The 72,089-nt window shown below is 34.3% G+C and overlaps 1 protein-coding gene across 1 annotated transcript; it reads left to right on the top strand.

Moving 5' to 3' along the window:
• The first annotated feature begins 30,168 nt into the window (after window positions 1-30,168).
• Window positions 30,169-56,918, top strand: LOC143245636 (uncharacterized). Its single transcript, XM_076491986.1, has 5 exons — window positions 30,169-30,642; window positions 35,392-35,627; window positions 39,073-39,187; window positions 53,598-53,685; window positions 56,798-56,918. Exons 1-5 carry the CDS (start codon window positions 30,258-30,260, stop codon window positions 56,916-56,918), a joined length of 945 nt encoding a protein of 314 aa, XP_076348101.1. The 5' UTR covers window positions 30,169-30,257.
• Window positions 56,919-72,089: the final 15,171 nt, after the last annotated feature.

Below are 72,089 nucleotides of genomic sequence, written 5' to 3'. Positions count from 1 at the left end.
TTACGTGTTTCCGCGAAGCTTGAGTGCACGACATATTAGAGCTAATTAGATTGTCTCCGTATGGTGACGATAAAGAATTTACCAACTTCTAACATTACTTACCCCTAATTTCTCTTTGTTCCAGATGTAATTAAGCTGAAAAAAACAACACAAGAAAAGTAAAATGAGAGAAAAATGGATTATACACCAATGGCCTCAGTAAAATGATTTTCTTTGAGACACACTGTTTGGTACTGATAAGGCAGTGTGATTGCTATCTTTGTTTTACATACAGTTACAAAGGGAGGCATTTCTGTAAAACCGTCACTAATTCTACATTGATAGACTAAATAAAGCAATTAGACAAAGGCGACCACCACCGCCGATAATGAGACACATTAGTCGAATAACGGGACTTGTTACTTTTAAAACACATCCACAGCCTCAAATAATGGAACAGAAGTTTCGATAGATCTTCGTCTGAGTAATTCGAGACGTTAACCACTAAGCCACGCCCGACCTAACGACCTGTTTCAAAGGTGTATCGCAAAGAAAATGTCCCTTTATCGAAACTCTAACTGTAGCGTTGTAAATCCGAAGACTGACCGCAGTCCCAGAGGGTGACTTATTAAAAGAAAAGTGTTACTTAAATTACTTTATTATAGTTACGAAAGACACAAAAAGTTCAACTTCTCTGTTTGGCCTCCGCTGGTACAGCGGTGAAGTCTATGGATCTACAACGCTAAAATCAGCGGTTTGATCCCCTCAGTGAGCTCAGCAGACAGCCCGATGTGGCTTTGTTATAACAAAACACACACAGACTTCTGTTCTACACACTACAGTAAAGTTTCACTGAAAATACAAATAGCGTTTGAAGCTAAGTTTTATAAGAGTTTAGTATTGGATTCTCGTCACACTAAACATGCTCGTCCTTTCAGTCGTGGAAGTATTATTATACAATGTTCAGTGACATTATTCATTGGCAAAAGAGTAGCCTAAATGTTGGCGGTGGGTGGTGATGAGTAGCTGTCTTTTCTCTAGCCTCACACTGCTAAATTAGGAACGGCTGGCATAGATAAACCTCGTATTACTTTGCGCGAAATTTAAAAACAAAGAAACTTAGTGTTGAAAACATTAACGATAAGATAGGTTATATGTTCAAGCACGTAAATTTCTCTTTTTGGAGCGTCCGAGTGGCATAGCGATATGTCTGCGGACTCACAACTGTAGAAACTGGGTTTCGATACCCATTGTGGGCAGAACATAGATATCCCATTGTGTAGCTGTGTGCTTAACCTAAATAAGCGATCCTTTTTAGAATTTTGGCGAAAAGATAAACAAGGGCTGTCTGTGCTCTGCTTACCATTAGTTCGAAACCCAGGTTTTAGCACTATAAATTTACAGATTTACAGCTGAGCCAATGGTAGATCTTTCCGAAATGATATACAAGAGGAAGGCAGTTAATGAACAACACGACGTTAATTCATTGGCTGCTATTATCTCCCAAATAACTGTCACTTTTATATCGCACCTACAGATTCAAAGTACACATGGTCACAAATCACACACGATATGTCGTATTTATTCATTTTGAAAATTGAGAACATTTTAAAAAGTTCAAGAAATTTCTCTTTTCAAGATTTTTTCTCAATTCCTTTTCAATATACTTATTATTCTGGTCCATAATTTCTTTGTAACATTTTTGCAAAAAAATAACCTTTCTAAGACAAAACACTTCAATTAACTATCATTTTTTATTCATTGTTATATGGTCTGGACATGGTTGATGTCAGATTTCTGGTGTTTTATGGTCTGGACATGGTTGATGTCAGATGTCTGGTGTTTTTTGGTCTGGACATGGTTGATGTCAGATTTCTGGTGTTATATGGTCTGGACATGGCTGATGTCAGATTTCTGGTGTTTTTTGGTCTGGACATGGCTGATGTCAGATTGCCAGTGTTATATGGTACCGGTTTGGAACTTTAATTTGCTTTTAATAGCTCTGTGTACTTGTGTTCTACAAGTTTCTAGCAGTGTTACCGCCAACTCTTGAGCTACTCTTTATGAACGAATAGTGGGATTGACCATCACAATATAATGTTCCACGGTTGAAAGACAAGCACATGTTCGTTGTGACGGGACTAAGACACTAACTATCCACAATACATGATTAAGTGAGAGGTTAGGCTTTTAATTTCAGATTTTACAACAAACCAACCTATGAAATTATTCAGTGACAAAAGTAGTAACAAATATTAATTATACTTATACACGCGCCTTGATGCCCTTTAGGTTCTAAAGTGACAATTTGAGGTTTTCCAGCTTTCTAGTTAACCCTAACGTAATACTAACCTATTGACCAGTTGATGTGAACGAGATGACGTAACTCCAGCAACGTCATTCGTAAGGAATTCATCTATTGGCCATGTTTGACTTCACGAGGGGTAAACATGATTAATTTAATTTCTGTTTACTCACACACACTTATTCTCTTTAATTTTAAACACATATATGATAAATATTTAAATAACTCAAAAGGTATGCGTTCTTTCATCTTCTGGATTTTTAAAGATGTATGACAAACAATTCATTTTTTCCAACATATACATATACGTGTAAGAACTGGATAGAAGACCACTAAATACCGCACTTGAATAGGGTCATAAATCTATAACGTTTAAATGAAACATGTTATTAAGAAAGGTCAGGGAAACACGAGCTGCTAAATGTTTGTATGAAATGGTTTCTAAAGAATAAAAAATTCAGACAAAATGGAATGTAAGTAATAACTAAGCTCCCACTGATCGCGGTCTGCGTTTCTTAAGATGGTAACTGGCAAAATTGTAAAGTTATTCGAAACGGATTTTCATTCTCACAGTTATGTTCTGTATTCTTCACAACTCTTCTTCTCCGTTTCGTTTTGACTTCAAAACGCGAGTCGTAACGACAAGTATAAGAAAGTTAATATTTACATTGTTTTAGTACGAGGTTCCACAATGGGCTATCTAGTCTCTGTGTAATAAATGGAATCGAACCTTAGATTTTAGCTTTGTACTTCCGCAAACGTACATTGAGACTTTCTCTTCACGAAAGTGTAATAATAATAATAATATATAATAATAAATAATAAAGATGTAAAATAAATAATAAAGAAATATTGTGTCTTTAATTCTGAGTAATTGTTCAATCAATATTATAAAACTCAAAAAACAGTGCTGAGATTTCATGAATAAAATATGTTTTAAAAAATCTTAAATGTTTTAAATTAAATTGTATTTATGAGAAGATGTTTTATTTTGAAGCATTTTATGAAGTATCATTTACACTTTCATATCAGAACATTTTAGCTCAGTTCTTTTACCAGTTAGCGCTACCTGGTGTCTATAATTACAGGCATATATTTTTTGAGAAAATAATACTGATATAGTTAAGTAAATTAAATTAAAACAAAATTAAAAGGAAAGGCATTGTTAACAAACACGTCCCTCACTAGTACACAAGTAAGTATACGGATTTCCAAACCTATAATCAGGGGTTGGATTCTCCTCAGTGGACTCAGCAGATAGCAGGTGACTTGGCTATAAATGAAAACTCACTCACTCGTAGAGAAACAGCAAATCCAAACATATGACCAATTGTTATAACCAAAAACAAGGTAGCTCGTACGCTGGGAACGTTTTCAACAGTGCAGTGTATTTAGTTTTGTTTTGGGTTATGAAAAATAGATGTACATATATATAATGTGAACTGATTAACAAAAATCTACTGTATACAGAAAATCAATTGTAAATTTGAGTTATCCAGACAAAAATCTGATTCGTGATGGAACAATACTCCTGAGTGAGCAAGTTAAAATAAACGTGGTGATATATCCGTTAGTTTTAACACATATACGTGTTTACGCTGCTGCGAGGACCCACGTATTTTGTTGAAGAAATAAATATTGTTATGCACATAACACTACTTCCCTCACTTTCACAAGTTTATTTTTATAGTACTAAATACGGCTCCGTCAAGTACGTTATTTCTATAACATTGCAACCCCAGGTTTATCAAATAGGTGTTGTAGTCTATTTCATTAACTTTCTGTATATCACTGTGACGTAAATTACAAGACTGAACTTTGTATGAAGTGATTACAGGAGGAGAAATACGTTGATACTTACGTTCAAAGTAAATAGTCATTTGTATACTCACCCAAGAAAGTTAGTCAAAGACTAACATCATTTAATACCCTGTTAACCTGAAGATGACCTAAGAAGGTCGAAACGTTGTTCTCTGATTCATTGGCAAAAGTGTTAATACCCATACCAATCATTCTGAGATATATTTTTATTTTAAGTTGGTTTCTCGTCATTTGGAATTTAATTCCTGAGTAAACTGTACCAGCGTTATATATATATAACGAATATATATATATATATATATATGCGATAAAACAAAATGTAAAAAATCATGTATTGAAGTAAAATGTATCTGAGGACGGCCGGTATGAATACTAACACTTACTTACAAAAGCAACATAGTTCTCTGCGTTATAAGTAAATTTGGTTCGTTTTGAATTTTGCGCAAATCAACACGAGGGCTATCTGCGCGAGCCGTCCCTAATTTAGTAGTGTAAGACTAGCGGGAGGGCAGCTAGTTATCACCGCCACCGCCAACCGTTTGGCTACTTTTTAACCAACGAATAGTGGGATCGACCTTCACATTTTAACGCCTCCACGGTTCAAAGGGAGAGTATGTTTGGTGTGACGAGGATTCGAACTCGCAACCCTCGGATTACGTCAGTAGTAAGTGTTAATACCCATACCAGCTAGTTTGTTCAATAATAAGTGTTAATACCCATACCAGCTAGTTTGTTCAGCCAACTCAGACTTTACTGATTTCCCACTGACTTATTTCTGACCTGTATTTTATTAAGACCAAAGAACAAAAGAAACAAAACAAAAACGAGTTGGTTTTAAAAACTGTTTTTCTTTATGTATTTCGCCACTGTTTTGTTTCAGTTAAAAGTTCGACAATGTGGAAATTCTACCAACTATTTATAGACGACTAATAGGACGACAAACATGTTCAGTAACAAACATTTAATCCTAGAACGTTTCGGAACATACCTACTCCATCTGCAGTAAGTTATATTATACATGGTAAAATATTAGGTACAGAAATATTATACATTCTATAACAGTAATTAAAATACATAATGAAAATGTGAAATAAATTGAGAGAAAATCAGATAAACAGAGAATAGAAAATATATAATGATATTATAGAAGTTTTTGGAACAGACTTAATTGTAATGAGGTTATGTTGTTATTTAAAGTTAGGAGTTCATAAACTTTATTTAACTAAAAGTTCATTATTTGAAGATCTGGATGATATCAATTTGAAATTCATAATTCAGACTGGTTGGCTGGTGTTTTGACCATATGTGTGAATCATTGAGTCTGGTGAATATTTTGTTACCAGTTATGTTTGATATTCCCATACGTTCGTAGCTGTAACTGGTGTATAGTTTTGTTACTGTTGTTGTCATTGTTATTTAATCGTAATGTTGACTTGTGTAAGTATAAAATAAGCCTATCAAAATATCTTATTCAGGTAGCATAAAACAGAATATCAAATAATCAACTGTACCTCGCGTGCTTTTTTATCGTACTAATTCACCAGAAAGACAGTCCGTAGTACCAAAGTACTCTCTGACTGTTACTAATTGTCACGAAGCCTGATTCGTCCACATTTTACCATGGATAAACTCGATACAAGCTGCTATAAACCCAGTAAATGTACCTTTCTCTTCCCACTGTCCCAGATTTATAAAAATGATAACGTTACCTAGCAACACAGAATTTAAAATATAATAAATTAGCAGATGCTTATTGAAACAATTCAGCATTAATTTTCCTGAAAATAGTGATGAGTAGATATAAAATGTGTAGTAAATATAATCCCTTGGAGCAGAATATGTATCCAATATGATTGTCTAGTGGGCCCTTTACAACCGTCTTTTGTCTTTCCATGTGTTACTTCAGTAAGGAAAGTTGAATTTCGTTTGTTTTTAAGTAGACGAGACAGACTGTAATACATTGCTGGCAAACATTTTGTTGTTTTTTTCTTTTTATGCAATGGGTGCATCTAGTGCAATAGAGCGCTCAGCTTCGCTAAGTAGCCTCGGTGATAGTTTTGCTGGACGCCGCCGTTCCTTATTATTGAACTGAGCGCAAGAAAAACTCGGTATCGAAATAAGCACTTTTTGGCAGTTGTTATTTCTATTAGTATAAAAGTGGAGATTTTCAGCTGAAGTTAAACTGATTTATTCAACACAGTACAATAAAATCATACGTGTACCAAACAGCAACATGAAATATAAATATACATAGACTGAACACCAATAAATATATATATTTAAACACGTTCCTCTCTCTCTACGTTTTTACCGTTTATTCTTTTATCTTCAAAATAGTTCTTTCTATCAGTCGACAAAACAAGTCCATAAAAAGAAACATCTTGTACTCATAATAAGTTTTCATCATATTGATCGTTCAGTACATATGAAGACCGATGGATCATTGTTGATACCGGTATGAAATTTTAGGAATAAAAAAAACGAATACTTTACCTGTAGTGTACTTTTGAAAAAAAACAACATTCTGATGTACAACGTTTCGCTATGATTAACTGTTCAGAGTATACATAGTGTGGCAAACAGACATCTGATTATTGTGTATATAATAGGATATAATACAAAATTTGTTAGTTTATAACTTCCACACGAAACAAGCCAACGGGCTGCAAACCAGGAACCACAGGATTCAAAGGCCGAGCATGCTAATACAAGGTCACACTTGGCCCAAGGATATAATGAAGAAATTGGTGACCGCACTCTTTTCTCATAGTTTCATAACCATCCCATCATGTTATTTTCGTTTTCTCTCCTGGTGATTTCTTCACCCTTAATAAAACGGAAAGAAACGATAACCAGCGAGGTCTTGACCCGATGCTGATGTAACGTTATGAGATAATTAAGTGAGAAGATTTTTTAATACTATATCCCTGTATTAGATCAAAAGCTGATACCTACCCTCATTAATCACTCCCTTAAGAAACGAAACCTGCCAGGATTTCTGAGTTCTCTCTCCGTAGGGGTGTTTATAGTTGGAACGCACACTAGTTAACAGAGCCATCTGCTGGAAGAACATTCCAATTTGTTTCGCAAACAAGAAAGTGTCGTTGTATATTTACTTTAACATAACCCTTAGACTTTTATGCACGTGGTATAATTCATCTCGTCAATTGGCTGTTAAAGTTATTCACCATAAATTGGACTTTACGATAACAGGGAACGCTACACACGTCTTTCTCTTACAAATGATCGGTAATGAATTCGTAAAAATTATGGAAAGTTTATTAGAAATAAACATTAAAAAAAAAAGAACATTATCTGGTGTAGATAAACGACCAGTTCACGTGTTTTGTTTGTTAATTCGCTAAACGACCGTATCCTAGCGTGATTATTCAGAACTATTTTTCTCTTTTGTTTTTAATCACGACTGTATAAGTCTGTACACAATGTAAATGTATAGTACACGAGAAGTGTAATAGATTAAAAAGTTCTCACAACCGTTACATATGTTCTGTTTATAGTTCTAGTAAAATAATGTGTTAATATCCGTTGTGTAACCACAATGAGACATTCATTTCGACGAGAAGGGAAGGCCATCAGTACTGACTTATTTTCAAGATAAATAGAGTTGGTGTGTTTGTACCATGTATTACTAGTACAGCTGTTACTATGGTGTACGGTGACATTAACAATGTAAAGGGTTAACTGTTCAGTACAATGTATTACTAGTACAGCTGTTACTATGGTGTACCTTGACATTAACAATGTAATGGGTTAACTGTTCAGTACAATGTAATTACTAGTACAGCTGTTACTATGGTGTACGGTGACATTAACAATGTAAAGGGTTAACTGTTCAGTACAATGTATTACTAGTACAGCTGTTACTATGGTGTACGGTGACATTAACAATGTAAAGGGTTAACTTTTCAGTACAATGTATTACTAGTATAGCTGTTACTATGGTGTACACTAACATTAACAATGTAAAAGGTTAACTTTTCAGTACAATGTATTACTAGTATAGCTGTTACTATGGTGTACACTAACATTAACAATGTAAAAGGTTAACTTTTCAGTACAATGTATTACTAGTACAGCTGTTACTATGGTGTACACTAACATTAACAATGTAAAGGTTAACTTTTCAGTACAATGTATTACTAGTATAGCTGTCAATATGGTGTACACTAACATTAACAATGTAATGAGTTAACTGTTCAGTACAATGTATTACTAGTATAGCTGTCACTATGGTGTACGCTGACATTAACAATGTAAAAGATTAAATGTTTCATTATGTATTTTCGTCACGAAAATGTGAATTTCAGTCATAGTTTGTTGGTTTGTTTTTTAATTTTGCACATAGCTATACGAGGGCTGTTTGCGATAGCCGTCTCTAATTTGTAAGTGTGAAACTACAGGGAAAGCATCTAATCATCACCACCCACCGACACTCTTTTCTTGACGAATAGTGGGATTGACCGTCACATATACCGCCTCTACGCCTGAAAATACGAGAATGTTTAGTGGGACGGGTATTTGAGCCTGGGATTCTTAAATTAGCGCCACCTGGTCATGCCGGATCCTGAATGTTTTAAATCGATTCCCTAATATTAAAACGTAAAGAATAAGATATTGAAATATTCTACTTTCTATTATTAAGCTCCAAACAAGGAATTAATGAACTGCTGAGTTATAAGGCTAAAATCCATTTCGACTTTATTTATAATTTTGTGTTTGACAAAAGCAGAAAACAGACAATTAAGTAAATGTTTCCGGTTAATATTCAGTGGAACTACTTGGTAATAAAGTAGGTTTTGTTACTATATGTTTCTTTGGTTTTTTAGGTGAAAAGTCGTAACTCGGAAAGGAGAGACGAAGATGAAAGCAGAGTTAACCATGTTGATATTTTTAAGTGTTTATTGAAAACCAAAACATTCGAATCTAGAAGTGACTATGAACAAACTGTCCCATCCAGAATGAGTTAAATTCAAACAATCTGCAGTATAATAACGTTATATATATATGTATTTAACATTCAACATTAATATTTATTTTCTAATGTATATATTTAGTCCTTTAAAAACTTTGTTACCATCTCAATGAATTATACAATCAGTTACCCCATTGATGGACTATACAATCAGTTACCCCATTGATGGACTATACAATCAGTTACTGTCTAAATGAACTTTACAATCAGTTACTGTCTAAATGAACTTTACAATCAGTTGCCACATTGATGGACTATACAATTGTTTACTGCCTCCATGAACTATACAGTCAGTTACCCCATTGATGGACTATACAGTCAGTTACCACTTGATGGACTATACAATCAGTTACTGTCTAAATGAACTTTACAATCAGTTGCCACATTGATGGACTATACAATTGTTTACTGCCTCCATGAACTATACAGTCAGTTACTTCCTCTACACAGTCGTTAATAAATGGAAGACTAACGACAATAAGGTATAGTTCTGAGAAAATAGTGAAGACGAGACAGTCATCCTTCTTTATTTTCCACCATGGCACTCAGGACAGTTGGCATCAATCTCGGCAAACCTCCCACAAAATAATAAAAATTATTACTGTCTTGTGGATCATTGTCAACCCTTTAAAAACAAAATGAGATGGAAAACATGAAGGGAACAAACAGATAAATCAATAGCCGTAAAAGATTGACTAGGTACATGACAATAAGTAAAAGAACTGGTGTTGAAGAAAGAAAGATTGTGATCTGAAAACATACGCTCCACAGGGTGACTCCTGTCATCAATATCAGCACCACTCTAAAGTGGACTGTGTCCACTTAAGTCTTCCAAGATGAAAAAGAGAGACTGCTGTCCTATAAGAGCATCAAGGTTTGAATGATAGTAGCTCTTTCCTGGAGACGAGTAGAAAGTAGTAATGATATGATCCACGGATATATGGGCAGTTACAGCCTCCAAGGGCTTATTGAGATTGCAGAAAAGGAGGATACATACTGGTCAATCACATTTTCACGAGTTCGTCCAGTTCACAACCTGTCATAAAGAAAGATTGCCTAAAGGTGACAGTATCAGCAGTTTGAGGAATGTTTTCTGTAAGAAGAGACAAGTGAAATGATAGAATTTGATCAAGACCTTAATGTTACCCAAATTATAATGAAAACCTCGACAGTTACTCCGTATTAAAGTGGCCAAAATTTTGGTGATGGAGGATTAAATGAAAACCTTTCTATTTGTAATCACGACTCTTTCGTTTTTAGAAAGAGTTATTTCAATCTTCATAGAATTTTCACTGGCTCATTGGTCAGATATCTATCATAAGAAGGAGACTATAGTGACTAAAAACGTGTTAGAATAATGGTTGTACATCTTGGGGCCAAAGAAAATTGACCCGAGCAGTCACAAGAAGAAATGTTTCTCGGAAAGATTTGTCTGCGTTCTTCCTGTGTCAGTGTAATGGAGAACAGCGATGAAACAACTTCAGGATAAGAAATGTTGTTTTCAGTACTTTGTATCTTCTTTCCATCCTCCCACTTTGAGCAAGATGGAAAGTAAGATGGTTTGAAACCATCACAACTGGTGCAGTAAGGATTCACTTGACATTCGTTGGCTCCATGACCTTTGCCGCCGCAACGAACACACATCACAGAACTACGAGTAGGTGTCTTTGAATATCTGAACCACTGACACTGGAAACAGTTGAGACAGTAAGGAATACAAGGCTGTACCTTGCAGTTTACATAATCTACCTTGATGTTGGCAGGCGGAAGTGTCGAGGTAAATGTAAATTGGTTGGCAGCATAATGCCTTCTTTAAAAGCGTAGACATGTAACAAAACACAAGCTTCTTGGCTTTAGAAACTAGTGAAGATCTATGATTCAGGATGTTTCGTAAATCTCTTCAGCAAGCATTCTTCAGGAGGAATTCAAAGTAGCATGGGGAGTAATCACAATAGGTATATCCTTAATGGTCTTGGAATCCAGGAGGATTCTACTATGTTTCGGTGAAATGTTTGAACCAAAATGTTTTCAAAATGTAGTTTTCTCTGACTCTGGAGAGCCAGCAAGATTTTTAATCGCTTATGAATTACAAAGAGAGAAATTTGTCATAAAAGTTTGTCGATAAAAATGCAAAATGAAAATACGAGGTACAGCTGCTGTTAAATGTTGTCCAAAAATACGAGGTACAGCTGCTGTTAAATGTTGTCCAAAAATACAAGGTACAGCTGCTGTTAAATGTTGTCCAAACGTAACTGTTTTCCTATAAATGTTTTTTTTGTTTTGATTACTTACTGAAGGATCCTTCAAAATAGAAAAACTTTAGTGGCCACTGACCTCACACACCTTGAAGTTCTACAAAGAGATGCACTACAGTACTAAAGCAGAGCATAGTAGACATGCTAGGGTTTCATGGGCACTATACCTAACTAAATACTACTATCAGAAACAACACCCCTTGAGAATATTCAGCACTGGTACTTGACCCTGGGGTAGCCACCTCAAGGCCATCTGTCTACAGGACTTGAAGGCTAAAGTGCTGTTGACACAAATTGACCAATCAATGACAACCCTTAACTACCAGCATCCTCTCCTGCTCACGGGTCACCAGACAGGACAAACACTTATGTGGATGTTCAGATCCTAGAGAAAGTAAACTGAAAATATAGAATCCATCCTGGGAGGTCCCCTCACCACGTATAGGAATCCACCTCAAGAGAATGATCAAAGGGAGACACAAAAGTGTATCATCCACGATTAGTATAAAAAAAATTAAGAGTAAAAAAAATTGTCCACCAGTAATGAGTGAAAAAATCAAAGGAAAACGGAAAAATCTCACCAGAGTGCGTAATGGTGTTGTTTTGTTGTTGTTGTTGTTAACTACCCACGAGCGAGTATTGAAACCAATGTTTAACGTTGAAAGTTCAAGGCTTTCTGGTGAGCCGAGGACGTATGTAATATAAAGATTAAGGAAACTCTGAAGAAATATTATGAAATTATCATATATTTAGGATTTAGTGTTGGATTAGGGGTGGGGTGAAATAATTATAAAAGTGTCTGACTGCCTGTAGATGAAACATATGGTAAAAAAAGGAAACCGAGATGTACGTCATAATCAACCGTTTTTAATAACAATAATTCACTCGGTATTCTTTCATGAATAGGTAAACATTGTCTTTCTTTTATCATCAAGTGAGATAATCTTATTAATGTATTTATTTATACGGTTGATCTGTGAAAACCACCAACTTTATTGAATCAAGTTGTGATAATTTTATCCTTGTTTTATATCATAATGAATCTCCGAACTCTTTTACCGCTGGAATCGTACTCTCGAATTTGAACGTTGTAAGCTCACATATGAAGAATATTAAACCCAAGAGAAAAATGTGATTCAAACTTACTTTATAACTTTATGTCGAAACCTACGTAAGAACTTATCTTTTATAAGTTATAAAATAAAGTTTCCACCAAGGTTAAACACAGATTCTTCATTGTGCTGACCAGTGTAATCAATGGATCCTATCTTAGAAATTCTACTATATTCCTATGAAACCCACTCTCACAGCCAGAGTGCTACGACCAGTACTTAACTCTCGTATAAATAGCCACAAGTTTCACTTCTTTTGATGCTAACAGAACAATGTTGTACAGCTTAACGCTGGTGTACTTGTAACAAACAATAGCTGATAAAAGTAATTTATACGTGTTTTAAGTTAACTTGCATTGGGGTTAAGGGACGTGCATCAATTAACAGTTTTGTCATCAAGATATGTAAATATGAAAAATAATTAGTAGGGTTAATATATTAAACTACGAAAAATCTAACTGGGAACTGGTTGGCACCGGAAAACTAAACCTTATAAAGGAAATAAATATCAACCCAAAAGTTTTAAACATTCGATAAAATATCGGTGGATATTAATATGTTTGAATATTTATTTGTTAATAGGAATAAGTTGATTATTAATCGGTACCTATTTTATATAACAGTTTTCTTATCTCTAGCGCATTACAAGCCGTCTTCTATATTAACACGAGCCTCACCAGGATTCCTTTGTTATGTAAAAAGTCGTCTGTGCTCGAAACGAAACCAGCACAAGAGAATTGAGCACGAAAGAAGTAAAAAGCGTGGTTTTAAAATGGTGTTGTAACCGGTTTATTACCAGGAAGTACGTTGTTGTAACCGGTTTATTACCAGGAAGTACGTTGTTGTAACCGGTTCATTACCAGAAAGTGTTGTTGTAACCCGTTTATTACCAGGAAGTACGTTGTTGTAACCGGTTTATTACCAGTTGAAGCACGTTGTTGTAACCGGTTTATTACCAGGAAGCACGTTGTTGTAACTGGTTTATTACCAGAAAGCACATTGTTATAACCGGTTTATTTGCAGGAAGTACCAATATGGAAGAAGAAGAAAAATCGAAGCTAAAGATGTCTTTGATCCAGGAACATGTGAAACGATTAATAGCAGCAACATTAGGGCTAGGGTTAAGATGGTTAATGGTAATAGGTTGCTTGTTACCGTTTCTAAAGGAGCTTCGTTCTGAGTAATGGCGAGTTAACGTTAGATGTAATGTTACTGAAACACATGGAATAAATTATTATTAGCCACAATAAGTTCGGAAGAAAGGGATTCAGATGAACTGGATAGAAACAACTAAAACAAAAGGTTCGTGAAGAAACCTTTGAACAAATTGTAGGAACAGCCAAACAGAGGTAACAGGAGATTTTACAACAGTAGATCGTGATTATCAAGTTCGAAGGCACCTGGGCCCGACATGGCCAAGCGTGTTAAGGCGTGCGACTCGTAATCTGAGGGTCGCGGGTTCGCATCCCTGTCGCGCCAAACATGCTCGCCCTCCCAGCCGTGGGGCGTTATAATGTGACGGTCAATCCCACTATTCGTTGGTAAAAGAGTAGCCCAAGAGTTGGCGGTGGGTGGTGATGACTAGCTGCCTTCCCTCTAGTCTTACACTGCTAAATTAGGGACGGCTAGCGCAGATAGTCCTCGAGTAGCTTTGTGTGAAATTCCAAAACAAACAAACAAAATCGAAGGCACCTCGGCTTTGTGTGAGAGAAACAACTTAAGTTTAACTTTCAAACTATATCAATAGCTTAAGATTTGTTATGTCTAAAAATCCCTGAGGTAAGACATGTGTCAGAAACAAGTCCGTTTAGTTATGAGGCTAAAAAACACACAAAAAGTTTTACGAGGTTGTGTCTAGGAAATATTTATATTTTGAAATATTGTATAATTAGTGTGTCCGAGAGATGGGAAACAAATTTTCGAAATGTATGACACTCACGTGCAGTACCGAAAAGGTTCTTGTAATGTTTGTAATAAAAGTCATTCTTTAAGATGTGCTAAAACCACGTAGGTCCAGAAAGTCTTGATAAACTAAAACCCTTATAACCTGAACGCTTTCGAAAGGTGGACCTTTTTACATCAGGGACAATCTGAAGAATAAAGGTCCATCTTTCGAAGCGCTCTGGTTATAAGGGTTTCTATTTCAGTCAATCTTTAAGAACTGTCGTTAATCAGCTGATTAACGTGACTTGATATATGTTGATGATAAGAGTTAGGGTTAAAAACTATTTCATTTATAGGTGGATATTCTTCCTACGGAAATACTGTGTACCATTAATATGTACAGTTTGGAATATAGACATTCGAGGAAAGTTTATATAAAATTATAGAGAACCAAAATATAAAAATTGTGATACTTTATACAGGGAACATTACAGAACTCAACAATGTTATATTCAAGTTTGTAATAATACACATGTGGTTTACTTTTGTTGAGTTGGATTTAGTATTAGTTAACTTCCCACTTTACTGATTTTATCCTCTCGTATAATAGTCTTCCAGTGGCACAGCGACATATCTGTAGACTTATAACGCTAGAAACCGGTTTCGGTAACCGCGGTGGGAGGAACACAGATAGTCGCTTGTGTCGCTTTGTACATAACTCCAAATCAATCGATAACTTTTATAATAAAAATTAGTGCCTACGTAGTTTAGGTTTAGCTTAATTCCTCAGAATGATTAAAGAAAACATATTTAATGGCTTCTGGGGTCAGACATGGATACTTTCTTATTTTAAAAGACTACATTTTTTACAAAGACAAAGTAATCACGAACTTGAGCAAATAGTAGCACCATCGCCTTGTGTAACATATGAACACTTCGAATTTGGAATTCGGCTTTAATTTTAAGTTCAAGGAGTGTTAGTTTTATAAAATCCGAAAGTAATATTACATTATTCAAAATAAAAAGAACACGGCCAGAATAAACATAAGTCGAAGTTTGTGAGCCAAGTTTTAAAGGCTCTGCTTTTATCACGTGGGGAGGGGGAACTCGTGGTTGTATCACGATTTATAATTAATGACTGAAACTACATGGATAGCAAATTTCGCTTATTAGAAGCTGCCATTATTACGCTTAGCTAATTTCTTGTTGCCTGGCAAATATGACTTGGTAACAACTATCATTAGTATGTAACAAGTACATATGTGTCACCGAGAATTATTATCTTATAACCTCTTAATTAGACCGGTCTGTAAAACTCATCATTAGAAATACAGTAATCTCGAAAACAGTTCTAGTGCTATCTAACGGAGATTAAAAGTAGCATAAGTTACTCTCGTAACTAGAATTACAGTAAACTCCAGAATGGTTGTAGTGCTATCTAGCGGTGGCTAAAAAGAGTTCAAGTTAATATTCTAGCTCGGATAACACTAAACTCAAAAATAGTTGTAGTGCTATCTAGCAAAGTTTAAAAATAGCTTGAAATACGCTATGTTAATTTTTCACTGAAACAAATTCTGTTAGGTTGCTTTACAAGTTATTTGATATTTATGTTTGACATCATACGTTGTTTGGTGTCGACAGTTGAATTAAGTTTCAATTAGTTTTGCATTTCGTTATTTTGTTTTATGCTTTAAAGTTCATAGCTATTTAAAAATTTCCCGATAGGTAATCTGTATCGACACATTACGAACTATGTTTTAAAGACAGTTGTATTTTAATATGCGTTACTGTTTATTGTATTATTAACGTCCAATTGGAATATTGTGAGAAATTTGGTCTATTTGTGGCAGACGAAATAAATATATTTGGTCTGTTTGTGGTAGACTAAATAAATTTTTTTTCATTATATTGTTATCTTCATATAATCAGGAACAGTAAAATAAATGTTTTCTGAGTATGTCTCTTTAATATATTTTACTATTTTGCATTATAAAATATTATTACTTTATTTGAAATTTAGCTATTCGACTAGAGGGCGGTTCGTGCATTTACGCATAGAATCACGTAAATTTTCTGATAGATAATTCCAAGAGATTAGCTGTAGTGTGGAATTGTGTTCACTATAAATGAACGCCCCATGTATGACAAAAGACATCGTATAGTATGAATTAAAACATGATAATAACACTGATACGTGATATAAATAATACGTAAATAATAATAATAAATAATACGTAACTGATTCACCAACTTTCTTTTCCTTCTTCCTAAAACACTGAATTATTTTGGTATCTTTCTTTCTCTTTTCTCTGTATAAAACCCCTGGTGGCCTGTTAGAGCTGCCTCGACTTATTTGTTTGTTTGAAGTGAAGCAAAAAATTACGTAATGAGCTGTAAGTGCTCTGCTCTTTAGAGGTATTAAAACCCGCTTTCTAGCGTTGTAAGTCCGATGTGCCACTGAGGGGAAGATGGAAAAGAGTTTCACTGTTGTGTTCTCACCTTTGTGATTACGTTATTTCTCACACATAGTTTTAGGTTATTTTCTTTATCAGAATTTAGTCGAAAATTATTCTCTCCATCCCTCACGCCCAAGACGCTGTTCTACTCGTGGCTTAATTTACTTGAAATTAATGGCGTATTGACATGAGCGACCTTCTCCTTAGAGTTGTTGCAGGAAACCTGAAGTTTCATATAACATCAACAGCAGGTCACGCTTCCTTCAATCGTTTCGAGCTCTATATTTAAGTATTACTTTTCAAGTCACTTTTTGGCTCTCGTTATCTTCAGAACTACTTGGTGGTCGCTTCGGTACCATACTTCAGTAATTATAACAAGATATTAATGGTTTCTGTAACTTTAAAATGTGAATAATGATTGAGTACAGCAAACCCTCCGTCGCCATTACAAAAAAAAAAAAAAACCACGGAAGGAATTTGTTGCGTTTTTTAAAACTGTTACTTAATATTTTTAACGACGTATTTGGAGTCAACTATAAAAGAATTTGGTTTAGAATTACCCCTTCAATTAAAGCATCAAGATTAATTGGTCTAGTGGTCTACGTATCGGGCTAAGGAGTGGAAGCTTCTAAGTATAGTTTTAATGTACCTCCTCTGAACAGGCATTGAATTTTATTTTTAATTTGGAGTATTATAAAAGTAACAGTCAATTCCGTTATTCGGTTTAGAGTAGTTATTGAGCATTACTTTTGTGAGAAGTTTTGAGCTAAACATGGTTTAACATTGTAGGGCTCTGGCCTGGTTGTTTAATGAAAGGTACATTTCAGGTTTAAAATATAACGTACCAAAAGTAAGAATTATTTACAACTGATACTGATTACTCACATTTTTAATACAGGAGGTTTGTAGGGATTTCCAAGTGAAACAGTTGGATTCAGGATGAAATTCTCAAAACTAGAGGAAGTGCGGTAACATTTAAAAATTGACACTGGAATAGTTTGTTTATTTTCCTGTTGTTAAGTACAAACCTAAGCAACAGGGTACTCATGTCGTGCCTATCACAAATATTGAAAGCCGGTTTTGTGTTCAAACTTACCGCTGAGGCGCTATGGAGAATGAACGGGGGAGGAGTTCATTCTGGTACCAGGAATGGTATATAGTCTGGTACCAGGAAGGGTATATAGTCTACCATCAGGATGGGTATATAATCTGGTACCAGGAATGGTATAAAGTCTGGTACCAGGAAGGGTATATAGTCTACCATCAGGAAGGGTATATAATCTGGTACCAGGAAGGGTATAAAGTCTGGTACCAGGATGGGTATATAGTCTGGTACCAGGAATGGTATAAAGTCTGGTACCAGAAGGGTATATAGTCTGGTACCAGGATGGGTATATAATCTGGTACCAGGAAGGGTATATAATCTGGTACCAGGAAGGGTATATAGTCTACCATCAGGATAGGTATATAATCTGGTACCAGGATGGGTATATAGTCTGGTACCAGGAAGGGTATATAATCTGGTACCAGGAAGGGTATATAGTCTACCATCAGGATAGGTATATAATCTGGTACCAGGATGGGTATATAGTCTGGTACCAGGAAGGGTATATAGTCTACCATCAGGTTGGGTATATAACCTGGTACCAGGATGGGTATAAAGTCTGGTAGCAGAAAGGGTATATAGTCTGATACCAGGATGGATATATAGTTTGATACACCAGGAAGGGTATATAGTTTGATACACCAGGAGGGGTATATAGTCTGGTACCGAGAAGGGTATATAGTCTGATACCAAGAAGAGTATATAATCTGAATACTGGGCAAGTAGTGGGTTAGAACCTAGTGAATAAACACGATTTTTGTCGCTTGATCGAATAAAGATACCACAGAAAAAGGCCAGAGGAGAGCTGTATTTATCCAATGTAAGCAGTCCATGACGTATGTGACAACCTAGTGTATTTTTAATGAGAGATCAGAGGAAGTTCCAGTTCTCAAGATGAAGGACTATCTACAACATTTTGTTCATGGGAAAAAGAACATATTCGGTTATCTATAATTTTTGTAGTTGTGTGTTTTTTAGCGCAAGGCTACAGAATGGGTTACATACGCGCTCTGTTTGTCGCGGGAAAATCGAGCTTCGTGTTTTATCGTTGCAAATGTACAAAGTTACTTCTGACATGGGGAACTGAGCACATGGATAAATTATTTAAAGAAATATTATCCAGACAAAAGATAATCGAGTAAAGAGCATTGAGGTACAACTTTTAGTACGAAGGATAAATTAATTTTTTGTGGGTAGTAAATGATTTTGAGTTCTATTTTTCAAGTTAAACAGTAGTTGTTTTGTGATTAATTTTTTGTTTTTGAATTTCGCACAAAGTTACTCGAGGGCTATCCGCGCTAGCCGTCCCTAATTTAGCAGTGTAAGATTAGAGGGAAGGCAACTAGTCATCACCACCCACCGCCAACTCTTGGGTTACTCTTTTACCAACAAATAGTGGGATTGACCGTCACATTATAACGCCCCCACGGCTAAAAGGGCGAGCATGTTTGGAGCGACCGGGATTCGAACCTGCGACCCTGAGATTACGAGTCGAACGCCTTAAACCACATGGTCATGCCGGGCATGTTTTGTGATAAAACACACAGCTACATAAATAGCTATCAGTGCTCTACCCACCACAGGTATCGAAACTCGGTTTCTAGTAGTATAAGTCCGCAGAAATACTACTGTGTCACTAGGGGGCAAATTAAACAGAGAAAGCACTTCCTTTTCCTGCACAGACACTAATTTTTGTTTTAGATGGCTCTTATATTTATTTTATATTTGGTCGGTAGGTAACGCTGCATATAAAGTTTCACCCTACAAGTACAAGATGTACCACGTGGAAAGTTCTCTGTACTAAGGAGTATAAATACGACAAACAATCAATACAATTTTATGATGTTGTGAAAACACGTGCATTCAAAAATCAATGAGAGATTAAAATAAGAAAATATTTCTTTGTCAAACTGTGATTATTGTGTTTTGTACTAACAAAATTCTTCGGTATAAAATATGTTTTCATGAAACAAAAGTTGGTGCAGCTGTCACTCGAGTCTTTAAAGATTTTGTGTGTCATTATTTCAAGGAAAAGTTATTTTACCAAAATTACCGGATAAAAGACTTCCAGATTTCACATACAGCTGTTCTTGATCTGGGGCTACTGACTGAAGAGAGAGACAATCACTCTGCAGCACGTACTATCTTCAGAGTACTGGGCTTGTTCAACGACATTATGTTTCCAACCTTGGACTATTCAATCCACAAGCCGCACAATACAAGTATTAGAACATGTACAACGTATTTTGGGAATAAAGCACGCTTTGAAATATGTTTTTTTTTTTTCTACATTATATTTAAGTATCCAAGTTTTTAAAAATAAAATAAACGACATTTACTTCCAATTATTACCTATAGATGGCATGAGAAGAGGGTACTAATTAAAAATGATACTCTGACAAGTAAGATTATAATGTTATAAAGTTATAATGTTATACAAATGCTGTACATTTAGCTAGTCGTTTTATTGTCTTTGTTACCACTCTAACGTTAAAGAGTAAGCCTAACATATAAGGAGGTGTTTCATAGTTAACTTGAAGACCTTAGGTTATCTATCGTCTCTTTATATTCACGTAATTATATGATTTCTCTGAGTGGGTTAATACATGTCACGTAATTTACGTTTTACCTGAAACCATATTCTTTATGTAACCTTAAACGCGATTATTCCGTGAAGAACTATTTATGGATTTGCTTTCCTGTAAGTAAAGAGACACCTGGCAACAGATTCCAATCCTAGACAGGCTAGAAACAGGTCAGTGTAATTAAAACATTAAAGTTAGAATGACTAAACTTATTTGACCAATGAATATAAAAACCTATTGCTCTAGTCTGTAACACGTTTAAAATTTAATAACTTTTGTTCACAATACTGTAAATTTAAATTACAGAACCAAAACAATGATGTCATTGAATGCACGGGATGAGGACATTGATAAGAACGTAATAAGAATATACAACAATACAACCCTCATCAAACAACCTTTGTTCCACCAGCAAGTACACACTTGTCATTGCAGCTTTACTTATATTTTTTATTGCTTCCTACAAGTGTTTTTTTAGCGCGAAGCTAGAGAACAGACTATGTGCGCGTTAAAATAATTATGGGAAATCGAACTCTAGGTTTTAGAGTTATATATCCGAAAACTTATTTACTGGTGGACCTTAACGCCTATATACTGACCATTTGGGTTTTACAAGGATTGTAATAAGCTTATTTGAATGATTTAGTTTCAGAGTTCCCGAATTTTGCTAAGCCTTTCTAAATGTTTAATATTTAGAGATTTCAGAAAGTGTCTATATATCATAATTATTACAAGCTGTTTCTCTTGTTTCAGACATATACACAATGTTTCCAAAACTATTTAAGTGGCCCAAAATAGCAGTTCAATGTATTTCGGTATAAATGTATTTGCTCACTACGTGATGGGACAGGCATGATCAGGTGTTAGGGACTCGTCATATGAGGTTGTAATCCTCGAGATACCAAGCATACTTTCAGCCATGGGAACGTTAATACGTAACTGTTAGTTCCACTACTCTTTAGTGAAAGAGTAGCCCAAGAGATAACGGTGGGTGATGATGATTAGCTGCCTTCCCTCCAGTTTTACACTGCTAAATTAGGGACGGCTAGCGCAGATAACCCTTGTATAGTTTTGCGCGAAATAAAAACAAACACTAAGGAAAAGGAAGTACATCTTGGACTTATTAGTTGCAAAAACAGAGTAATTGTTGTTGTTTTGAATTAAGCACAAAGTTACACAATGGACTCTCTGTGCTCTGCCCACCACGGGTAACAAAACCTGGTTTTCAGCGTTGTAAGTCCGCAGACATACCGCTGAGCCACTGGTGGAGTGCAAAAATAGCGAATAAATATTAATATCTCACCACCAATGTGTTAAAATTCAAGTACCCGATTTATTTATACAGGGGTGGGATCCAAATATTGGTTTAAAGAACTAACTAAAACAAATCGGGTGAAATAACTCATGTTTTATGTAAGAAACTGGAGAAATAAACAATGGAGTTAATTGTAGTACTGAAGGTATTGTATTTTTTATGCGTATGTGACTTTTATGTAACCAAGGAACTAATAAGCCTACAAGTAATTTTATGTATAAATAGTTGATGAAAAAATGTGTTTCATTGGAAAGCTAAAAGTTTTCACATAAATGGATCCCAAAGCTTGTGTTTGGAATAAACAGTTTCACATAAACAGATCCCAGACCTTATGTTTGATATAAGTTATAAACAGTTTCACATAAACAGATCCCAGACCTTATGTTTGATATAAGTTATAAACAGTTTCACATAGACGGATCCCATGAATTGTGTTTTGGTTTAAACAGTTTCACTAAAACGGATCCCAGTGCTTGTGTTTGGTATAAACAGTTTCACATGGACGGATTTGGATAAACAGTTTCACATGGACGGATCCTAGGGATTGTGTTTTGATTTAAACAGTTTCACTAAAACGGATCCCAGAGCTTGTGTTTGTTATAAACAATTATCATACTATTAACCCACTTATTTTTTTTGTTTTGTGAAAAACTTGGCTTCTAATATCTGAAGCACTTTGGTAATCAAGTTAAGTATGATTGTTTAGTCTGAACCAATGGTGCACAAACGTTTTGAGTCAGGGGCCAAAAACAGACTTCTCGTAACTGTTGGAGGCCACAAAAAAGTGAAGATTAAAATCGTCCCACAGTTGTTTCACACAAGATGGACATCACATTTAAGAACACACATATAACGATTATGGTGTTGCATGGATGGTGCTGCATGTCATCTACGAGCTTAGAAATGTCCGGCTTGATGTTTGACGTTGAAAGATGCAAGACTGCTTCCAGATGATCACCAGTCAGCTGATTGCGAGTGTTGTTTTTGTTCAGTTTCAAATGTGAGAAAGCCTCTTCGCAGCAGTACGTGCTTCCAAACATGCTGGTGTGGACAAGTGCGTTATCTTTCAGATTAGCAAATGTATCAAGCAACGTTTTGTAGAAGTCAAGCAAACTGTTTTCTCGGTAAATAATACAACACGCAGTTCATCAGATGCCTGGAGATCAGGAAGTTTGAGCTGATATTCTGCTGACAAGCCATCCACTGACACACTTAATGGATCAGCAAAAAGTTTCATCAACAATCTGCATTGGTCAAAGTCATGAAACCGTGAGTTGAAGGATTGAATCGAGGTATCTAGCTTCCCAACATAAACTTGTGTGTCAATGTCCTGATTCTTCTGTAGCTGTGACTGAAAAGTGGGAAAGTGCACGAAGTTACTTGATGCTGCTTGTTGCCGGAACAACTACAACTTTGTCCTGAAAGTTGAGATGTTATTTGTAAGCTGACAGACAAGGTGATTTTTGCCTTGCAACTTCAAATTCAGATCATTCAAGTGTTGTGTCATGTCGACCAGAAAGGTCAAATCAGCTTGCCATGCTGGATCAGTTATGGAAATCACTTCTGTGTCTTTGTTCTTGCTTCTGAGGAATTCTACCACCTCATCAATCAACTCCCAGAATTTTCTGAGCATCTTCCCTCGACTCAGTCGGCGTACTTCACAGTGATACACAAGGTCAACATAGCCTGAATCAATTTCTTCAAGAAGACTTCGAAACTGACGGTGCTTGAGTCCTCGTGATTTGATGAAATTAATAGTTTTTGTCACTAATGCCATCAGTGCCTGAAAACCAAGTTCTTTACTGCACAGGTTCTGCTGGTGAATAATACAGTGCAACTTCACCAACTGTCTGTTCTGCTTTCCTCAATGCTTCATCAACAGTGCTACCAGCCCGCTACTTTCTCCGGTCATGGCTGGTGGTCATGGAAAATTCTTGAGAGCAAGAATCAACAGTAGTTGGCGTACAAAATATAGAGTGAATTGCTAGAAACTGTCAAAATTTTAGAAATAGAATTAAAAAATCAATGAGAGAAATGAACTAAAACGTATTCTCGAAATACAAATCGATTATGATTTGTCACTTGAGAAAGCATTAGGGGAGTGCTCTAATGTCTCCACTGGTCAATCAGAGTCCAGTGATAAAGATAAGTTAGAAATCCGATTAGGGGAGTACTCTAATATCTTCACTAGCCAATCAGAGCTCAGTGATAAAGATAAGTTAGAAATCTAATTAAAATTCAAACAAATCAAGCTTGGACGAGCCCGCATCGAATCCTAGAAAGAGTAAGCCCATATAGAAGCAGAGAAAAAAAACTAGACTGAAAGAAATTAGACCTAACTCTGATCGATCAAGGCAAAATTACAACTTTGAACCCAGTCGATATATTAAAGTACAACCATTCAATGAAAATGAAGTTAATAAATATTTACAACATCTTTGGAAAGTTGCCTAAACCATAAAATAGCCCACCAAAAAATGGTAATTATTACATTAGAGTGTTTTAACCGATAAAGTATAAGAAACTTATGGTGCTCTCTCCAAACGATTATATGGGTTATGATAAGGTTAAAGCAGCTATTCTCAAAGCATATAAATTGGTACTGGAGGAGAATCCAGACATGTTTCTTTCCTGTGCGTGATTCGAACTCAGGTTAAGAAATTAAGGTAAAAAGAAACAATAGACTCGAGTTCAGAGAGCGACATTGTTGATTTGTCTCGGACAGGTTTTGGATCTCACGGGGATTTTGTGAATAACTGTCCTACTGACAATTCACTTGTAAATGACAATAATGAAAGTGAGAGATCTAATTCACCAGGTTGTGAATAACTGTCCTACTGACAATTCACTTGTAAGTGACAATAATGAAAGTGAGAGATCTAATTCACCAGGTTGTAAATAACTGTCCTACTGACAATTCACTTGTAAGTGACAATAATGAAAGTTAGAGATCTAATTCACCAGGTTGTGAATAACTGTCCTACTGACAATTCACTTGTAAGTGACAATAATGAAAGTGAGAGATCTAATTCACCAGGTTGTGAATAACTGTCCTACTGACAATTCACTTGTAAGTGACAATAATGAAAGTTAGAGATCTAATTCACCAGGTTGTGAATAACTGTCCTTCTGACAATTCACTTGTAAGTGACAATAATGAAAGTTAGAGATCTAATTCACCAGGTTGTGAATAACTGTTCGACTGACAATTCACTTGTAAGTGACAATAATGAAAGTGAGAGATCTAATTCACCAGGTTGTGAATAACTGTTCTACTGACAATTCACTTGTAAATGACAATAATGAAAGTGAGAGATCTAATGCACCAGGTCAAGTTCAGTTTGATAAAAGTAAACTGATCAATGATCGAGAAAAGGTTCCGCAGATCTCATCACTTTATAACTATGTACTCCCAAAGCAGATCTCATCACTTTATAACTATGTACTCCCAAAGGACAAACTGGAGAAAATTCCAAGTGATTGCTTTTCGAAAACTGGCTTGACCATGAGAAAACGGAGACCACCAAGTGTACCAGCTTCAGAGGAGGAGCTGTTGTTTGTCAAATTGTTGTTCCATATTACCCTGAAATATTGAAAGTGGCCCAAGATCTTCCCACTGGAGGTCATTTAGGAGTCATGAAGACACAAGACAAAATGATGAGACAATATTTTTGGCCAGAAATTAAGCAAGATGTATCTCAAATTTTAAAATTTGTCCTACATATCAGTTGGCTGGAAAACCCAATAAAATATTCCTGTTACTTCTTTAAAACCTATTTCAAACCAGCTTTCAAAGATCACCTATTTTGAGTGATTATTAATTGTGTTAAGCCAAAAATATAACATGTGTTTAAGAACTTTCACTTGTTATGTAATTCTTTTATAATAAGGTTATTTGTATTGATTGTGTTATATATTGTTATGATTATTGAAGTTGTGTAATTCTTTGACAATGTATTATATTTAATGTGCTGTTCGCAGTGTTTATTCAAATATAACATTTTAGATAAAAATTGGTGTCATACAGTTTTATTTCTCTGAGGATAACAGATTCACACGTTTCTTTTAATACCTACTTTTGTTTCAATTTGATGCACGTGACCTGTTGGATGTGTATTGTACAAATCCCGGCTGTTCTCAAAATTTGTAGAAGATTCTCGAGAGTAAGAATCTACAATATTTGTTTTACGACAATACTAGCGTTTCTTCGAACATTGTTGAACATTCGAGAGTCTCTCCTTAAGTATATAAAGGGTCGAGAGACAGAATAGAATATTTTTGGTCAGCTACAGTCAATATACTATAAGTCTCGAAAATTAAAATTGTGACAAACATTTATTAATTGGAAAACTAAAGATATTTGACTAGAAACGTTTATAGATTTTGAACATTACAAGCCGCTAAACTTAAGTGAATTAACTTCATTCATTAGTATTTCTACAAGGAAATTAAATATCTTCGTCTGTAAAAAGTCAGTTTATAAGTGACGTGAGGCCAACCAATATAGCTAGCTTATGTAACAATGTCAACTCATAATTAATTTGCTCGTCATGGACCTGAACCTTCGACAATATATTCAGTTCTAGACCAGATAGAAGACTCAATATGGTTTGTAAGTTTAAAGAACTCTTGCATATAAAGAAATATTTTAATAACTATTTGATTTGGTTTGAATTTCGAGCAAAGCTACACGAGGGCTATATACGTTAGCAGTTCCTAATTTAGCAGTGTAAAACAAGAGGGAAGGCAGCTAGTCATCACCACCCACCGCCAACTCTTGGTGTACTCTTTTATCAACGAATAGTGGGTAACACCCTCATGGTTGAAAGAGCGATCTTGTGTGGTGTGACGGGGATTCAAACCCGCGACCCTCGGATTACGAGTCGAGTACCTTAACCACCTCACCATGCCGGGCCAATATCTATTTGTAATAACCGTTATTATAAATTATATTTTTGTTAATATATTAAAATGTATTTGTGTTATGAAAGAAAATTCTGTGTATCAGTTTGAAATCGTAGTACGTGACGTATTACGTAACAGAGATTCGTCTGAAATGAATCACGATACGTAACATTATCACAGACACTCACTGTAACTCCACCTCACTCGTATATTTAAAACCACTGTTAATTTATTCATGGTAATCACACGCAGAACCGGTTTCTAGGATCTTTTAAACAAGGTTCTTTATAAACAGGAAAGTTGCTAAGTCGGAGATTGTTACTTTCTTTCAATGATGGCAAACACCTGAAATGCTGACTGTCTCAAAGATACCTTTTACTTGTTTTTATAACATGTTTCATAATAAAAGGTATTTCTCATTGTATAATTTGAATGTGTATATCCTTATAATTTCGTCCGGCATGGCCAGGTGGTTAAGGCCTTCGACTCGTAATGTGAGGGTCGTGTGTTCGAATCCACATCAAATGGGCTCGCCTCTTTAGTAGTGGGGACGTTATAATGTTACAATCAATCCCATTGTTTGTTGGTAAAAGAGGAACCCAAGAGTTGACGGTGGGTGATGATGACTAGCTGCCTCTAGTTTTACACTACTGAATTAGGGTCGGCTAGCGAAGATAGCCCTTGTGTAGCTTTGAGCGAAATGCAAAAAAAAACAACAAAACAAATTTATAATTTTATGACCTCGGTGTCTTAACCCTAGGAAATTTTATGACTATCAAAGAAGCTGTTTTTGTTGGTTCTAAATGTGTGTGCCATGATGTGAATTTGTTTTTGTTTTAGAGGAAATTTCGCTTTAAAATGTTCAACTGTTATGTGTCTAAATAGTTGTGATATTCTAGAGTAAAATGTTCTATTTACTGTTAGGATGTTCTAAAACTGTTATGTGTCTAAATAGTTCTGATATTCTAGAGTAAAATGTTCTATTTATTGTTAGGATGTTCTAAAACTGTTATGTGTCTAAATAGTTCTGATATTCTAGAGTAAAATGTTCTATTTACTGTTAGGATGTTCTAAAACTGTTATGTGTCTAAATAGTTGTGATATTCTAGAGTAAAATGTTCTATTTACTGTTAGGATGTTCTAAAACTGTTATGTGTCTAAATAGTTGTGATATTTTACAGTAAAATGTTCTATTTACTGTTAGGATGTTCTAAAACTGTTATGTGTCTAAATAGTTCTGATATTCTAGAGTAAAATGTTCTATTTACTGTTAGGATGTTCTAAAACTGTTATGTGTCTAAATAGTTGTGATATTCTAGAGTAAAATGTTCTATTTACTGTTAGGATGTTCTAAAACTGTTATGTGTCTAAATAGTTGTGATATTCTAGAGTAAAATGTTCTATTTACTGTTAGGATGTTCTAAAATTTGAGAAACTTGTTCTGAGTTGCTTTAAATGTTTATCTTCATTCGTTTAGTCATTGTTTTATAAGACAACAAAGAAAAGTATTAGTTAAATAAACGATTGATCATTAGTCAACTGTGTAATGTTTATATTACAGATTTCTTTTCACTAAATATGTTTGTGTGTTTTCTTATAGCAAAACCACATCATGTTATCTGTTAAGTCCACCGTTGAAAGCATGATCTGTGAAGTCAACTGTGTAATGGTCATATTAAAAGAGTTCTTTTGACCAAAGATAAAATTGAAAATATGATCTGTGAAGTCAGACTTAATGAATTTTTTGAAGCCTAAAAGCCTTATAGTAATCCTTCGGTTCACTGACCGAAGTTCTGTTGATAAGCTTAAAATAGGTTTAAAAGTAATCGAGGGTACATTAGACCTCTACATCACATGTTACCTTTAGTGAAGAACAAAATACATCTGAATATAAGTAGTAATAAAGTAATCGAGGGTACATTAGACCTCTACATCACATGTTACCTTTAGTGAAGAACAAAATACATCTGAATATAAGTAGTAATAAAGTAATCGAGGGTACATTAGACCTCTACATCACATGTTACCTTTAGTGAAGAACAAAATACATCTGAATATAAGTAGTAATAAAGTAATCGAGGGTACATTAGACCTCTACATCACATGTTACCTTTAGTGAAGAACAAAATACATCTGAATATAAGTAGTAATAAAGTAATCGAGGGTACATTAGACCTCTACATCACATGTTACCTTTAGTGAAGAACAAAATACATCTGAATATAAGTAGTAATAAAGTAATCGAGGGTACATTAGACCTCTACATCACATGTTACCTTTAGTGAAGAACAAAATACATCTGAATATAAGTAGTAATAAAGTAATCGAGGGTACATTAGACCTCTACATCACATGTTACCTTTAGTGAAGAACAAAATACATCTGAATATAAGTAGTAATAAAGTAATCGAGGGTACATTAGACCTCTACATCACATGTTACCTTTAGTGAAGAACAAAATACATCTGAATATAAGTAGTAATAAAGTAATCGAGGGTACATTAGACCTCTACATCACATGTTACCTTTAGTGAAGAACAAAATACATCTGAATATAAGTAGTAATAAAGTAATCGAGGGTACATTAGACCTCTACATCACATGTTACCTTTAGTGAAGAACAAAATACATCTGAATATAAGTAGTAATAAAGTAATCGAGGGTACATTAGACCTCTACATCACATTTTACCTTTAGTGAAGAACAAAATACATCTGAATATAAGTAGTAATAAAGTAATCGAGGGTACATTAGACCTCTACATCACATGTTACCTTTAGTGAAGAACAAAATACATCTGAATATATGTAGTAAGCAGTTGGTCCACTGTTTTATATCAAATAATAAATTAGGTGCAGTTCCATAATATTATTCACATGAGTAGCGAAAGAATGGTTGTGGTTTTAATCCATGGCTTGAGATAAGTTAGTTATACTTTTTGTTCTTTCTAATAAATGTTTGCGCTCGGTACAAAGATGATAATTTGAATTGTTACAAGTGTTATAGTTAAAGGCTTAAAACACATTATAAAACCTTTCTAGTGAGATACAGGGTTCGAAGTCCGACCTTCACAGTGAGAGACGAACAATGTGCTAGTTTAAGTTGTAGTTACTTGATTGACCCATTTCAACTTGGCATATGAAACTATGGGTGAAGTCTTGTCAGAGGTCACTGACACAATAACTCATATATATTTATTATGCAGATGACCATCGGTGATTTGATGTTTTTCAAATACATTACCTATATATATACGTATTAATTAGATAATTCACAACATTCTGTACTAACATTATGTGAGGATACTTATCAGTGACTTCAAGGAAACAGCTGAAAGGTAAAATTGAGCATTGTTGTAATATACAAACCATTTCGATGTCTGTTCTAAAAAGTAATCGACTAGTTACGCCGGTGCTCAAGGCCAATAAATATTCTGATCGCATGAATTGTGCTGAGCTGTAACTTTGTTGCGGCTGAGACAGAGACGTGATTTTAACTGTGAAGAAACCTGGCACTGAGACGTAAAGAACGTGTTCGCTACAATGAAGGTTTTCATCCTCTTCGCCTTGCTTTATCACAGCAGCGTGTATGTGTTATCAGTAAATACAACCAAACCAGAAATATCGTCAGCACAAGATCTTGTTCCAGTCCCTTCGAGTGATTTAGAATCAACCAGCATGTTCACAACACCCTACACCCTTCCTCCTACCACTGAGCCTTCGAAAGTTAGCTCTACAGAACAATCTGCTTATATGATATGGAAGAAAGCTGAAAGGAATACCAGAAATATGGTGAATTCACTATACCGTAGTTTTCTTCCTAGTTTTATAAGAAGGAGTGGTGATACCAACCTGTCAAGTCATTGTATGTCCAGCATGTTAAAACTGATATTTGGGATAAGGAAACTTAAATCATGGACCATTAGAAGTAAGTATATATCCTTGATTTGTATTAATATTTTAAATATTATATCTTTCCACTTGCAAACCTGGAAAATTATTTTCAAAACCCGACTGAATATGTTTATATCGTATAACACTAATAACCATATATAACACATATATGTATAACCAGTTATGTTTTCTGGTACTCTAATATTCCAAAAGTTTCCTATATATATATATGCTTTCCTGGAAAGAAATGTTCCTTTTCCTACATGTCATCCAACCTTCACTAGCTTTCTAAAGTAAATATTTAAATTTATCGAACACACATAATATCAAATGAGAAATTATTTATTTATAAATATTTTCCTACTACAGTTTGGATGTAAGTTGGCTCTGTCGTAGAGCCCAGGATTTCGGATCTGACATCCTTGATTCGAATCTGTGTTTTGGATGCGTTTTAAAAGTAACAGTCAATCCATTAAGGTGGAACTTGTGGTGTTTTGAAAGTAACAATCAATCCCTTAAAGTGGAACTTGTGGTGTTTTGAAAGAAACAGTCAATCCCGTAGGGTGGAACTTGTGGTGTTTTAAAAGTAACAATCAATCCCTTAAGGTGGAACTTGTGGTGTTTTAAAAGTAACAGTTAATCCCTTAAGGTGAAACGTGTGGTCTTTTAAAAGTAACAATCAATCCCTTAAGGTGGAACTTGTGGTGTTTTAAAAGCAACAATCAATCACTTAAGGTGAAACGTGTGGTGTTTTAAAAGTAACAATCAATCCCTTGAGGTGGAACTTGTGGTGTTTCAAAAGCAACAATTAATCCCTTAAGGTGAAAATTGTGGTGTTTTAAAAGTAACAATCAATCCCTTAAGGTGGAACTTGTGAGGTTTTAAAAGTAACAATTAATCCCTTAAGGTTGAACTTGTGGTGTTTTAAAAGTAACAATCAATCCCTTAAGGTTGAACTTGTGGTGTTTTAAAAGTAACAGTCAATCCCTTAAGGTGGAACTTGTGGTGTTTTGAAAGCAACAGTCAATCCCTTGAGGTGGAACTTGTGGTGTTTTGAAAGCAACAGTCAATCTCTTGAGGTGGAACTTGTGGTGTTTTGAAAGCAACAGTCAATCCCTTAAGGTTGAACTTGTGGTGTTTTAAAAGTAGCAGTCTATCCCTTAAGGTGGAACTTGTGACGTGTTTGTTTCACTCTTCTTTCTCACCCGTTTTTTTCATACTGCTCCACCTTACTTCACCACCTTAAACAAGTCAAATCAAAATACAAGAAAACTCCCACGTAAAGGTAAATAATCTTTCATGAGAAGGGACGGAGATGAACCACAACGTTCCTGACTACTCTTGTTGGGGAGAGAATTCATCAGATGATGAACCACAACGTTCCTGACTACTCTTGTTGGGGAGAGAATTCATCAGATGATGAACCACAACGTTCCTGACTACTCTTGTTGGGGAGAGAATTCATCAGATGATGAACCACAACGTTCCTGACTACTCTTGTTGGGAGAGAATTCATCAGATGATGAACCACAACGTTCTGACTACTCTTGTTGGGGAGAGAATTCATCAGATGATGAACCACAACGTTCCTGACTACTCTTGTTGGGGAGAGAATTCATCAGATGATGAACCACAACGTTCCTGACTACTCTTGTTGGGGAGAGAATTCATCAGATGATGAACCACAACGTTCCTGACTACTCTTGTTGGGGAGAGAATTCATCAGATGATGAACCACAACGTTCCTGACTACTTTTGTTGGGGAGAGAATTCATCAGATGATGAACCACAACGTTCCTGACTACTCTTGTTGGGGAGAGAATTCATCAGATGATGAACCACAACGTTCCTGACTACTCTTGTTGGGAGAGAATTCATCAGATGATGAACCACAACGTTCCTGACTACTCTTGTTGGGGAGAGAATTCATCAGATGATGAACCACAACGTTCCTGACTACTCTTGTTGGGGAGAGAATTCATCAGGCTTATCTCTCTCTAAAGTAAACCCCGATCAAGGTTTCGTTTCATGAAGATGGAATGAGGGTGGTAGGATGTTTAAAATCAGAGACGGTGACAGATAACATCAGTTGCTGTAAATACATAATATGTAATACATTCTGCTTTAGAAACACATTTCATTATGTTTTTCTCCTTTTAACTTTTTACCGTACAGTTTTAACTCACGTGTTTCTCTCAAGTTTTAACTCATTATCCATCTACATAAACATATCCAGGAATTAATTAGACTTCGAAATCAAAATTTAAACAGAATCAGTATCTAATTCCAAACTCCCTGGCGGCTCAATGGTAAGTTTGAGGGCTTTATAATTGTGGTGCTTTTTCTGATAATTCTCATCAAAGAAAACAAACACGTTATCGCTCAAATGAGATCCAAAAAGGTTATTACATTTTAGTCAAGTTCAACAACCTTTTGAACCAGTTTTATTAATGAAACACCAATTATTCAGTTCCTTGAACTTCGCTCATGCTCGTTGTAACAAATCGTAACCTACTGATCCATATTGGTCAATACCTTCAACTAGAATATACAACAAACATAGGCACCAACTACACCTAATTACGACAGCTTTATGTGTGTAACAAAATGTTGAATTTTTACAGTATATAATCAAGAAGGGAAACTGCCTCCTCTGAAACTTGTTACATGAACTTGAATTAACTTTAATGGAAACATAAAAGCGAAATTTTTATATAAGCTTCGAACTTTATAGTTGTATTATTACTTTTGTCCTTAGCTGGACTGAGTTGCTATATAATTCGTCATATAAATTATTATTCGGCAGTAATCGTCAAGATATAGTTTGTAAAATAACTTATAAACGAGAAACTACACAAGACCTTGATATTAAAAACATCTGGCCGATAGAAAATGAATTTTGCTAAACATCTATCAAGATATAAGAACATCACTAGGTAAATAATATTCTGGTAGTTCACGTGGAGTCACTAACAATAGAATCATGTTTTAAAATATGACTTTCTGGTAGTTCACGTGGAGTCACTAACAATAGAATCATATTTTAAAATATGACTTTCTGGTAGTTTACGTGGAGTCACTAACAATAGAATCATGTTTTAAAGTATGACTTTCTGGTAGTTCACGTGGAGTCACTAACAATAGAAGCAAGTTCTAAAATATGACTTTCTGATAGTTCACATGGAGTCACTAACAATAGAATCATGTTTTAAAATATGACTTTCTGGTAGTTCACATGGAGTCACTAACAATAGAAGCAGGTTCTAAAATATGACTTTCTGGTAGTTCTTATCAACTGAAAAATTATAAGAACCTAACTATAACTCTGATTTCCATTTAGCTCAATCCGTTTATGAGCAATAGAATCGTGTCTTGAAAAAATTATGTCTGTGATAACTTAGAGTGACACTGCTGCCTCATGTAGTTACGTAATGACTTTTACCAGAAGAGCCGGCAAAAATGTACAAGAACAACCACTAATTACAAACTAGTCAAAAGTTAGGTCAACAAAGAATATTCTAGCTATAATATTTCATTTTGCTTTATCTGGACAATGGTGTTCCTTTAGGCATCCAGACCAGTCAAGTAGGTGAAATGAACCAGACATTCGAAGATCTTTGGTCTTTTGTGAAGGAAACCGTGCGAATAATCGTAATATTCAAATAATATCAAATTTCCTTATGTAAGTAAAAATAATATTTTTAGAAAATCAAATTTCTTACAAAGAGAAGACAAATAGAAAATTGAAGATGAAAATATCAGGATTTCTTTTTATCTTAGCACAAAGCTACACAATGTACTATTTGTGCTCACCACGAATATCGAAACCCGAGTTTCAGCGGTATGAGTCCGCAGACATACGGCTGAGCCAATGGGGGCTTTCTTACAGAATCTAAAGCAAAAACGTAGATTTAAACAGAGGAAATAATCACAAAGTAACCCCAAAAAAAGAGTTGTAACAACTGAAAATTATAACTTCAAATAAGCCTACACGTTACAACCACTCAGAACTGTACCAACGTATGATTAGCACAAGTTTATCTTAGACCCTGTCCACTTCTCCAGTGACTCAGCTACAAGTCTGAAGGCTTAGATCAATAAAAAACAGGCTTAGATATCTCTGGTGACCAGAGTGTAGATACTGCTATACGCTTACCATCAAAAAAACCTTCCCAGAGTGTTGGCTGAAATGTGTCTGGTATCGAAACCTACATGTTAGACTTTTGTTAAAGTAATTTTTTTATCGATTTGTGTAACGTGTTGTAAAAACAACAAAGTTCCACTTTCATGTCTTTAAACAAGACCGTAAGAATATCACCAAATACTGTACAATTCATCAAAATAACTTGTAACCAGCCACCCCCTCATCGTTATTGAGAAATCTAGTTTCATGTCAGACACTAACTGATGTTTTAAAATTAATTTCACAATACAGGGATAAAACAAATATGAAAGTATAATCATCTGCCAGTCAAAACATGGAGTTTGGAACCAGAAGACGTCTTATTTATCTATATATAAAGGACGAACTTTTTGCTTACTCAGGTACGCTGTAACTAAACAAAATTATGATATGTATTCTCAAGACGGCTGATATGGCTATTAAAACGTTTATTAAGATAAAGTACAGAACAATGTTTCAACCTTCTTTGGTTATCTTCAGGTTAACAAATTATGTTTATTGGGTACATGTAAACGACACAGAAAAAGACATAATAAATGTTATGTTAATTGGTAGTAAATATTCTATTAAATTAATTTTTTTTACGATTTTTACTTTCAGTGATTGACGCCATGGCTAAGCCCCCTAGCGGAATATTAGAGGGTACTCTGATGGACCTTGGAGCCTACGATGAATGCATAAATATAATTGTACGAAGTGGGAGAGATGAAAAGGGGAAGGAAGAGTTGTTTAGAGGGAAGTATTGTTTGATTGAAGCACATCCACCACTTCCCCGCAAACCAGAACAAGTGGTATCAAAAACCCATGTCCTTAACGAGTCATTGTTTGATAACAACGTAAGTGTTAATGAGCCTTAATATATAGGTGTTAAAATAAGTCCTCTTTCTTTGATTAAAAGTTCTAGTATTTTTAAATAAACTGTTTCTCAGAACTGGTCACTTTACTAAATCAGTTTCTATTATTATTATTATTATTATTTGTTTTGTTTCTTATTTCGGGCGTTGCTTTCTTTAAAGTGAAATATTTATTCAATAGAGATAGCCAATGTTTCAATAAAGATAGCCAAAGCTTCAATAGAGATAGCCAATGCTTATCACGTACCAACTTACTCTAAAAATTTGTGAGAACCCTAAATGTTTCATTCGATTCGCTTGCAAGTAAGATAAACCGGTGTAGAAGAATTCTATCTATCGTCATAACAATGAATACCAATCTTGTAATGGTACAGTTTATATTACATGTTTGAGGTTCTGGGTTCAAAGTAATGAAGTTTATATTGTATGTTAGGGTTTCTGCATTTATATTTTATGTTTGGAGTTCTGATTTCATATTGGTAAAGTTTGTATTATATATTTGGGGTTTTGAATTCATAGTGGTAAAGTTTGTATTATATATTTGGGGTTCTGATTTCATAGTGGTAAAGTTTGTATTATATATTTGGAGTTCTGATTTCATAGTGGTAAAGTTTGTATTATATATTTGGAGTTCTGATTTCATAGTGGTAAAGTTTGTATTATATATTTGGGGTTTTGAATTCATAGTGGTAAAGTTTGTATTATATAATTGGGGTTTTGAATTCATAGTGGTAAAGTTTGTATTATATATTTGGAGTTCTGATTTCATAGTGGTAAAGTTTGTATTATATATTTGGAGTTCTGATTTCATAGTGGTAAAGTTTGTATTATATATTTGGAGTTCTGATTTCATAGTGGTAAAGTTTGTATTATATATTTGGGGTTTTGAATTCATAGTGGTAAAGTTTGTATTATATATTTGGGGTTTTGAATTCATAGTGGTAAAGTTTGTATTATATATTTGGAGTTCTGATTTCATAGTGGTAAAGTTTGTATTATATATTTGGAGTTCTGATTTCATAGTGGTAAAGTTTGTATTATATATTTGGGGTTCTGATTTCATAGTGGTAAAGTTTGTATTATATATTTGGAGTTCTGATTTCATAGTGGTAAAGTTTGTATTATATATTTGGAGTTCTGATTTCATAGTGGTAAAGTTTGTATTATATATTTGGAGTTCTGATTTCATAGTGGTAAAGTTTGTATTATATATTTGGGGTTTTGATTTCATAGTGGTAAAGTTTGTATTATATATTTGGGGTTTTGAATTCATAGTGGTAAAGTTTGTATTATATATTTGGAGTTCTGATTTCATAGTGGTAAAGTTTGTATTATATATTTGGGGTTCTGATTTCATAGTGGTAAAGTTTGTATTATATATTTGGAGTTCTGATTTCATCGTGGTGAAGTTTGTATTATATATTTGGAGTTCTGATCTCATAGTGGTAAAGTTTGTATTATATATTTGGGGTTTTGAATTCATAGTGGTAAAGTTTGTATTATATATTTGGAGTTCTGATTTCATAGTGGTAAAGTTTGTATTATATATTTGGGGTTTTGAATTCATAGTGGTAAAGTTTGTATTATATATTTGGAGTTCTGATTTCGTAGTGGTAAAGTTTGTATTATATATTTGGGGTTTTAAATTCATAGTGGTAAAGTTTGTATTATATATTTGGGGTTTTGAATTCATAGTGGTAAAGTTTGTATTATATATTTGGGGTTTTGAATTCATAGTGGTAAAGTTTGTATTATATAGTTGGAGTTCTGATTTCATAGTGGTAAAGTTTGTATTATTTATTTGGGGTTTTGAATTCATAGTGGTAAAGTTTGTATTATATATTTGGGGTTTTGAATTCATAGTGGTAAAGTTTGTATTATATATTTGGAGTTCTGATTTCATAGTGGTAAAGTTTGTATTATATATTTGGGGTTTTGAATTCATAGTGGTAAAGTTTGTATTATATATTTGGGGTTTTGAATTCATAGTGGTAAAGTTTGTATTATATATTTGGGGTTGTGAATTCATAGTGGTAAAGTTTATATTATATATTTGAGGTTTTGAATTCATAGTGGTAAAGTTTGTATTATATATTTGGGGTTTTGAATTCATAGTGGTAAAGTTTATATTATATATTTGAGGTTTTGAATTCATAGTGGTAAAGTTTGTATTATATATTTGGGGTTTTGAATTCATAGATGTAAATTTTGTATTATATATTTGGGGTTGTGAATTCATAGTGGTAAAGTTTGTGTTATATATTTGGGGTTTTGAATTCATAGTGGTAAAGTTTATATTATATATTTGAGATTTTGAATTCATAGTGGTAAAGTTTGTATTATATATTTGGAGCTCTGATTTCATAGTGGTAAAGTTTGTATTATATATTTGGAGTTCTGATTTCATAGTGGTAAAGTTTGTATTATATATTTGGAGTTCTGATTTCATAGTGGTAAAGTTTATATTGTTTGTTTAGGTTCTGAGTTGTTTTTACTCACTTTAGGTAACATATTTATAGAGGTTTAGAAGAGACGTAACATTTATTTAAGTGATTCGTTCTTCTGTAGTATACAGAAGGTATGTTAAATAAAATATACTGAAATAAACTGGATTTTATATTTATCTATATTTTACACTTGAATAATATATCTCATACTTCACTCTTCACTAACAAACGTTGTATTTCACACTTGAATAATATATCTCATACTTCACCTTTCACTAACAAACGTTGTATTTCACACTTGAATAATATATCTCATACTTCACCTTTCACTAACAAACGTTGTATTTCACACTTGAATAATATATCTCATACTTCACCCTTCACTAACAAACGTTGTATTTCACACTTGAATAATATATCTCATACTTCACCCTTCACTAACAAACGTTGTATTTCACACTTGAATAATATATCTCATACTTCACCCTTCACTAACAAACGTTGTATTTCACACTTTGAATAATATATCTCATACTTCACTCTTCACTAACAAACGTTGTATTTCACATTTGAATAATATATCTCATACTTCACCCTTCACTAACAAACGTTGTATTTCACACTTGAATAATATATCTCATACTTCACTCTTCACTAACAAACGTTGTATTTCACACTTCAATAATATATCTCATACTTCACTCTTCACTAACAAACGTTGTATTTCACACTTGAATAATATATTTCATACTTCACCCTTCACTAACAAACGTTGTATTTCACACTTAGATATACATATTTATTAAACTGTGGAGAAAAATATTTGTGGGTGATAGTTGCTGGTATTTTTAATATTATTAAAATAATATTTCTTACAGAGGTTATTCAACGTTTCGTACTTGGTAAAGACTATTCTTTTGGCGTTTCTCTTATAAAGCTTCACTTAGGTACTGACTATTACAAGAATGCTTTTATTTTAGATATTTTCAGAAATAAGCAAATCTGCCCAGTACTTCTATTACTTGAGTTTCATGTTCGGAGTCTGTGTGCCATCTACATGTACTGATGAAGATGTGGGAGAAATAGTAAAAAATGGTAAGTCTATTTTTCAGTCACCCAGAGCCTGTTATGTGTAGTAACCAATGTCTCCATAAATATATGTCACTTTACCATGTTACGGTGGGTTGTTAGGGCACTGCACTCGCAATCTAAGGATCATGGGTTCGCATCCCGTCACACCAAAACATGTGGGGTTATAATGTGACTGGCAATCTTACTATTCATCAGTAAAAGAGTAGCTCAAGAATTGGCGGTGTGTGTTGTTGACTAGCTGCCTTCCCTATAGTCTTTCACTGCTAAATTAAAAACGGTTAAAGTATATAGCCTTCTTGTAGCTTTGCGTGAAATTTAAACGAAGCCAAACCTTCATGAAGAGTCAGATGACCCTCTGAACTTTGGAACTGACCACCCTGGTTCGAATACGTACACACACACTTTAAGGTTATGGATGTGTTATAAGAGCAACAGTCACTCCTCCATGGTGGTTGATAGGTGGTTCTGACTGGCGACTTTCTATCTACTCAGTAGTTCAAAGTTAAGATCACTGATGTGGAAGGTTTACCGTAAACTCTAAAACACTTTCACCGTTCACGTAAACTCTAAAACACTTTACCTTTCACGCTTGAAATATCGGCACAAATTGCTCTAATTATAAAGTAATATAGAATGTTTTACGCTTTGATATATATAGAAAAAAGTTTAGAAATTATATATATATAATTCATGACTGTATACATTAGGATGTAGGAGGAATATACTCCACGACTGTATACCTTAGGATGTAGGAGGAATATACTTCACGACTGTATACATCAGGATGTAGAAGTAATATACTCCACGACTGTATACATTAGGATGTGTGAATTAATGTCATTTTCAGTGATAAAAACATAACCACTAGAACTCCTGACTACACACGTGAATAAACAGTAGTTGCATGCTCTGGAACAACAACAGTTATATCTTAAACCTAAACTAGTTCTTTTTTTATTTATTATTCAACTAGTAACGACATCCTTGGTATTTCAGGTTTATAATGTTTAATTTAATAAACTCCACATTGAAAATATTAAACGAAGCACGAAACTCTGACCGCAGTTTGTTTACGTAAGACTGACAATGAGCTGTCTCTTGCTTACCTTCTTTCTGTATTGAAACCCTGTTTTCAGCACTATGAGCTCACCGACATACTGCTAAGCTACTTGACTGATTTTGTTTTTTCAAGGTAGACACTTAGATAATGCGTTTTTACATTTGTTTTGGTATTTTTGACTCTTTAATGTTTAAAATAATTTATAATACTTCTTCATATATAACTTTTCTCACCAATGAAGATCTTTCTGCGGGTTTGCGTTGTTCTTTTAATATATAGAGGTATGACGAATCTAAGTGTCTTCGGCTGGTGCCACTTATCGGAAATGTAGTACAAATGTTACTTACAGCGAGAATACCTAAGTAACAAATCAATTTATACCATAAAGTTTTACCACAGTAAGTGTTTAAAAAGCCCACCATTCAGTGTTAAATAACGAGTTATGTAACATAATGTTAGATTTAATATTTATCCATTAATAACGAGTTATGTAACATAATGTTAGATTAAATATTTATCTATTAATAACGAGTTATGTAACATAATGTTAGATTAAATATTTATCCATTAATAACGAGTTATGTAACATAATGTTAGATTAAATATTTATCTATTAATAACGAGTTATGTAACATAATGTTAGATTAAATATTTATCCATTAATAATGAGTTATGTAACATAATGTTAGATTAAATATTTATCCATTAATAACGAGTTATGTAACATAATGTTAGATTAAATATTTATCCATTAATAACGAGTAATGTAACATAATGTTAGATTAAATATTTACCGACTAATAACGAGTTATGTAACATAATGTTAGATTTAATATTTACCGACTAATAACGAGTTATGTAACATAATGTTAGATTTAATATTTATCTATTAATAACGAGCTATGTAACATAATGTTAGATTAAATATTTATCCATTAATAACGAGTTATGTAACATAATGTTAGATTAAATATTTACCGACTAATAACGAGTTATGTAACATAATGTTAGATTTAATATTTACCGACTAATAACGAGTTATGTAACATAATGTTAGATTTAATATTTATCCACTAATAACGAGTTATGTAACATAATGTTAGATTTAATATTTACCGACTAATAACGAGTTATGTAACATAATGTTAGATTTAATATTTATCCATTAATAATGAGTTATGTAACATAATGTTAGATTAAATATTTATCCATTAATAACGAGTTATGTAACATAATGTTAGATTAAATATTTATCCATTAATAACGAGTTATGTAACATAATGTTAGATTAAATATTTACCGACTAATAACGAGTTATGTAACATAATGTTAGATTTAATATTTACCGACTAATAACGAGTTATGTAACATAATGTTAGATTTAATATTTATCCATTAATAATGAGTTATGTAACATAATGTTAGATTAAATATTTATCCATTAATAACGAGTTATGTAACATAATGTTAGATTAAATATTTACCGACTAATAACGAGTTATGTAACATAATGTTAGATTAAATATTTATCCATTAATAACGAGTTATGTAACATAATGTTAGATTAAATATTTACCGACTAATAACGAGTTATGTAACATAATGTTAGATTAAATATTTACCGACTAATAACGAGTTATGTAACATAATGTTAGATTAAATATTTACCGACTAATAACGAGTTATGTAACATAATGTTAGATTTAATATTTATCCATTAATAATGAGTTATGTAACATAATGTTAGATTTAATATTTACCGACTAATAACGAGTTATGTAACATAATGTTAGATTAAATATTTACCGACTAATAACGAGTTATGTAACATAATGTTAGATTAAATATTTACCGACTAATAACGAGTTAAGGCACTTTGTTCATATTTTTGTTCATCCTTTTTAATATCTGTCCAGTTCTGTATCTTCTAACTTGTTCTATATCTTCTGTCTTTCATTTTCCATAATTCCTTGTAGTTTTAAACCTTTCTATCTGCCAGTTCTCATCCTATGCTATTTTAATGTTAGTTAATATGTTTGCACATTTCAAATATTTTTCTGCGTTATTATCTATTTTTCGTTCAGCGACGTAACTTGAATATATGAAAAAAACTAGAAAATAGTGTGAGTTTTATTTATTTTTACAATACAGAAATGTAGGCTCTAATTTCGTACTTAACGAGCTATTCTCACTATTCTTATATGAAATTTAGACATTTAATAATCGTGTTTCGTAAAACTGAGAAACCTACAGAGCTGTGTAAGGTGTAAATATACAGAGCTGTGTAAGGTGTAAATATACAGAGCTGTATAAGGTGTAAACCTACAGAGCTGTATAAGGTGTAAATATACAGAGCTGTGTAAGGTGTAAACCTACAGAGCTGTGTAAGGTATAAACCTACAGAGCTATGTAAGATGTAAACATACAGAGCTGTGTAAGGTGTAAACCTACAAAAGCTGATGTAAGGTGTAAACATACAGAGCTGTGTAAGGTGTAAATATATAAGAGCTGTGTAAAGGTGTAAACCTACAGAGCTGTGTAAGAATAGTAAACATACAGAGCTGTGTATGTGTGTAAATGATACAGAGCTGTATAAGGTGTAATAAAACTACATAGCTGTGTAAAGTGTAAACCTACATTAGCTGTGTGGGTAAAATATATACAGAGCTGTGTGCAAGGTGTAAACATACAGAGCTGTGTATGGTGTAAATATACAGAGCTGTGTAAGGTGTAAACCTACAGAGCTGTGTAAGGTGTAAATATACAGAGCTGTGTAAGGTGTAAACCTACAGAGCTGTGTAAGGTGTAAAAATATACAGAGCTGTGTAAGGTGTAAATATACAGAGCTGTGTAAGGTGTAAAACCTACAGAGCTGTGTAAGGTAGTAAATATATACAGAGCTGTGTAAGGTGTAAACCCTACAGAGCTGTGTAAAGCGTAAAAACATACAGAGCTGTGTAAAGGTGTAAATATACAGAGCTGTATAAGGTGTAAAACTACAGAGCTGTGTAAGGTGTAAACCAACAGAGCTGTGTAAGGTGTAAACCAACAGAGCTGTGTAAGGTGTAAACATACAGAGTCGTGTAAAGGTGTAAATATACAGAGCTGTGTAAGGTGTAAACCTACAGAGCTATGTAAGGTGTAATATACAGAGCTGTGTAAAGGTGTAAATATATAGAGCTGTGTAAGGTGTAAACCCACAGGGCTGTGTAAGGTGTAAAACATACAGAGCTGTGTAAGGTGTAAATATACAGAGCTAATGTAAAGTGTAAACCCTACATAGCTGTGTAAGATGTAAATATACTAGAGCTGTGTAAGGTGTAAACATACAAGAGCTGTGTAAGGTGTAAACCTACAGGCTGTGTATGGTGTAAACCCACAGAGCTGTGTAAGGTGTAAATATACAGAGCTGTGTAAGGTGTAAACCTACAGAGCTGTGTAAGGAATGTAAATATACAGAGCTGTGTAAGGTGTAAATATACAGAGCTGTGTAAGGTGTAAACCAACAGAGCTGTGTAAGGTGTAAATATACAGAGCTGTGTAAGGTGTAAATATACAGAGCTGTGTAAGGTGTAAATGTTGCTTTGTTTTGACGTTCTGAACCAAAACCTTAATGACAGCTAATGGTATTTGTATTAAGACTAGCGTATTAGTCGTTATACTGTTTGGAAATGTTTCTATTAATGTCATTTAAAACAATTAATGAAATATAAATAACGCATCCGTTGCTGAATGCGAAAATGAATTTTAAAGACATGTATAGAAATATGTACGTATATATGACGAAGTATAAGTAAGAAATTATTTTGGAGGTTAAGGGGTTGGGATGCGGAACTTTTCCCATGCACAATTTCTGAAACTTCAATATGGACAATGTGTTCTAACAAGCATTGTCTATTGTATTGCAACGTAATTCAAAATGTATATTGTTGGATTATGTGAGTATCACTAGGTACAGTTGTTGGATTATGTGAGTATCACTAGGTACTGTTGTTGGATTATGTGAGTATCACTAGGTACTGTTGTTGGATTATGTGAGTATCAGTAGGTACTGTTGTTGGATTATGTGAGTATCAGTAAGTACTGTTGTTGGATTATGTGAGTATCAGTAAGTACTGTTGTTGGATTATGTGAGTATCAGTAAGTACTGTTGTTGGATTATGTGAGTATCACTAGGTACTGTTGTTGGATTATGTGAGTATCAGTAGGTACTGTTGTTGGATTATGTGAGTATCAGTAAGTACTGTTGTTGGATTATGTGTGTATCAGTAGGTACTGTTGTTGGATTATGTGAGTATCAGTAGGTACTGTTGTTGGATTATGTGTGTATCAGTAGGTACTGTTGTTGGATTATGTGAGTATCAGTAGGTACTGTTGTTGGATTATGTGAGTATCAGTAAGTACTGTTGTTGGATTATGTGAGTATCAGTAGGTACTGTTGTTGGATTATGTGAGTATCAGTAGGTACTGTTGTTGGATTATGTGAGTATCACTAGGTACTGTTGTTGGATTATGTGAGTATCACTAGGTACTGTTGTTGGATTATGTGAGTATCAGTAAGTACTGTTGTTAGATTATGTTAGTATCAATAATTACTGTTGTTGGATTATGTGAGTATCAGTAAGTACTGTTCTTGGATTATGTGGGTATCACTAGGTATTGTTGTTGGATTATGTGAGTATCAGTAGGTACTGTTGTTGGATTATGTGAGTATCAGTAGGTACTGTTGTTGGATTATGTGAGTATCAGTAGGTACTGTTGTTGGATTATGTGAGTATCAGTAGGTACTGTTGTTGGATTATGTGAGTATCAGTAAGTACTGTTGTTGGATTACGTGAGTATCACTAGGTACTGTTGTTGGATTATGTGAGTATCAGTAGGTACTGCTGTTGGATTATGTGAGTATCATTAGGTACTGTTGTTGAATTATGTGAGTATCAGTAGGTACTGTTTTGGATTATGTGAGTATCAGTAGGTACCGTTCTTGATTATGTGAGTATCAGTGGGTACCGTTGTTGTTGATTATGTGAGTATCACTAGGTACTGTTGTTGGATTATGTGTGTATCAGTAGGTACTGTTGTTGGATTATGTGAGTATCAGTAGGTACTGTTTTTGGATTATGTGAGTATCAGTAGGTACTGTTCTTGTATTATGTGAGTATCAGTGGGTACTGTTGTTGGATTATGTGAGTATCAGTAAGTACTGTTGTTGGATTATGTGTGTATCAGTAGGTACTGTTGTTGGATTATGTGAGTATCAGTAGGTACTGTTGTTGGATTATGTGAGTATCAGTAGGTACTGTAATTGGATTATCTGAGTATCAGTAGGTACTGTTGTTGGATTATGTGAGTATCAGTAAGTACTGTTGTTGGATTATGTGTGTATCAGTAGGTACTGTTGTTGGATTATGTGAGTATCAGTAGGTACTGTTGTTGGATTATGTGAGTATCAGTAGGTACTGTAATTGGATTATCTGAGTATCAGTAGGTACTGTAATTGGATTATCTGAGTATCAGTAGGTACTGTTGTTGGATTATTTGAGTATCAGTAGGTACTGTTGTTGGATTACAACAGAAAAAAACAGTTTACTCTTTTAATAAACAACAGTCTACTCCTATATTAAACAACAGTTTACTCCTTTAATAAACAAGTCTACTCCTATATTAAACAACAGTCTACTACTTTAATAAACAACAGTCTACGACTTTAATAAACAACAGTCTACTCCTCTAATAAACCATATTCTACTCCTCTAATAAACAAGAGTCTACTACTTTAATAAACAACAGTCTACTCCTCTTATAAACAACAGTCTACTCCTCTAATAAACAACAGTTTACTCCTATATTTAACAACAGAGTACTCCTATATTAAACAGCAGTCTACTCCTCTAATAAACAACAATCTACTCCTTTAATAAACAACATTCTACTCCTCTAATAAACAACAGTCTACTCCTATATTAAACAACAGTCTACTTCTCTAATAAACAACAGTCTACTCCTATATTAAACAACAGTCTACTCCTCTAATAAACAACAGTCTACTCCTTTAATAAACAACAGTCTACTCCTCTAATAAACAACAGTCTACTCCTCTAATAAACAACAGTCTACTCCTATATTAAACAACAGTCTACTCCTCTAATAAACAACAGTCTACTCCTTTAATAAACAACAGTCTACTCCTCTAATAAACAACAGTCTACTCCTATATTAAACAACAGTCTACTCTTCTATTAAACAATAATCTACTCCTATATTAAACAACAGTCTACTCCTCTAATAAACAACCGTCTACTTCTATATTAAACAACAGTCTACTCACTCTCTAATAAACAACAGTCTACTCCTTTAATAAACAACAGTCTACTCCTCTAATAAACAACCGTCTACTTCTATGTTAAATAACAGTCTACTCCTCTATTAAACAACAGTCTACTCCTCTGATAAACAACAGTCTACTCCTTTAATAAACAACAGTCTACTCCTCTAATAAACAACATTCTACTCCTATATTAACAACAGTCTACTCCTCTAATAAACAACAGTCTACTTCTATATTAAACAACAGTCTACTCCTCTATTAAACAACAGTCTACTCCTCTAATAAACAACAGTCTACTCCTTTAATAAACAACAGTCTACTCCTCTAATAAACAACATTCTACTTTTATATTAACAACAGTCTACTCCTTTAATAAACAACAGTCTACTCCTCTAATAAACAACATTCTACTCCTATATTAACAACAGTCTACTCCTCTAATAAACAACAGTCTACTCCTCTAATAAACAACAGTCTACTTCTATATTAAACAACAGTCTACTCCTATATTAAACAACAGTCTACTCCTTTAATAAACAACAGTCTACTCCTCTAATAAACAACAGTCTACTCCTCTAATAAACAACAGTCTACTCCTCTAATAAACAACAGTCTACTCCCCTATTAAACAACAGTCTACTCCTCTAATAAACAACAGTCTACTCCTTTAATAAACAACAGTCTACTCCTATATTAAACAATAATCTACTCCTATATTAACAACAGTCTACTCCTATATTAAACAACAGTCTACTCCTCTAATTAAAAAACAGAAATTTCGAGGCTATACGAAAATATCTTTATCGTAGTTATCTTTTATTTTAAATGTTTTTGACTGAAATAACACGGCAGTACTCAGGCCAGCTGATCGAGATATGGAAAAACTGGAACCACGTCCAATTAATTTAGCCCAGGTGATGAAACTGGTAACAACGCTTTATGTTAGCTTTTTCAAGGTTGCGCTCGCAACCAGTTTAATTTAACTTGTTAATATTCACCGTATGATATCTGTTAATCCCGGCCAGAATAATTTAAATCAGGAAACTTTTACTTACAAGCTCAAAACCTCACATTTTACTGTACCAATGGCAGATGCTGCTTTGTTATTGTGCCAAGAAATTACAAGTGTGTAAGGCATTACGCGCACCTTTATCGTTTACCTGATTTAATGTTTGTTTCTTTCGTCATAATTGTCACGCATTGTGCGACTATAATAAGCGTTTTGTTTTCTGTTAAGTCAGCGAAATGCTTCAAATTTTCTTAGAAAAGTTGATCACTGAGGTTGACCAATGTTTCCTTGTTTTCGCCTGGACGTAAGGTTAAGTCATAGAGAAACGGTAAGAACTTATTAGATGGTTGACGTTTAATGCCACGTTAGACCGATGGCGAATTGCTCACAACAGCCATTTGTTAAAATTGCCAACTTAAGGATCTCGAAGTACAAACTAAGGTTAAAATGTGGGAATGGTACAGTAGTCTACTAATGGAACTCGCACACGGATAAGAATGACTTTATCATGTGATAAATGGATAATAATGACTTTATCATGTGATAAATGGATAAGAATGACTTTATCATGTGATAAATGAATAAGAATGACTTTATCATGTGATAAATGGATAAGAATGACTTTATCATGTGATAAATAGATAAGAATGACTTTATCATGTGATAAATAGATAAGAATGACTTTATCATGTGATAAATGGATAAGAATGACTTTATCATGTGATAAATGGATAAGAATGATTTTATCATATTATAAAGAAACCAAACAAACGCACAAATATTTGTTATTTTTATTTTCAAGCACAATACTGCGCAATGGTCTTTCTGTACTATGTTTTTACAGGGATTGAAACTGAATTTTAGCGTTATAAGCCGTCAAGCTTACCTCTGATCCTTTATAAAGGACACTGTATGATCCATTCTGAGCATTAACTTCTTACTCATTTTACAGAGAGCATCAGAACTCTGATAACCATGTCAGGTGATAACATTGAATAAACGTATTCATCATGAACCATTAGAGCAAACGAAGGCCACCTAACAAACCTGTCACGCGATGTATGCATATTTTTTTAGTTTATTGGTTACTAAATTACACAAAGCGACACAATGGGCTATCTTTGATCCACCCATCACGGGTATTGATTTGTTTGTTTGTTTGGAATTTCGCACAAAGCTACTCGAGGGCTATCTGTGCTAGCCGTCCCTAATAGCAGTGTAAGACTAGAGGGAAGGCAGCTAGTCATCATCACCCACCGCCAACTCTTGGGCTACTCTTTTACCAACGAATAGTGGGATTTACCGTCACATTATAACGCTTCCACGGCTGGGAGGGCGAGCATGTTTGGCGCGACTTGGGCGCGAACCCGCAATCCTCAGGTTACGAGTTGAACGCCTTAACGCGCTAGGCCATGCCGGGCCCCACGGGTATTGAAAACCGGACTTTAACGTTATAATTTTTCAGACTGTATAATAAATTAACCCGTATCGAATATATCAAATTAATGCTCCATTAAACATAGGAATATTAAATATGCATACATGTACGTACTTATGAGAAGAACAAAGGAAGATAAAATATAATATACTGAGCTGTTACCATTTTTTTTTCTGGTCTAAACTTAATCCTATCATTCTACGATAAATCAAACATCATGAGTGATGTTTAAAAGTATCGTTTGTAAATCTAATGAATGGTCACTTTTTAAAATCCATTCATTATATATCAGACTTACATAATTCAAACACCTATTTCATCATTTGTCTAACACAAGGTTATGAGTGGTTGTAGTGGTGATTATTAAAATTTAGTTTCACTATAAGGGTTAGCAAAAAACGCTTTAATCATAAAGCTACACAGTTCGCTACCTGTGATGCGTCCATTATGGGTAAGGGTAAATAAACCCGATTTTTAGCATTATAAATCTTTTAACTTCTCGATGAACCAATGATGGGGGTTCACAATGACGAGAAATGTCTAATGTTAATCCATTTAATAATGAGTGGCTGCACCTTTAACTGCTGTTATTGGAATTGGATTGCTCAGCAAAGTATCAAAATGTTTCATAAGTGTACCTTGATGTTGTTGTTTTTATATAAAACCAAGAATAATAAATATTCGAAGCATCAGTCTTCTACTTGATGGTTAGGAAGCTTGTCTCAGAATCTGTGGGTTACGGGTTCGAATCTCCGTCCAATCAAACAGGCTCAGCCTTTCAGCCGTTGGGACGCTATAATGTACGGTTAATCCCACTTTTCGTTGGTTAAAGAGTAGTCCAAGTGTTGGCGGTGGGTGGTGATGACTAGCTGCTTTTCCTCTAGCCTTACACTGCTAAATTAAGGACGATTAACGCGTATAGCCCTTACATAGCTTTGCGCAAAATTCAAAAAAACAAACAAAAACAAGGTGTTTTGTTTAAACAACAGCTATGACATCCATTGCAGGATCACACAGAAATGTTATTGAAATAAAAGGTTAGAGTAATTATAAACATAATTTTGTCTTGTTGTGAAAGTCCTTGACTCTCTACCATAAAAGTAAAGTCAGTCTTTCATGGCGCCCTGTTTGTTGGAAACTATAGCTCGTGCATTTTCTAGCACAGTAATTGGAAACTGGCATATTAAAATTTCCCATTTTGCTCTCGCGTATCATTAGTTGAGTCACTATTGTTCATTATTATTCGAGCTTGTCGTCTCTACGTGGATTTTCGCGTTTACATTTCAGCAAGATTTTAACAGTGAACGATTACTAGAGTAGATTTTTCTATTCAGACAACGGTGGTGTTTCTTACTACTGTGCTTATGCTTAGCTGAAATCGTGAGTGTGTTTTATCATCACTGCCTCTTGTTTTATTTCGTGTAGCTAATGCTATTCTTAAATAATTGGTGTTAAGGTAGAAGCTATAAATGTCAGTAATTGGCATCTTATCTAAGTGTTATTCTACTAAACACTTGATAAGCATGTTACTACATGTAATTATAAGACATTAATCTGTGTAAAATTACATGAACATTATTCCGTTCTGATGAGATTCCTTTGTTGTTGCACATCTTTTGTTACATTACACTGTGACATAGGCAGAAGTCGATCAATAACTCTGTTATGAAACAATCTTTACCTTCAAGATGTTTTTTTTTCTTCAGAAAAACCTTATATTTTGTTTGTTATAGTTGTACACTAGTGCATGTGTTTATAGTTATTTATTTTGAGTAAGTTCAGTGTGACAGTGGGACGGTAAAAAGGCCAAAGCAGCAGTAAACTGTTGATAAACAAGTAACATTCAATGGTTCGTGTGCAGCTTAACATAAAAACCTGAGAAACAATATTAGTTAAAAACTGTTCATTAAAAAGGAAGGAAATAGGGGGCGTCAAAAATAACAGAAACAAGATTTGATAAAAATGAAAATATTATATTTTCAAACCTACAACTCTAGTAAACAAACAAGGCTGGAAATAATATCAACTTTATTTCTTACGAATTTGTAATAAATTAATAAATACTGTAAAGTTGGAGCTAAATATAAGGATTTGTAACTTGAGAAAATAAAGTAGATATTATTTATAGCATTGTTTGACGATCCCTATCGCCCCATTTTAAATTAACAGTTTTTATTAACTTTGTCTATTTAACATCCGAAAAAGAAGGAATAATTCTTTAAGTGAGCGTTTCTATTTCAACTCAGCCCATATGAATCATATTTCAAGTGGTTTTTATCGATAAATAACTATCCAGGTTCACGTGTATATTCTGGTATCTTTGAACAGTACAGTGTCATGTATCTCACATTAAAACACATTTGAAAATGCAAATCAGTAAGTCGTGTGTCAACTACATCCAGTATGAAGAAGAAGTGCAAAGACATGCATCAGAACTACATGTTGACACCTTTTAACATTTCGTAAGAGATGTCATTTTCCCAAAACTGAGCACTTTAGACAATAGTAAGAACAGCCCGATTCATTCATTTAGATCACAATAATGTGTTAGTGTCGAGAATTTAGAATTTACAAGGTGTGGATAGCTCCTGTATTGATCTCCAGTGCTGACTTATACTATTAGAAATTAGGTTTTGATTCCTGTGGTTGGCAGAACACAGATAGCCATTTGTGTAGCTTTGTGCTTAATAACCAAAAGCAATGGCGACATCCTGTATTTAATAATATTGAAAACAAATAAATATGGATCATTTGGGATGTCATGACCATCCACAAAGAAACCTGCAACCAGTCGTGGTAAGTAAACTGAGGTTTATTGCGACAGGTGTGTATTCACACATACAAAGATCAGTAGCCCCAGTTCAGTTCGCAACATTATAAGAAAAGTGACACAATGTACAAGTGCTTGTTGCGTAACACTTCCGTTCAACGTGTTATACCACAAGCAGCAGGAAAACGAAACGTGCATTCGTGCAACGTACCAGGAAAAACAAGGTGCACATAATTAATGACATCGAAACTTTTGTTTGTATCATAACTGAGTTGTAAACATAAACTATTAGTTAAAGAATCAGCCTGAAAGTTGAAACATTTTGTCAGGTCTCTTCCTGTTGTTCAGTTGACTTTTCTTAGAGAAAGAAGACTGCGTCTAGTAGTTGATATCTTTCAATATAATTTAATCAGAGAGACTTATTTCAGTAAGAGGTTTCTCATAAACCCCAGCAACATTTCTACCGAGATACCTAATTGCACTAACAATCCTATAAAAGTTTACAAAAGCCATTGGCCCGTCATGGTCAGGTGGTTAAGGCGCTCGACTTGTAATCCGAGAGTCGCGGGTTTGAAATCCCCCTCACACCAAACATGCTCGCTCTTTCAGCCGTGGAAGTGTTATAGTTTGAGGGTCAATCCCACTATTTGTTGGTAAAAGAGTATCCCAAGAGTTGGCGGTGATGACTAGCTGCCTTCCATCTAGTCTTACACTGCTAAATTAGGGGGTAGCGCAAATATCCCTCGTGTAGCTTTGCCCGAAGTTCAAAACAAAACCTATCTTTAGTACTTTTACTCACACCTGTCCCAAAATTTGCTTAAAACAATTTTATTTTTCTAGTTCTCCCGATTCTCTAATGTTTAGTTTCCATTTAAACTTAATCGGATTAGTCAAGCTAGCATTTTATCAGGTCTAAAATATCACATGTACTTTCCGTATGTTCTGCTGAAACTAATTCATTTACTATACATTTATTTATCGTATTTTATGCCGTTATTTGTTAATAAGCACAGAGCTAAACAAAGAGCCGTCCCTAATTTAGCAGTGTAAGACTAGAGGGAAGGCAGCTAGTCATCACCATCCACCGCCAACTCTTGGGCTACTCTTTTACCAACGAATAGTGGGATTGATCGAAACATTATAACGCCCCACGGCTGAAAGGGCGAGCATGTTAAGAACGACACATGGAACAATACAGTATTTACTACATTAAATACACTATTTAATACTGAGTATAAAACTGAATTAATGTTACGGAATTTACATTTACACCCCGGTAGATCAATGAAAACTCTAAAGACTTACGCTGCTGTAAACCGGGTTTTGATATTTATGATGGGTAGCTTCGTGCCAAAACTACAAAAACATAAAGTAGTTTAAAAAAATTAAGTCAGTTAACGGGGCAAATGTTTATTTTTGTCATTAATCATAAAGCTACGGAAAGGATTATTTGTAGTCAACCCGAAACGGGTATTAAAACCCAAATTTTAGCCTTCAGACTTATAATTGAGCCATTAGACAGGGTGCAGGTAAAAGACAGTATCTTGTTCAGTAACGTATTTTACGACCTTTTAAAAAACTGAGGTTTAATCAATATAACACTTTTCACAATTAATCAGTGACTCCTTTATTACAATTATATAAGAACGATTAGAATGTTTAAAATATTTTCTTCTCATAAAGTAAAATTACTTGTGGTCTATTTATAAGGAAAATCTGAGGATGCTTTCTTTTTCATTATTCGGTGTGACTACATTTACAACTAATTAATTATTAATCAAATGTTTCTTGTTGTTGTTTTTTGGCAGTGGAAAGTTTTATCTTCTCAAAAACAGCTGTTTCTAGTTGCCACGTGAAAGAACCATTTCGTCTAAGTAAGTCCCAGATTGCAGTGATGTAAGTGTTATTCTTACAGTTATTTTGATATATAATTATTGAAATTAAACAGTGTTCAGAAATTATTGATCAATTCTGTAGGAATAATAGACTTATTTATCAATTTATAGCCGTTATCTTTGCATGAATTATTTCTTTAAATAATAGCATTCATTCCATTTTCCTCTAATAGCTGGTGACTTTCATGGCCAGATGGTTAAAGGACCTAACTCGTAATTTGAGGGTCGTAAGTTTAAATCCCCGTCACACCAAACATGCTCGCCTTTTCAGCCGTAAGAGCGTTATTATGGTACAATCAATCCGTTGATTGTTATGTTACAACTATTCGTTGGTAAAAGAGTAGCCCAAGAACTGGGGATGGATGGTGATGACCAGCTGTTTTCCTTCCGGTCTTTCACTGCAAAATTAAGGACAGCTAGCACAGATGGCCCTAGTGTACCTTTGCGCGAAATTCAAAACAAATGATTAAACTGATAAGTTGTTTTAGAGGTCATTTGCACCTGACCCTCCTGGATATTTAATATCTAACATACATGAAAAGCATTACATCATTATTGTATTAATGATTTGTGAAAATTAAAACAGCGCACTATTATTTTATCTAAATGAGAATACATAAAATTAATACAACTAAAACATGTATTACTTATTCAAAGATCAAAGCTGGTAAAGTCCTGACATGGTACTGATGACTAGGGTTACTGTTTCGAAACCTGCAGATTGTGGTTTCGAAGTTTATCACCGAATATGCTTCATCTTTAGGACGAGGGGAACGATATAAAGTGATGTCAATCGCATTACTTCACTGGAGAAGTCCGAGAGTGTATGGTTGGCTTTCCTCTAGTTTATTACTTCTAAATAAGAGGTGGCTAGTGCAAATTCTCTCTCCGCGAATTTAACAAATAACGAAAATATTATTTATTAATAACGAGTTCCTTAAATGTGTTGAAATTCAGTTAAACTTACAAGCATTTTAAAAGGAAATGTTAAAATAGTGTTCATTTACAACACTAAGTTATAGTAATTTAGTGTTAAAATATTAACTCATTTTCAACTAAATTCCCATTAAACTTTGTATTAGTAGCGTATGAATACATCAACTGTTTCTTTACACTGATATATGAACTAAATAACGTTATAAAACACAGTAATTAGAAAAAAACCGTTATAAAATAGTCATCATTTTTTATAATGTTATGAATATAATTAGGGTTAATCGCACTTTACAAGAACGATGTTTCACATCCCGTGAATGTTTTTGGAACTGCTTTTGCTATCATCATTTATCCTCAGTCACGATTGGCCGTCGCCATTTTAACAAGAAAGGCTTAAAATCAGTTTGGTATACCCTTATTTAGTGCCTAGACAGTGTAATAATTATTATAACTAAGAATGGATCCCTCTCTTCCTTTTATGTATTTTTTGAAAATACCCAGGAATAATCACACTCTGTAAAACAATATTTCAAATCTCCCTTGAAGTCCCTTTAACTTCTGTAATGCTCAATTTGATAACCACTCTTGTCTACTGCTGTCCATCCGACACTGCACTTTCTATGGTAACAATCTTTATCGAGAGGCGGTGAAGTTAATCTAACATCACACATGTTTAAAGACTTTCTACTGGCCTTATACACTATGTTACGTTAGCTTTTTAGACCACGTGTAACCAAACCAAAATTCCATTAGATCTGAATGGAACTGCTGTTTTTCTCATACTTTGTTTAATGAAACAGACGTTAGTTTTGTGGCGGTTATAAGCTTGCATAATTTTCGGCTCGTGTGCTTTTATTAACCCTCAAATTATTTCTTAATCCTGTTAGCGATGCCAGAAGGTATGGCTAGCCTTATCGCAATGACATTTTGGGGTTGAAGGGTTCTCTTCCGTAACTATACTTTTCATATTGCAGATAGGACCGCTGGTCCGGATTAGCTTGAAATAGTAGTTTGGAACTTGTTGAATCCCTGAAAGCGTTTTGTGCGAATGTCTTTACATCCTTGGGTAATGATAAATATGTCCTACTTTAAAATTGTGACCCTATGTCATTTAATATTTTGCTTTCCCGAAAATCCTTACTCAAAACAGTATTAATGATATATTGCACTGGGAAATAGTCAAAACTTCGCAGTGAATCAAAGATACAGATGCCAAACATGCCGCTCGTGGCAATTTTGGAGGCACGTCACTATATTCACATATAAACATGGCTCTTATGTGTACATTGTTTTGTTATGGTTGAAACGCAAATATGTCCACCTTAGTAAGCTTTTCCTAGTAACAACACTAATAAAAGAAACTTTAACCGCAGAAACCAAATTTTACGTATTATGCTAGTGTTTTGTTTAAGTAAAGAAAGTACAGTTAAACTATATATAAAAACCCGGATCTAGATGTCTGTAATACGATTATAAGCTAAACTAAGAAAAAAATGTCATTTATTAGTCATTACTCAGTAACTCATAACAAAATATTCTGTAACCATAGCATCTAAAGCTTTGAGTATATTCAGATATGATGCAAACATAAATATTAGTGTAGGAAGCTCTAATAAGACACCAAATTAAGGAGGTTACAAAGTCAGTGACGTGACTGACAACGTCACAACTTCTGCTGCCTTAACATTTTGAAATTAATGACAGTTGTTAAAATAACCTTATAGTGCTAATAAATCGATTATTTTATTTCCAATCATCAAAGTTAGTGCTCATCCCACAACTGGCTGTAGAGAGCGAAAGGCAAAAGAAGATTTGATTGTCCAACAAAACCCTCTAACTCATAACCTCCACTCTGAGGTTTCGTAAAACTTTCTAGCGCGATATTTCCGATTGGATCATGTCTGACGTACAGAATATTCCTCAATGCTTATAGGTACTATTGACACAGGCATATTTTATTATCAATAACTCAGTAATGGTACGGACCGGTAATGGACAATTTGTAAATGGTAAGTAACTCTCTGTTTATATTAACTTATATCATTTTATATAACAATCACTTGGTCGTCTATATACAAATGGCTTATTTCTTATAGTTTTAGATTTATTTAATTACGCAACTCAGTAAACTCTATTTGGTTAAAAGAAATAATAATTGTACATTATTCCATGACTAGATGCGTTTTAGCTGTCTTTGGACTTCTGACTGTAGTTGGAACAAGCCTGGATTCAATCAAGATCTACGACATAGCTCCAAACGCAGTTAGATGGATCGAAAATAATCGTAATTATACCTAACTTACTAGAAAAAATATATTCATTATGCACAAGAACCAAGGTAAAGCAGTATTGTAGTAATGGTTACCTTTCACAAAAAGTCACTTGTTTCCTTGGTTGATTTGATTTATTATTTCTTAGTAAACATTGATGAATGAAACGTGAAGTACAAAACATCTGATGATTTATACAGCGTATTTACTAAACATCGCTGACTGAAACGTGTAGTACAAAACATGTGATGATTTATACAGCGTATTTAGTAAACATCGCTGACTAAAACGTGTTGTACAAAACATCTGATGATTTAAACCGCGTATTTAGTAAACATCGCTGACTGAAACGTGTAATACAAAACATGTGATCATTTATACCGTGTATTTAGTAAACATCGCTGACTGAAACGTGTAGTACAAAACATCTGATGATTTATACAGCGTATTTAGTAAACATCGCTGACTGAAACGTGTAGTACAAAACATGTGATGATTTATACAGCGTATTTAGTAAACATCGCTGACTGAAACGTGTAGTACAAAACATCTGATGATTTATACAGCGTATTTAGTAAACATCGCTGACTGAAACGTGTAGTACAAAACATCTGATGATTTAAACCGCGTATTTAGTAAACATCGCTGACTGAAACGTGTAATACAAAACATGTGATCATTTATACCGTGTATTTAGTAAACATCGCTGACTGAAACGTGTAGTACAAAACATCTGATGATTTATACAGCGTATTTAGTAAACATCGCTGACTGAAACGTGTAGTGCAAAACATCTGATGATTTATACAGCGTATTTAGTAAACATCGCTGACTGAAACGTGTAGTACAAAACATGTGATGATTTATACAGCGTATTTAGTAAACATCGCTGACTGAAACGTGTAGTACAAAACATCTGATGATTTATACCGTGTATTTAGTAAACATCGCTGACAGAAACATGAAGTACAAAACATCTGATGATTCATACCGTGTATTTAGTAAACATCGCTGACTAAAACGTGTAGTACAAAACATCTGATGATTTATACAGCGTATTTAGTAAACATCGCTCACAGAAACATGAAGAACAAAACATCTGATTACTTATACAGCGTATTTAGTAAACATCGCTGACTAAAACGTGTTGTACAAAACATCTGATGATTTATACCGCGTATTTAGTAAACATCGCTGACTGAAACGTGTAATACAAAAAACATGTGATGATTTATACCGTGTATTTAGTAAACATCGCTGACTGAAACGTGTAGTACAAAACATCTGATGATTTATACAGCGTATTTAGTAAACATCGCTGACTGAAACGTGTAGTGCAAAACATCTGATGATTTATACAGCGTATTTAGTAAACATCGCTGACTGAAACGTGTAGTACAAAACATCTGATGATTTATACAGCGTATTTAGTAAACATCGCTGACTGAAACGTGTAGTACAAAACATCTGATGATTTATACAGCGTATTTAGTAAACATCGCTGACTGAAACGTGTAGTACAAAACATGTGATGATTTATACCGTGTATTTAGTAAACATCACTGACTGAAACATGAAGTACAAAACATCTGATGATTTATACCGTGTATTTAGTAAACATCGCTGAATAAAACGTGTAGTACAAAACATCTGATGATTTATACAGCGTAATTAGTAAACATCGCGGACTGAAACGTGTAGTACGAAACATGTGATGATTTATACCGCGTATTTAGTAAACATCGCTGACTGAAACGTGTAGCACAAAACATGTGATGATTTATACAGCGTATTTAGTAAACATCGCTGACTAAAACGTGTAGTACAAAACATCTGATGATTTATACCGCGTATTTAGTAAACATCGCTGACTGAAACGTGAAGTACAAAACATGTGATGATTTATACCGTGTATTTAGTAAACATCGCTGACTGAAACGTGTAGTACAAAACATGTGATGATTTATACCGTGTATTTAGTAAACATCGCTGACTGAGACGTGTAGTACGAAACATGTGATGATTTATACCGCGTATATAGTAAACATCGCTGACTGAAACGTGTAGTACAAAACATGTGATGATTTATACAGCGTATTTAGTAAACATCGCTGACGTGAAGTACAAAACATCTGATGATTTATACCGTGTATTTAGTAAACATCGCTGACTAAAACGTGTAGTACAAAACATGTGATGCTTTATACAGTGTATTTAATAAACATCGCTGACTAAAACGTGAAGTACAAAACATGTGATGATTTATACCGTGTATTTAGTAAACATCGCTGACTGAAGCGTGTAGTACAAAATATCTGATGACTTATACAGCGTATTTAGTAAACATCGCTGACTGAAACGTGTAGTACAAAACATCTGATGATTTATACAGCGTATTTAGTAAACATCGCTGACTGAAACGTGTAGTACAAAACATCTGATGATTTATACCGCGTATTTAGTAAACATCGCTGACTGAAACGTGTAGTACAAAACATCTGATGATTTATACAGCGTATTTAGTAAACATCGCGGACTGAAACGTGTAGTACAAAACATGTGATGATTTATACCGTGTATTTAGTAAACATCGCTGACAGAAACATGAACTACAAAACAACTGATGACTTATACCGTGTATTTAGTAAACATCGCTGACTGAAACGTGTAGTACAAAACATCTGATGATTTATACAGCGTATTTAGTAAACATCGCTGACTGAAACGTGTAGTACAAAACATCTGATGATTTATACAGCGTATTTAGTAAACATCGCTGACTGAAACGTGAAGTACAAAACATGTGATGATTTATACCGTGTATTTAGTAAACATCGCTGACTAAAACGTGTTGTACAAAACATCTGATGATTTAAACCGCGTATTTAGTAAACATCGCTGACTGAAACGTGTAATACAAAACATGTGATCATTTATACCGTGTATTTAGTAAACATCGCTGACTAAAACGTGTTGTACAAAACATCTGATGATTTAAACCGCGTATTTAGTAAACATCGCTGACTGAAACGTGTAAGTACAAAACATGTGATCATTTATACCGTGTATTTAGTAAACATCGCTGACTGAAACGTGTAGTACAAAACATCTGATGATTTATACAGCGTATTTAGTAAACATCGCTGACTGAAACGTGTAGTACAAAAAAACATCTGATGATTTATACAGCGTATTTAGTAAACATCGCTGACTGAAACGTGTAGTACAAAACATCTGATGATTTATACAGCGTATTTAGTAAACATCGCTGACTGAAACGTGTAGTACAAAACATCTGATGATTTATACCGCGTATTTAGTAAACATCGCTGACTGAAACGTGTAGTACAAAACATCTGATGATTTATACAGCGTATTTAGTAAACATCGCTGACTGAAACGTGTAGTACAAAACATCTGATGATTTATACCGTGTATTTAGTAAACATCGCTGACAGAAACATGAAGTACAAAACATCTGATGATTCATACCGTGTATTTAGTAAACATCGCTGACTAAAACGTGTAGTACAAAACATCTGATGATTTATACAGCGTATTTAGTAAACATCGCTCACAGAAACATGAAGAACAAAACATCTGATTACTTATACCGTGTATTTAGTAAACATCGCTGACTGAAACGTGAAGTACAAAACATCTGATGATTTATACCGTGTATTTAGTAAACATCGCTGACTAAAACGTGTAGTACAAAACATGTGATGATTTTTACCGCGTATTTAGTAAACATCGCTGACTGAAACGTGTAGTACAAAACATGTGATGATTTATACCGTGTATTTAGTAAACATCGCTGACTGAAACGTGTAGTACGAAACATGTGATGATTTATACCGCGTATTTAGTAAACATCGCTGACTGAAACGTGTAGCACAAAACATGTGATGATTTATACAGCGTATTTAGTAAACATCGCTGACTAAAACGTGTAGTACAAAACATCTGATGATTTATACCGTGTATTTAGTAAACATCGCTGACTAAAACGTGTAGTACAAAACATGTGATGCTTTATACCGTGTATTTAATAAACATCGCTGACTAAAACGTGAAGTACAAAACATGTGATGATTTATACCGTGTATTTAGTAAACATCGCTGACTGAAACGTGTAGTACAAAACATCTGATGATTTATACAGCGTATTTAGTAAACATCGCTGACTGAAACGTGTAGTACAAAACATCTGATGATTTATACAGCGTATTTAGTAAACATCGCTGACTGAACCATGAAGTACAAAACATCTGATGATTTATACAGCGTATTTAGTAAACATCGCTGACTGAAACGTGTAGTACAAAACATCTGATGATTTATACCGCGTATTTAGTAAACATCGCTGACTGAAACGTGTAGTACAAAACATGTGATGATTTATACCGTGTATTTAGTAAACATCGCTGACAGAAACATGAACCGTACAACAACATGATGATTATTTATACCGTGTATTTAGTAAACATCGCTGACTGAAACATGAAGTACAAAACATCTGATGATTTATACAGCGTATTTAGTAAACATCGCTGACTGAAACGTGAAGTACAAAGCATCTGATGATTTATACCGTGTATTTAGTAAACATCGCTGACTGAAACGTGAAGTTCAAAAAAACATGTGATGATTTATACCGTGTATTTAGTAAACATCGCTGACTGAAACGTGTGAAGTACAAAACATCTGATGATTTATACCGAGTATTTAGTAAACATCGCTGACTGAAACGTGAAGTACAAAACATCTGATGATTTATACCGTGTATTTAGTAAACATCGCTGACTGAAACATGTAGTACAAAACATGTGATGATTTATACCGCGTATTTAGTAAACATCACTGACTGAAACGTGAAGTACAAAACATCAGATGATTTATACAGCGTATTTAGTAAACATCGCGGACTGAAACGTGTAGTACAAAACATGTGATGATTTATACCGTGTATTTAGTAAACATCGCTGACTGAAACGTGTAGTACAAAACATGTGATGATTTATACAGCGTATTTAGTAAACATTGCTGACTAAAACGTGCAGTACAAAACATCTGATGATTTATGCAGCGTATTTAGTAAACATCGCTGACTAAAACGTGTTGTACAAAACATCTGATGATTTAAACCGCGTATTTAGTAAACATCGCTGACTGAAACGTGTAATACAAAACCATGTGATGATTTATACCGTGTATTTAGTAAACATCGCTGACTGAAACGTGTAGTACAAAACATCTGATGATTTATACAGCGTGTATAGTAAACATCGCTGACTGAAACGTGAAACCAAAACATGTGATGATTTATACCGCGTATTTAGTAAACATCGCTGACTGAAACGTGAAGTACAAAACATCTGATGATTTATACCGCGTATTTAGTAAACATCGCTGACTGAAACGTGTAAGCAAAACATGTGATGATTTATACCGTGTATTTAGTAAAACATCGCTGACTGAAACGTGTAGTACAAAACATCTGATGATTTATACAGCGTATTTAGTAAACATCGCTGACTGAAACGTGTAGTTACAAAACATGTGATGATTTATACCGTGTATTTAGTAAAACATCGCCGACAGAAACGTGATGAGTACAAAACAACTGATGACTTATACCGTGTATTTAGTAAACATCGCTGACTGAAACGTGAAGTACAAAACATCTGATGATTTATACCGTGTATTTAGTAAACATCGCTGACTAAAACGTGTAGTACAAAACATGTGATGATTTTTACCGCGTATTTAGTAAACATCGCTGACTGAAACGTGTAGTACAAAACATCTGATGATTTATACAGCGTATTTAGTAAACATCGCGGACTGAAACGTGTAGTACAAAACATGTGATGATTTATACCGTGTATTTAGTAAACATCGCTGACAGAAACATGAACTACAAAACAACTGATGACTTATACCGTGTATTTAGTAAACATCGCTGACTGAAACGTGAAGTACAAAACATCTGATGATTTATACCGTGTATTTAGTAAACATCGCTGACTGAAACGTGTAGTACAAAACATGTGATGATTTTTACCGCGTATTTAGTAAACATCGCTGACTGAAACGTGTAGTACAAAACATGTGATGATTTATACCGCGTATTTAGTAAACAACGCTGACTGAAACGTGTAGCACAAAACATGTGATGATTTATACAGCGTATTTAGTAAACATCGCTGACTAAAACGTGTAGTACAAAACATCTGATGATTTAAGCCGCGTATTTAGTAAACATCGCTGACTGAAACGTGAGGTACAAAACATGTGATCATTTATACCGTGTATTTAGTAAACATCGCTGACTGAAACGTGTAGTACAAAACATCTGATGATTTATACCGCGTATTTAGTAAACATCGCTGACTGAAACGTGTAGTACAAAACATGTGATGATTTATACAGCGTATTTAGTAAACATCGCTGACTGAAACGTGAAGTACAAAACATCTGATGATTTATACCGCGTATTTAGTAAACATCGCTGACTGAAACGTGTAGTACAAAACATGTGATGATTTATACCGTGTATTTAGTAAACATCGCTGACTGAAACATGAAGTACAAAACATCTGATGATTTATACAGCGTATTTAGTAAACATCGCTGACTGAAACGTGTAGTACAAAACATCTGATGATTTATACCGTGTATTTAGTAAACATCGCTGACTGAAACCTGAAGTTCAAAACATGTGATGATTTATACCGTGTATTTATTAAACATCGCTGACTGAAACGTGAAGTACAAAACATCTGATGATTTATACCGAGTATTTAGTAAACATCGCTGACTGAAACGTGAATTACAAAACATCTGATGATTTATACCGTGTATTTAGTAAACATCGCTGACTGAAACATGAAGTACAAAACATCTGATGACTTATACCGTGTATTTAGTAAACATCGCTGACTGAAACGTGAAGTACAAAACATGTGATGATTTATACCGTGTATTTAGTAAACATCGCTGACTGAAACGTGTAGTACAAAACATGTGATGATTTATACCGCGTATTTAGTAAACATCGCTGACTGAAACGTGTAGTACAAAACATCTGATGACTTATACCGTGTATTTAGTAAACATCGCTGACTGAAACGTGAAGTACAAAACATCTGATGATTTATACCGTGTATTTAGTAAACATCGCTGACTAAAACGTGTAGTACAAAACATGTGATGATTTATACCGTGTATTTAGTAAACATCGCTGACTGAAACGTGTGAAGTACAAAACATCTGATGATTTATACATCGTATTTAGTAAACATCGCTGACTAAAACGTGTTGTACAAAACATCTGATGGTTTAAACCGCGTATTTAGTAAACATCGCTGACTGAAGCGTGTACTACAAAACATCTGATGATTTATACAGCGTATTTAGTAAACATCGCTGACTGAAACGTGTAGTACAAAACATCTGATGATTTATACCGTGTATTTAGTAAACATCGCTGACTGAAACGTGAAGTACAAAACATCTGATGATTTATACAGCGTATTTAGTAAACATCGCTGACTGAAACGTGAAGTACAAAACATCTGATGATTTATACCGTGTATTTAGTAAACATCGCTGACTGAAACGTGAAGTTCAAAACATGTGATGATTTATACCGTGTATTTATTAAACATCGCTGACTGAAACGTGAAGTACAAAACATCTGATGATTTATACCGAGTATTTAGTAAACATCGCTGACTGAAACGTGAAGTACAAAACATGTGATGATTTATACCGTGTATTTAGTAAACATCGCTGACTGAAACGTGAAGTACAAAACATCTGATGATTTATACCGCGTATTTAGTAAACATCGCTGACTGAAACGTGTAGTACAAAACATGTGATGATTTATACAGCGTATTTAGTAAACATCGCTGACTGAAGCGTGTACTACAAAACATCTGATGATTTATACCGCGTATTTAGTAAACATCGCTGACTGAAACGTGAAGTACAAAACATCTGATGATTTATACCGCGTATTTAGTAAACATCGCTGACTGAAACGTGTAGTACAAAACATCTGATGATTTATACCGTGTATTTAGTAAACATCGCTGACTGAAACGTGAAGTACAAAACATCTGATGATTTATACCGTATTTAGTAAACATCGCTGACTGAAAACGTGTAGTACAAAACATGTGATGATTTATACCGCGTATTTAGTAAACATCGCTGACTGAAACGTGAAGTACAAAACATCTGATGATTTATACATCGTATTTAGTAAACATCGCTGACTAAAACGTGTAGTACAAAACATCTGATGATTTATACAGCGTATTTAGTAAACATCGCTGACTGAAACGTGTAGTACAAAACATCTGATGATTTATACAGCGTATTTAGTAAACATCGCTAACTGAAACGTGTAGTACAAAACATCTGATGATTTTATACCGTGTATTTAGTAAACATCGCTGACTGAAACGTGTAGTACAAAACATCTGTGATGATTTATACCGCGTATTTAGTAAACATCGCTGACTGAAACGTGAAGTACAAAACATCTGATGATTTATACCGCGTATTTAGTAAACATCGCTGACTGAAACGCAGAAGTTCAAAACATGTGATGATTTATACCGTGTATTTAGTAAACATCGCTGACTGAAACGTGAAAAAACATGTGATGATTTATACCGCGTATTTAGTAAACATCGCTGACTGAAACGTGAAGTACAAACATCTGATGATTTATACCGTATTTAGTAAACATCGCTGACTGAAACGTGTAGTACAAAACATGTGATGATTTATACCGTGTATTTAGTAAACATCGCTGACTGAAACGTGAGTACAAAAACATGTGATGATTTATACCGCGTATTTAGTAAACATCGCTGACTGAAACGTGTAGTACAAAACATGTGATGATTTATACCGCGTATTTAGTAAACATCGCTGACTGAAACGTGAAGTACAAAACATCTGATGATTTATACCGCGTATTTAGTAAACATCGCTGACTGAAACGTGTAGTACAAAACATCTGTGATGATTTATACCGCGTATTTAGTAAACATCGCGCTGACTGAAACGTGAGTACAAAACATCTGATGATTTATACCGCGTATTTAGTAAACATCGCTGACTGAAACCTGTGAGTACAAAACATGTGATGATTTATACCGTGTATTTAGTAAACATCGCTGACTGAAACGTGTAGTACAAAACATGTGATGATTTATACCGTGTATTTAGTAAACATCGCTGACTAAAACGTGTAGTACAAAACATGTGATGATTTATACCGTGTATTTAGTAAACATCGCTGACTGAAACGTGTGTAGTACAAAAACATCTGATGATTTATACCGCGTATTTAGTAAACATCGCTGACTGAAACGTGTAGTACAAAACATGTGATGATTTATACCGCGTATTTAGTAAACATCGCTGACTGAAACGTGTAGTACAAAAAACATCTGATGATTTATACCGCGTATTCTAGTGTTTTCATCGCTGACTGAAACGTCGTAGTACAAAACATCTGATGATTTATACCGCGTATTTAGTAAACATCGCTGACTGAAACGTAGTAGTACAAAACATGTGATGATTTATACCGTGTATTTAGTAAACATCGCTGACTGAAACGGCAAAACAACTGAAGATTTATACCGTGTATTTAGTAAACATCGCTGACTGAAATGAAGTAGTACAAAACATCTGATGATTTATACCGTGTATTTAGTAAACATCGCTGACTGAAACGTAGTACAAAACATGTGATGATTTATACCGCGTATTTAGTAAAAACATCGCTGATCTGAAACGTGTAGCAAAAACATGTGATGATTTATACCGTGTATTTAGTAAACATCGCTGACTAAAACGTGTAGTACAAAACATGTGATGATTTATACCGCGTATTTAGTAAAACATCATCGCTGACTGAAACGTGTGAGTACAAAACATGTGATGATTTATACAGCGTATTTAGTAAACATCGCTGACTGAAACGTGTAGTACAAAAAACATCTGATGATTTATACCGCGTATTTAGTAAACATCGCTGACTGAAACGTGTAGTACAAAACATATGATGATTTATACCGCGTATTTAGTAAACATCGCTGACTGAAACGTGTGAGTACAAAACATCTGATGATTTATACCGCGTATTTAGTAAACATCGCTGACTGAAACGTGAAAGTACAAAACATCTGATGATTTATACAGCATTTAGTAAAACATCGCTGACTGAAACATGAAGTACAAAAACATGTGATGATTTATACCGCGTATTTAGTAAACATCGCTGACTGAAACGTGAATGAGTACAAAACATCTGATGATTTATACAGCGTGTATTTAGTAAACATCGCTGACTGAAACGTGTAGTACAAAACATCTGATGATTTATACAGCGTATTTAGTAAACATCGCTGACTGAAACGTGTGTACAAAACATCTGATGATTTATACAGCGTATTTAGTAAACATCGCTGACTGAAACGTGTGGTATAAAACATGTGGGATATATTTTCCATCGTGTATTTAGTAAACATCGCTGACTGAAAACAGCTGACGAAGAAGTACAAAAACATCTGATGATTTATACCGCGTATTTAGTAAACATCGCTGACTGAAACGTAAACATGTGATGATTTATACGCGTATTTAGTAAACATCGCTGACTGAAACGTGTGTGAGTACAAAAAAACATGATGACGTACCGTGTATTTAGTAAACATCGCTGACTGAAACGTGTAGTACAAAACATCTGATGATTTATACCGCGTATTTAGTAAACATCGCTGACGAAACGTGTGTAGTACAAAAAACATGTGATGATTTTATAGATGCGTATTTAGTAAACATCGCTGACTGAAACGTGAAGTACAAAACATCTGATGATTTATACCGTGTATTTAGTAAACATCGCTGACTGAAACGTGAAGTGTACAAAACATGGATGATTTATACCGCGTATTAGTAAAACACCATCATCATCGCCGACTGAAACGTGGAAGTGCCGCAAAACATCTGACATTTATACCGCGTGTATTTAGTAAACATCGCTGACTAAAACGTGTGTACAAAACATCGATGATTTATACCGTGTATTTAGTAAACATCGCTGACTGAAACGTGAAGTACAAAACATCTGATGATTTATACCGTGTATTTAGTAAACATCGCTGACTGAAAACGTGAAGTACAAAACATGTGATGATTTATACCGTGTATTTAGTAAACATCAACATCGCTGACTGAAACGTGTAGTACAAAACATGTGATGATTTATACCGTGTATTTAGTAAACATCGCTGACTGAAACGTAGTAGTACAAAACATGTGATGATTTATACCGCGTATTTAGTAAACATCGCTGACTGAAACGCAAGTACAAAACATCTGATGATTTATACCGCGTATTTAGTAAACATCGCTGACTGAAACGTGAAGTACAAAACATGTGATGATTTATACCGCGTATTTAGTAAACATCGCTGACTGAAACGTGTAGTACAAAACATGTGATGATTTATACCGCGTATTTAGTAAACATCGCTGACTAAAACGTGTAGTACAAAGTATCTGATAAATTATTACCGTGTGTTTGAGTAAACATCGCTGATTGACGTGTAATTACAAAACATCTGATGATTTATACCGTGTATTTAGTAAACATCGCTGACTGAAACGTGAAGTACAAAACATCTGATGATTTTTACCGCGTATTTAGGTAAACATCGCTGACTGAAACGTGTAGTACAAAATATCATGGATGATTTATACCGGTATTTAGTAAACATCGCTGACTTGAACGTGTAGCCTAAAACATCTGATGATTTATACCGCGTATTTAGTAAACATCGCTGACGACTCAGACGTGTAGTACAAAACATCTGATGATTTATACCGCGTATTTAGTAAACATCGCTGACTGAAACGTGAAGTTACAAAACATCATGTGATGATTTATACCGTGTATTTAGTAAACATCGCTGACTAAAACGCGATGTAGTACAAAACATCTGATGATTTATACCGTGTATTTAGTAAAAACATCGCTGACTAAAACGTGTAAATACAAAACGTAGCCATGATTTTTTATACCGATGTATTTAGTAAAATCATCGCTGACTGAAACGTGAAGTACAAAACATGTGATGATTTATACCGTGTATTTAGTAAACATCGCTGACTGAAACGTGTAATTACAAAATATCTGATGATTTATACAGCGTATTTAGTAAAACATCGCTGACTGAAACGTGTAATTACAAAACATCTGATGATTTATACCGCGTATTTAGTAAACATCGCTGACTGAAGCGTGTAGTACAAAACATCGTGATTTATAACGTATTTAGTAAACATCGCTGACTGAAACGTGTAGTACAAAACATGTGATGATTTATGCCGCGTATTTAGTAAACATCGCTGACGAAACATGAAGTTCACAAAACATCTGATGATTTATACCGTGTATTTAGTAAACATCGCTGACTAAACAACGTGTAGTACAAAACATGTGATGATTATACCGCGTATTTAGTAAACATCGCTGACTGAAACGATGTAGTACAAAACATGTGATGATTTATACCGCGTATTTAGTAAACATCGCTGACTAAAACGTGTAGTACAAAAAACATCTGATGATTTATACCGCGGTATTTAGTAAACATCGCTCGACTGAAACAGTAAGGAGTACAAAACATGTGAACGTGATCATTTATACCGTGTATTTAGTAAACATCGCTGACTGAAACACGTGTAGTACAAAAAAACATCTGATGATTTATACCGCGTGTATTTAGTAAACATCGCTGACTGAAACGTGTAGTACAAAACATCTGATGATTTATACCGCGTATTTAGTAAACATCGCTGACTGAAACATGAAGTACAAAACATCTGATGATTTATACACGCGTATTTATAAAAACATCGCTGACTGAAACGTGTAGTACAAAACACAAACATCTGATGATTTATACCGCGTATTTAGTAAAACATCGCTGACTGAAACGTGTAGTACAAAACATCTGATGATTTATACAGCGTATTTAAGTAAACATCGCTGACTGGAAACGTGTAGTGGTACAAAACATCTGATGATTTATACCGCGTATTTAAGTGAACATCACTGACTGAAAGCGTGAAATTACAAAACATCTGATGATTTATACCGCGTATTTAGTAAACATCGCTGACTGAAAGCAAAAGTAGTGATGATTTCATGCATTGCTGACAAAGTCGTAGTGGTACAAAACATGTGATGATTTATAAAGTGTAGTACAAAACATGTGATGACAAATGTAGTACAAAACATCTGTAATGATGGCTGCGATAGTAAAATACGCTGACTGGAAATGCAAAAAAGATGATTATATACCGTGTATTTACAAACACATCGCTGACTGGAAACGTGTAGTACAAAACATGTGATGATTTATACCGCGTATTTAGTAAACATCTGCTGACTGAAACGTAGTAGTACAAAACATAATGTGATGATTTATACCGCGTATTTAGTAAACATCGCTGACTGAAACCGATAGTACAAATGATTCGCTGATGATTTATACCAGCGTATTTAGTAAAACATCGACTTTCAAAACGACGTGAAGTCACAAAACATCTGATGATTTATACCGTGTATTTAGTAAAACATCGCTGACTTGAAACGTGAAGTACAAAAAACATGTGATGATTTATACAATGTATTTAGTAAACATCATCGCTGACTGAAACGTGTAGTACAAAACATGTGATGATTTATACCGTGTATTTAGTAAACATCGCTGACTGAAACCGTGTAGTACAAAACATGTGATGATTTATACCGCGTGTTTTAATAAACATCGCTGACTGAACCATGAAGTACAAAACATCTGATGATTTATACCGCGTATTTAGTAAACATCGCTGACTGAAACGTGAAGTACAAAACATCTGATGATTTATACCGTGTATTTAGTAAACATTGGCTGAGCCTGAAACGTGAAGTACAAAACATCTGATGATTTATAAAACGTGTTTAGTAAAGCATCGCTGACTGAAACGTGAAGTACAAAACATCTGATGATTTATACGTATTTAGTAAACATCGCTGACTGAAACGTGAGTTCAAAAAATCTGATGATTTATACCGTGTATTTAGTAAACATCGCTGACTGAAAAACGTGTAGTACAAAAATATCTTGTGATGATTTATACCGCGTATTTAGTAAACATCGCTGACTGAAACGAGTGAATTACAAAACATCTGATGATTTATACCGTGTATTTAGTAAACATTGCTGACGGCCAAACGCAAAGAGTACAAAACATCTGATGATTTATACCGTGTATTTAGTAAACATCGCTGACTGAAACGTGTAGTACAAAACATGTGATGATTTATACCGCGTATTTAGTAAACATCGCTGACTGAAACATGTAGTGTACAAAACATGTGATGATTTATACCGCGTATTTAGTAAACATCGCTGACTGAAACGTGAAGTATTACAAAACATCATGGATGATTTATACAGCGTGTTTGGGGTACAAAACATCGCGTACTGAAGAAAACGTGTAAAGTACAAAAAAACATGTGATGATTTATACCGTATTTAGTAAACATCGCTGACAGAAACACGAATTACAAAACATCTGATGATTTATACCGCGTATTTAGTAAACATCGCTGACTAAGAGCATGTAATGTACAAAAACATGTGATGATTTATACCGCGTATTTAGTAAACATCGCTGACTGAAACGTGTAGTACAAAAATATGTGATGATTTTATACTGCGTATTTAGTAAACATCGCTGACTGAAACGTGTGGTACAAAAACATGTGATGATTTATACCGCGCATTTAGTAAACATCGCTGACTGAAACGTGTGTATTACAAAACATGTGATGATTTATACCGCGTATTTAGTAAACATCGCTGACAGAAACGTGAAGTTACAAAACATGTGATGATTTATACCGTGTATTTAGTAAACATCTGACTAAAACGTGTAGTACAAAACAATGTGATGATTTATTACCGCGCATTGATTTAACAGTGCATCGCTGACTGAGCGATGGCGGTACAAAACATGTGATGATTTATACGTGCGTATTGAGTAAACATCGCTGACTGAAACGTGTAATACAAAACATGTGATGATTTATACCGTGTATTTAGTAAAC

This window comes from Tachypleus tridentatus, chromosome 2, assembly GCF_004210375.1.
Source record: "Tachypleus tridentatus isolate NWPU-2018 chromosome 2, ASM421037v1, whole genome shotgun sequence".
NCBI lineage: Eukaryota > Metazoa > Arthropoda > Merostomata > Xiphosura > Limulidae > Tachypleus > Tachypleus tridentatus.
Note: the sequence above shows the minus strand (reverse complement) of the source record. Positions and strands in the feature narration are given on the sequence as shown.

Bases quoted from the DNA above. Each gene is read 5' to 3' on its own strand.
- LOC143245636 (XM_076491986.1), top strand. From the start codon at position 30,258: ATGAAGGTTTTCATCCTCTTCGCCTTGCTTTATCACAGCAGCGTGTAT. The intron at 30,643-35,391 runs GTAAGTATATAT...TTTTACTTTCAG, and splicing joins TAAATCATGGACCATTAGAA to TGATTGACGCCATGGCTAAG. The intron at 39,188-53,597 runs GTAAGTCTATTT...GTTTTTTGGCAG, and splicing joins GGGAGAAATAGTAAAAAATG to TGGAAAGTTTTATCTTCTCA.